At 38.7% G+C, this 70,140-nt stretch overlaps 6 protein-coding genes across 15 annotated transcripts in view; 4 read left to right on the plus strand and 2 right to left on the minus strand.

Annotated features, from left to right (window-relative positions):
- LOC113067894 (myosin-9-like) overlaps window positions 1-15,677 on the plus strand; it is a 42,315-nt gene extending 26,638 nt beyond the window's left edge. For all 3 annotated transcript variants that reach the window (XM_026240393.1, XM_026240391.1, XM_026240392.1), the window contains 24 exons: window positions 365-486; window positions 666-735; window positions 819-979; window positions 2,504-2,612; window positions 2,699-2,830; window positions 3,617-3,961; window positions 4,040-4,163; window positions 4,843-5,014; window positions 5,097-5,309; window positions 6,329-6,473; window positions 6,564-6,770; window positions 6,858-6,962; window positions 7,038-7,190; window positions 8,364-8,612; window positions 9,557-9,769; window positions 9,853-10,065; window positions 10,145-10,306; window positions 10,385-10,513; window positions 10,609-10,697; window positions 11,793-11,916; window positions 11,992-12,200; window positions 12,961-13,069; window positions 13,154-13,326; window positions 14,326-15,677. In XM_026240393.1, the coding sequence (XP_026096178.1) occupies window positions 365-486; window positions 666-735; window positions 819-979; window positions 2,504-2,612; window positions 2,699-2,830; window positions 3,617-3,961; window positions 4,040-4,163; window positions 4,843-5,014; window positions 5,097-5,309; window positions 6,329-6,473; window positions 6,564-6,770; window positions 6,858-6,962; window positions 7,038-7,190; window positions 8,364-8,612; window positions 9,557-9,769; window positions 9,853-10,065; window positions 10,145-10,306; window positions 10,385-10,513; window positions 10,609-10,697; window positions 11,793-11,916; window positions 11,992-12,200; window positions 12,961-13,069; window positions 13,154-13,326; window positions 14,326-14,434 (3,837 nt within the window). In that variant the 3' untranslated portion in view covers window positions 14,435-15,677. The remainder of the gene's footprint in view (window positions 1-364; window positions 487-665; window positions 736-818; window positions 980-2,503; window positions 2,613-2,698; window positions 2,831-3,616; window positions 3,962-4,039; window positions 4,164-4,842; window positions 5,015-5,096; window positions 5,310-6,328; window positions 6,474-6,563; window positions 6,771-6,857; window positions 6,963-7,037; window positions 7,191-8,363; window positions 8,613-9,556; window positions 9,770-9,852; window positions 10,066-10,144; window positions 10,307-10,384; window positions 10,514-10,608; window positions 10,698-11,792; window positions 11,917-11,991; window positions 12,201-12,960; window positions 13,070-13,153; window positions 13,327-14,325) is intronic.
- Window positions 15,678-18,105: 2,428 nt separating this feature from the next.
- On the plus strand, window positions 18,106-28,031 carry LOC113067389 (E3 ubiquitin/ISG15 ligase TRIM25-like). 4 transcript variants are annotated; one of them, XM_026239775.1, is made up of 8 exons: window positions 18,109-18,298; window positions 20,689-20,716; window positions 20,963-21,723; window positions 22,043-22,138; window positions 22,832-23,065; window positions 23,142-23,298; window positions 23,393-23,452; window positions 26,823-28,031. In XM_026239775.1, the coding sequence occupies exons 3-8, from the start codon at window positions 21,136-21,138 to the stop codon at window positions 27,353-27,355; spliced, it is 1,668 nt and encodes a 555-aa protein (XP_026095560.1). In that variant the 5' UTR covers window positions 18,109-18,298; window positions 20,689-20,716; window positions 20,963-21,135; the 3' UTR covers window positions 27,356-28,031. The 4 variants fall into 4 exon arrangements, with proteins under 4 accessions (XP_026095561.1, XP_026095560.1, XP_026095559.1 ...); XM_026239774.1 differs by having other exon boundaries at window positions 21,132-21,723; XM_026239773.1 differs by lacking the exon at window positions 20,689-20,716 and having other exon boundaries at window positions 21,132-21,723.
- Window positions 28,032-28,135: 104 nt separating this feature from the next.
- LOC113067386 (ran GTPase-activating protein 1-like) lies at window positions 28,136-35,291 on the minus strand. Its single transcript, XM_026239771.1, has 16 exons — window positions 35,185-35,291; window positions 34,544-34,666; window positions 34,333-34,460; window positions 33,748-33,807; window positions 33,427-33,606; window positions 33,176-33,310; window positions 31,918-32,076; window positions 31,658-31,771; window positions 31,452-31,551; window positions 30,440-30,524; window positions 30,113-30,260; window positions 29,890-30,006; window positions 29,150-29,255; window positions 28,982-29,070; window positions 28,385-28,506; window positions 28,136-28,297 (listed from the first exon to the last, which is right to left on the minus strand). The coding sequence occupies exons 2-16, from the start codon at window positions 34,653-34,655 to the stop codon at window positions 28,216-28,218; spliced, it is 1,737 nt and encodes a 578-aa protein (XP_026095556.1). The 5' UTR covers window positions 34,656-34,666; window positions 35,185-35,291; the 3' UTR covers window positions 28,136-28,215.
- Window positions 35,292-37,539: 2,248 nt separating this feature from the next.
- Window positions 37,540-40,138, plus strand: LOC113067572 (sodium- and chloride-dependent GABA transporter 2-like). The gene is made up of 9 exons (XM_026239940.1): window positions 37,540-37,678; window positions 37,786-37,920; window positions 37,996-38,136; window positions 38,217-38,304; window positions 38,420-38,552; window positions 38,657-38,791; window positions 39,569-39,672; window positions 39,762-39,886; window positions 39,966-40,138. Exons 1-9 carry the CDS (start codon window positions 37,540-37,542, stop codon window positions 40,136-40,138), a joined length of 1,173 nt encoding a protein of 390 aa, XP_026095725.1.
- Window positions 40,139-42,427: 2,289 nt separating this feature from the next.
- LOC113067430 (zinc finger protein 239-like) lies at window positions 42,428-48,748 on the minus strand. Of its 2 annotated transcripts, none has more exons than XM_026239839.1 (3): window positions 48,644-48,748; window positions 45,543-45,747; window positions 42,428-44,150 (listed from the first exon to the last, which is right to left on the minus strand). In XM_026239839.1, the coding sequence occupies exons 2-3, from the start codon at window positions 45,589-45,591 to the stop codon at window positions 43,069-43,071; spliced, it is 1,131 nt and encodes a 376-aa protein (XP_026095624.1). In that variant the 5' UTR covers window positions 45,592-45,747; window positions 48,644-48,748; the 3' UTR covers window positions 42,428-43,068. The 2 variants fall into 2 exon arrangements, with proteins under 2 accessions (XP_026095624.1, XP_026095623.1); XM_026239838.1 differs by lacking the exon at window positions 48,644-48,748 and adding an exon at window positions 46,523-46,616.
- Window positions 48,749-51,575: 2,827 nt separating this feature from the next.
- On the plus strand, window positions 51,576-59,733 carry LOC113067432 (uncharacterized). Of its 4 annotated transcripts, none has more exons than XM_026239841.1 (6): window positions 51,576-51,639; window positions 51,997-52,073; window positions 52,380-52,586; window positions 52,657-52,788; window positions 58,433-58,738; window positions 58,948-59,733. In XM_026239841.1, exons 2-6 carry the CDS (start codon window positions 52,019-52,021, stop codon window positions 59,280-59,282), a joined length of 1,035 nt encoding a protein of 344 aa, XP_026095626.1. In that variant the 5' UTR covers window positions 51,576-51,639; window positions 51,997-52,018; the 3' UTR covers window positions 59,283-59,733. The 4 variants fall into 4 exon arrangements, with proteins under 4 accessions (XP_026095626.1, XP_026095627.1, XP_026095628.1 ...); XM_026239842.1 differs by having other exon boundaries at window positions 51,617-51,736; XM_026239843.1 differs by having other exon boundaries at window positions 51,621-51,643.
- The last annotated feature ends 10,407 nt before the right edge of the window (window positions 59,734-70,140 follow it).

Genomic DNA, 70,140 nt, shown 5'->3' on the forward strand with positions numbered 1-70,140 from the left:
ACTAAGTACGATATCTGTAAATATAGTTATAACAAAAACTGTATTAGTATACACACCAAGTGCAGTATCTATTTAAAATAGCTATAATAGGAATGGTGTTAGTGTTCACACAAAGAATGATAGCTATAAAGATAAAATAAGTATAGTGACGCTTGCACCAACAATGAAAACAATAGAGATGGATATAACGATAACTATATTAGTGCTTGCACCAACAATGATAACTATAAGATAGCTGGAAAGGTAACTATTATTGGCGTTCACACCAAGAACAATAACAATTTTAGATTGAGGACCAATAAATTACTGTTAAAAATATTTTTTGTCATGAATTCATTATAAACGTTTGTGTTTTGTGCCTCAGGCTGGTAAGTTGGAACCTCACCTGGTTCTGGATCAGCTCCGGTGTAACGGTGTCCTGGAGGGAATCCGTATCTGCAGACAGGGATTCCCCAACCGCATCGTCTTCCAGGAGTTCAGACAGAGGTTCGCTGCTTTCTCTGACCACAACTTTTTACATGAATAAACTCCTTATCCCTTATCCCTCTTAAGAATCTGTTTCACGTAGAGTCTGAATCCGATTAATTCTGATTAGTTCTTGCTAATGCTAGACCTGATTGCAAGTTTCCAGTGATGTTAACCAAGTTTTGTGTTCTATCGCGCAGGTATGAAATCCTCACGCCCAACGCCATTCCCAAGGGCTTCATGGATGGCAAACAGGCTTGTGTGCTGATGGTGAGACCCGTTTTACAGTGAAATCAACTGGCTTTAAAGTTACTTTATGAAGTCTTCTAAACTGTGGTTCATCTGTGTGTCAGATCAAAGCACTGGAGCTGGATCCAAACCTGTTCCGGATCGGACAGAGCAAAGTGTTTTTCCGCGCTGGAGTGTTGGCTCACCTGGAGGAGGAGCGTGATATGAAGATCACAGATGTCATCATTAACTTTCAGGCCTGGTGCCGTGGATACGTCGCCCGCAAGTGAGTCTCACTACGCATGTTATAGAGTTTAATGACAGTTAATGAGATGCATAAAGCTGCTGAAGTCAAATTAACACAATATTCACTCCACATTGAAAATAGAACATGTTTTGTACTATACATAGGACCCTATGATTTCCGCGATTCAGAAAACGTGGACGGAATCGCAGAATCGACTCATAAAAAAACGGAATTTACAGTTTAACGCGGAATGTCACGGAATTTGTCCAATTTTTGATGAATGAATCTAAAGTTGGTCATTGCACTTACATCAAATTGCGATTTGTATTAATATCTGTAAATATTAAGCTATTTAAATATAAACCCTGTATTTTCTGTGTTAATGAATGGCGCAGAAGCGTGACTTTGTTTATTACACACACTGAAGTGCGCGTTGATGCTCGCGGTGATTTCAGCTTCTGTCGCCTTACTAAATGAGGATGTGAACACATGAACAACATCTCCAGAACTGCTCTGAGAGTCACTTCATGAGAATTTGAACGTTTGATTTGAGTTAAACTAGTGTCACATCACATACACAGAACTGTAAAGGTATTCACGGCAACCCGTCAAAATAAAAGTCCGGTTTAATTTAAAGACAAGTGTTTGCCAGTAATGTATTACTATTGTTCAGCAGAACATAGCCTACTACTACTAAAATGAAACAAACTTTTTATTAAGAAATAATCACACAACATTTCTTCCATGTTTTATTTTTAATAGTAAATCCCCTTTGTTTACAAAAAAATAAGGTTTGCTTAATTTTCAGTAATTAAAAGAAAAAATTAATGGCTAAGAACAGAATGAAAATGATGAATGAAACCAGAAAAATGTAAATACACAACAGAATTTCTGAGGGGAAAAAACATTTCATAAGGCTTTTTTAAGAAAAGATTTGAATAAATTAAGTTGTTTTATGCATTTAAATAATGCTAAAACACAGAATAAGGTAACAATAAAACATATGGTGATAAATATTTCATAGGGCCCTAAACATGTAGTTTTTGTTAAACTTTTAATAAATTGTTGTGAAAATGTATGTGTAATGATTTAAATTAATTAGACATGCTTTATGATTAATACAATTAAATTTAACCATTAAAAAGAAGTTGAGAAAAATTTAAACAGAAAAAAATAGAATCCAGAAAAATTTAAACCGAAAAAACGGAATTTGGGAAAAAATAAAACTGATTTCATAGGGCCCTGTATACAGTAACAAAATGATTTGCTAATGAGTTTTTGCTCGTCAGATGCAGTTGGTATCAGGTGGAAGATGTGGCTCTTAGCATGTGTCTACTGTGTTCTGGGTGATTGCTAGGCTGTTGCTATGTTCTTAGCCAGTTTACTGGGATTAGTGGTTATTCGGGTTATTGGGTTTACTATAAACAATGCCAGGGCATTGGGGTGCAGTGTAGTTTGAAGAAGCTGCTAGAATATTAGTCAGAAAATGTGGTAGAATCTATGCATGCAGGTGATTGTGAAGTCCACAGATGTGGTGTTTAACGGTGTGTGTGTGTGGTTCAGGGCGTTCGCTAAGAGGCAGCAGCAGCTGACGGCCATGAGGGTGATCCAGAGGAACTGCTCTGCGTATCTGAAGCTCAGGAACTGGCAGTGGTGGAGACTCTTCACTAAGGTTCATGACACACACACACATGTTCAGATGACTGTTGCTCTTGAGACGTGCTCTGTGCTGATGCCGTGTGTGTGTGTGTGCTTCAGGTGAAGCCGCTGCTGCAGGTGAGCCGACAGGAAGAGGAGATGCAGGCCAAAGACGAGGAGCTCCACAAAGTTCGGGAGAAGCAGATGGTGGCTGAACAGCAGCTGAAGGAGATGGAGTTCAAACAGAAGCAGGTAACAGAATACTGCTTACATTCCTATTTCTTTATTTTTTTCAGTTATATTTATATGTATCTCATGCTATAGTTTCATTTTACATATGATTATTATCAATATTATTTTAAATCTGCTATATGTTATGAATGATACATAATTTGGTTTCTATATATGGTGCATTTTAAAATGCAAAATTTTATTTATGCATGTAAATATGAATTATGTATGTCATGCAAAATTTTACAGTATTTTTTTTTTAATTTAGTTTAATTTAATGTTATAAATTATGCTACATTTTAAATTAGCTTTCCATATTATCAATTGTATGCATGTTATATTTCACATGTGCATTATGTATTACACTATTTTTTAGATTACATATATATATAAACGATGCTATTTTATCCAAACTTTATTAGAAATTGCGCATATGCTGTATTTCACATTAGTTATAGACATATTATAAACATTGTGCTGCAGTTTACATAAATTATATATAATATAACCGTTATATTATGCATTAATTATAAATTATGTGAATCACTCTATATCTTCGATTAATTATAATATGTAAGTATATATTGTATTTATATATAAATAATAAAGTATGCTACATTTAATGTATATTGTGACATATTTAACATATTGTATATTATGAGTTATATCTGTTATGCTGTGTTTTACATTCATTATACATTGTGGAATATGTATTTTCCCTTTTTTATTTTCTAGTATTTGTTCTTTATTTATACAGATTCCTAACGAGACTGTAAGTGTGAATGTTAATGTTGTTGGTGTGTGCAGCTGGGCCAGGAGAAGCTGGCTCTTCAGGAGCAGCTGCAGGCGGAGATGGATCTGTGCGCCGAGGCCGACGAGATGAGGAACCGTCTGGTGGCCAAGAAGCAGGAGCTGGAGGAGATCCTGCACGACCTGGAGGCCCGCGTGGAGGAGGAGGAGGAGCGGGCCAATCACCTGCAGACGGAGAAGAAGAAGATGCAGCAGAACATCGCCGACCTGGAGCAGCAGCTGGACGAGGAGGAGGCGGCGCGCCAGAAGCTGCAGCTGGAGAAGGTCACCATGGAGGCCAAACTCAAGAAGACCGAGGAGGACGTGATGGTGCTGGACGACCACAACAACAAGCTCTCCAAGGTCTGTGCGCTCGTCAGGTTGATCTGAGAGTCTGTTCAAACGCTGGCTGCTCTTCTCACTGTTGGTCTGGTCACGCAGGAGAAGAAACTCCTGGAGGAACGCATCGCTGAGTTCACCACCAACCTGGCCGAGGAGGAGGAGAAGTCCAAGAGCTTACAGAAACTGAAGAACAAGCACGAGGCCATGATCACCGACCTGGAGGGTGAGCAAAGAATACAGAGATCGAGGCGGCACAGTCATTCATTCAGCAAACGCTTTTACACGCAGTGACTTAGAAAAGAGGACTAAACTGAGCAATTCATACTAAAACACATAACAAATGTCTATTTATGATATATGTAAGCCATATAAAATATAGCACAAGTAAATTCATAAGGTAGCATTCATGTTAAATACAAAACTAGGCATATTGTTCCTAATATATAATTAAAATAATAATATTTAATATTTCAAGCATTTAAATCTAGCATAATGCATAAAATGTATCATTTATAATATATGAATGGTATAATGTATAATATATAATATTCGTATTAAATGTGTAATATTAATTAAACATTGTATATAATTATAACATCAAACAATAGCAAAATGCAAAATATGGTAATGTATATATATATATAACATTTTGCAAATAAATGATAAACTATGCTATATTATTTATATATATATAACATTACTTCAACATTTTGTTCCTGACACCCAAAATAATAGTGAACTGAATGTCTAAATTACCGATATTTTATACAGTTTACGAACATAATTTATCTCAATAATCCCAAAAACAGAAAGTATGATGGCTTCAGCTACTTGTAGCATTAGAATGTCAGACGTGTTAAATGAAAGAAAGCAGAGTGAGTAAATGAACACCACTCCTGCAGACCGTCTGCGTCGCGAGGAGAAGCAGCGTCAGGAGCTGGAGAAGAACCGCAGGAAGCTGGAGGGCGACTCTACAGAGCTTACTGATCAGATCGCAGAGCTGCAGGCTCAGATCGCCGAACTACGGGCACAGCTCGCCAAGAAGGAGGAGGAGCTTCAGGAGGCGCTCGCCAGGTGAGAGCACGCCGCGTCCAATCACAGTCGAGCATCTCCTCACCACTGATCCCAGCTCACGAGTGTCTGTGTGTCCCGTCAGGATCGAGGAGGAGGCGGCTCAGAAGAATCTGGCGCAGAAGAAGATCCGGGAGCTGGAGGCTCAGCTGAGCGAGCTTCAGGAGGATCTGGAGCTGGAGCGAGCGGCTCGAACCAAAGCCGAGAAACACCGGAGAGACCTGGGAGAAGAGCTGGAGGCGCTGAAGACGGAGCTGGAGGACACACTGGACTCCACCGCCGCGCAGCAGGAGCTCAGGTCTGTGTGTGTGTGATTATAACACTCACATCTACTTCCAGTTCATGTCTGCTTCATTTACTACACTTGTGTGGACTGGAGAAGATCTTATAAAGGTCTTCCTGGAGTCAAATTAAAAAGTGTTTGATTCGCTAGTATTGGTACTTTTTATTGTTATAGACTAAAATAATTACAACACTCATATTACTGTGTTTTTATATTATTAGATACTCTTTTTATAAAATTTTTTCAGAAGTACAATTGCATTATAGTATAGTATAGTTCCTCATTATTATATTACAAATATAATATGGTAGAATAATGTTATATACAAGACAATAAAAGTGACTTGACTTAAAATAATAATATCAAATTTCTTGGTTTTTATTTTCTTAGATATTCTTTTTTTTATTTAATGGTGCAATTACGTTGCAGTTTTTCTTTTATAGTTATAATGAAAATAATAATAATAGTATTCAAATAATAATTTAAATATTGTTATGCATTTTATTTTGATCGATAGATATTTCTTTGTATTTAACAGTACAGTTGCATTACAATTCTTTATTTTTATGATTCGTCTTATGATGATAATATAAAATAATTGCATTCTACTATTATATTTTGTAAATTTTTCATTATATTAAATATTCATTATCGATTTAAAAGTACGGTTGAATTACAGTTTTGTAATTAAATTACATTAAATTTATGCATTTAGCTGATGCTTTTATCCAAAGCGACTTTCAATTTTTTTTTTACCTATCATGGATAAAAAAAAATAAATAAATTATTATTTAATAAATATTAAATATAATTTTTTATTATTATTTTATAATTAGATAAAATAATAATAAAAAATGATTGTATTAAATTGTATTATTCTCATTATATATTTTTCATTAATGTATTTTTGAGTTGGTTCTTTTAAATATTTAAACACCCTCAAAAGCGACCATTTCTCCTGGCATCAGAGTCATTAGCCTGGATGTTACTACAGCAGCAGTGATGTGAGTCATGTGTGATGGTGTCTGCTGCAGGACGAAGCGTGAGACTGAAGTGGCTCACCTGAAGAAGACTCTGGAGGACGAGGCTAAAGTTCACGAGCAGCTGGTGGCCGAGATGAGACAGAAGCACGGTCAGGCCTTCGACGAGCTCAACGAGCAGCTGGAGCAGGTCAAGCGGGTACGAGACGCTCTCCTTCACTCTGAGAACAGTGTCAGATGTGTGTTTAGCAGCTCCTGAGTCTCTGAGTCTCTGCGTCTCTGTTTGCAGAACAAGGTTTCGGTGGAGAAGACCAAACAGGCTCTGGAGTCGGAGAGGAACGAGCTGCAGATCGAGCTGAAGACGCTGATGCAGGGCAAAGGAGAGTCGGAGCAGCGCAGGAAGAAAGCAGAGACGATGCTGCAGGAGCTGCAGGTCAAACACGCCGAGAGCGAACGCCAGCGCTTCGAATTCGCCGAGAAAGTCGCCAAGATGCAGGTGAGAGAACCAGCTCGATAGATCGATAGATGCTAATGTACTGACGGAGGGTTAGCGCTAGCGTGAAGGCGCTCTGTCTCTCCTCAGACCGAGCTGGATAACGTCAACGCTCTGCTGAGCGAGGCCGAGGGGAAGTCGATCAAAGCCTCGAAGGACTGCTCATCCGTGGAGTCCCAGCTGCAGGACGTACAGGTGCGTGTGGTGGGGGATTATGGGATGTGTGCGTGTGCCTGGCTCGCTGTCTGAACGCTGGGCGTCTCCTCACAGGAAGTGCTGCAGGAGGAGACGCGGCAGAAGCTAGCGCTGAACACACGTCTGCGTCAGCTGGAGGACGAGCAGAGCGGTCTGAGAGAGCAGCTGGAGGAGGAGGAGGAGGTCAAGAGGAACATGGAGAAACAGATGAGCAGCATGCAGGCGCAGGTACACGAACACAAACACTGAAAGAGGAAACACACCTTCACAAGACGGAACGGTGTTTGATTCGGTGTTCATTCGTCATCTCCGTGAATTCATTTAGTTCTTTACAAAATAGCCTGAATGATTAATTAGCCAATCTCTAGTAAGTACAAAACCCTGAAACTAGCAGTCAGGCAACAGATTTATTCAGTAGATTTATATATATAAATGAAAATTGGGAAATCACAAAAACCACAACCAAAAAAAGGGTTAAATTGCAAACATTTATTTATTTATTTATTTATTTTATTATTGAATACCAAACTTAAAGAGCTAATAGCCATTAATTGCCATTTATATTATTATTATTATTATTATTATTATTATTATTATTATTAGTATAAGATATATATATTATATATATATATTATAATTTCTAAAGATAATTTTATTGTTATTATTTTTGTTTCTTCTGACTTTGTTGTTAGATATTTGTTTTATTAAATATCAAAAAGAGCTTATTGCTGTAATTTTATATTGTTATAAGAAAAATATAGTTGAATTATTTTATATAACTTTCTTCTTTAATTGCTGTTAATTTTATTAATTAATTTTCTTATTCCTTAGTTTCTTACGTTACTTATTTCTTTTAGTTACTTCAAAATTTCTTTATTTTTGTATTTATTTTAATTTCTTCAGGTTTTTTTTTTGTAGAATTTATAATAATTCAGTCATAAATATTTATAAATTGTTTAATAATTTGGAATACTGCTACTGTTTATAGCACATGCTCTTATTTATTATTTTAATTTTAGTAGTATTCAATGCGTAATGCTGAAGATTTCAAGCAGTACTATGCCGAAACATATCACATGTTTAGTAAGCGTCATCCAGTTATCATTTGTGACCCTGGATCACAAAACTTAAGTCTTAAGTGTCAATTTTTCAATGTTTTGTTGGCTATTGCTAAAAATACACTCCAGAGACTTAAGACTGGTTTTGTTGGTCCAGGGTCACATTTCAGATATAAGCAATTTAAGCACAAATACCCCAGATCAGCCAAATGAGTTCAATGAAAGGCTTAATTTGTGTTTAAATCCAAACTGAATCCAGATTAAGTGTAAACGCTGCTCACACTGTGACAGTGATTGGCGTAGCTCTTCAGTGTGTGATGAGCTTCTGTCTGTTCTGCTGCAGCTGGCCGAGATGAAGAAGAAGATGGAGCAGGAGGCCAGTTTCCTGGAGAACACTGAAGAGACCAAGAAGCGCGTCCAGCGCGACCTGGAGGCCGTGACGCAGCGTCTGGACGAGAGAAACGCCGCCTTCGACAAGCTGGACAAGACCAAGACGCGCCTGCAGCAGGAGCTGGACGACATGCTGGTGGACCAGGACCACCTCCGACAGATCGTCTCCAACCTGGAGAAGAAGCAGAAGAAGTTCGACCAGGTGAGAGACCTGCGATCGGGACGGGTTTGATTAGAAGAGCACGGCTCTCAAGAAGGGACTGAAAGTCATTTAAAAAAAGGCCATTAAATTAAGCTAAAACACTAAATTTTATCATTTCTAATCTGGATAGATAATGAAGCCTCCTAGTGTGATTTCTGGACCTGGAGAGGTTTAGTTCTGAAATATTTTGGGTAGAAATTGTAAAGAAAACAATCTTAGTTTTTTTTATTTAAATGTTTATTTTTGTATTAATGCTGAGCTTAAGATGAATAAACAAAAACATTTTTGCTTTTAGTTTTTCCATTTTAAACATTACATTTTTATTTTATTTTTTCGTTTTAGTAATTTCAAAATATTTTATCAGGTGTTTATATTTTTAATACATTTATATAATTAATACATTTTCTTATATAATTGCTTTCTTGTTTTGTGAGCTTTTAAAAGTTTGTGTTTTTGCATACAAAAACATTTGTTTATTTGTTTTAGTCATTTTAGAAATGTTGTTTATTAAAATAAAACCTTAAAATGATGTGGAGATGACAAGATTTTTAATTTAAATAATTTTATTGTCTCTTATGTTTATTTATACTTTTTTATGTCAGTTATATTAGATCAGGTTTTGTGAGTAAAATCTATTTTTAAAAAATGTTAGAAAAAGAAAAAAAAACATTATATACATTTTTAGAACTAAACATTAAAAAAAAATCTATTTTTTGTTGTTGTTTATAATTAAATGTTTTCATTATTCATAAAATACTTTTATTCTTTTTTTAACATATTACATTTATATTTAGTCATTTAGCAGATGTTTTAATCCAAAGCGACTTATAAATGAGGACAGAATCATGAAAAGTGATTCTTGTTGACATGAACCACACATAAATCCTCTGTAGACACTGACTAATATCTGAAGATCGATCTGAAGGTTTGCTGGTGTTTTTCAGATGCTGGCCGAGGAGAAGTCCATCTCTGCCCGTTACGCAGAGGAGCGTGACCGCGCCGAAGCCGAGGCCCGTGAGAAAGAGACGCGTGTGTTAGCTCTCGCCCGCGAGCTGGACACCATCAGAGACCTGAAGGACGAGATGGACCGCACCAACAAACTGCTGCGCGCCGAGATGGAGGACCTGGTGTCCTCGAAAGACGACGTGGGCAAGAGCGTAAGAGACCTTCCCGTCGTCTCAGAGCGTCAGTTCATCAGACGATCGCCCGAGACCTGACGGTGTTCCTGCTTCTCCCTCAGGTTCACGATCTGGAGAAGTCGAAGCGCTCGATGGAGCAGCAGCTGGAGGAGATGAAGACACAGCTGGAGGAGCTGGAGGACGAGCTGCAGGCCACCGAAGACGCCAAACTACGTCTGGAGGTCAACATGCAAGCCATGAAGGCGCAGTACGAGAGAGACCTGCAGGGACGAGACGAGCTGGGAGAGGAGAAGAAGAGACAGCTGCTCAAACAGGTGCCAGCTGAGAACAGACTAAACCTGTTTCATGATCGACGATTAGAAAACATGAGTCATGTGTGTGTGTGTGTGTCAGGTGCGTGAGATGGAGATGGAGCTGGAGGACGAGCGTAAGCAGCGCACGCTGGCGATGGCGGCGAGGAAGAAGATGGAGCTGGACCTGAAGGATCTGGAGGCTGCCATCGACCAGGCCAACAAGAACCGCGACGAGGCGCTCAAACAGCTCAAGAAAGTGCAGGTTCGTCTCGACCTCTTACTGCAGCAGTAATGGAAAACCAGCTTTACGAACGGCTTCCTGATCACGTTTGTGTTTCAGGCTCAGATGAAGGACCTGCTGCGGGAGCTGGAGGACACGCGTGTGTCCCGCGAGGAGATCCTGGCGCAGAGCAAAGAGAACGAGAAGAAGGTGAAGAGCATGGAGGCCGAGATGATCCAGCTGCAGGAGGTCAGTGTGTGTCTCTCTGTGTGTGTGTGTGTGTGTGTGTGTGTGTCGTCAGTCTGCTGTGGTCACATGAGCGTCTGACACGCGTCTGAATGCAGGAACTGGCGGCCGCGGAGCGAGCCAAGAGACAAGCGCAGCAGGAGAGAGACGAGCTGCAGGACGAGATCAACAACCTGGCCAACAAAGGGTGAGGAACACCTCTGCATTCACCAGAGTCTAGCGGAGGAGACACACGAGAGAGGGGAAGAAAGAGACAAACTATTCAAATACTGAAGACAAAAAAAAATAATCTTCTTTTATAACTGTTTTGATGGATACTTGTTTTATACAAACAAAAACGTTTTATTTTTTAAGGAAATGGAATTCAGAAATAGCTGGGGAATAAAGAAAATAGTATTCCAGTTTTCTGAAGGTTATTTTCTGTGCGATTTCTCTAAAAGTTATATCAATTATAATGAAATAGATTCGTTAAAGATGCATTAAAAATTTTATTTGTATTTATTTGAATATTACTTATTTTATGTTATGAACCATTTTAATCTAAAAAAATAGTTTTTCAAATTCAAAACTACTGGAAATAAATAATTATAATAATAATTTATTGCAGTATTTTTTTAAGATATTGATATAGATTTTCTTTATGATTTCCCTAATAAGTATATAAATTATTAAATATAAATGAAATATAAATTACAATGAAATGGATTTATAAATGCACTAAAAACACTTTATTTATTCTTGTTATTCACTCTAATATTTTAATATTTAATTACAAATATTTTTAATCCAAACAGTAAACTAAAAATATTTATTAAAAATATAAAATTAGAATTTTTTGTATTATTATTTTGATTATTGTTTAGGAAATATGATTCACAACTACTAAATGAATTAAATATTCTTATGATGTTCTTCCAGTATTTGGAAACATACAGATTATTTTTAGTTAAAACTTGATTAATGTAACCGTTATAAAATAATAAAATAAATCGGTAAAAAATTTATAAAACACTTTGCTAAGTAGATTTCACAATTCACCATTTTTAAATGTTATTTAATACTGTATCTTGTATTAAAATATTTTAACACTAATAAATAAATAATGATAATAACAATAATAAATAAAAAATAAAAGACATTTAATAGAAGTTCTATGATTATTTAAATAAAGGCCCAATTTTGTATAAACACATCTAAAAAACAGCATCTGAAACTGACAGATTTCTTCTGGCTGATATAATCTGGTATAATGACCCATAATCCTCTGTGTTTGTGTGCTCAGCACCCTGGGCTCGGAGGAGAGGAGGCGTCTGGAGGCGCGCATCGCTCAGCTGGAGGAGGAGCTGGAGGAGGAGCAGAACAACACCGAGCTGGTGAACGACCGGCTGAAGAGAGCCCTGCTGCAGGTCAGGAGCGCCGCTGACCTCTGACCCCTGACCTCTGACCCCCACAGCACACTCACAGAGTCTCTCTGTCCACAGACGGACCAGATCAACGTGGAGCTGACGGCGGAGCGCAGCACCTCCCAGCGTCTGGAGGGAGCACGCTCTCAGATGGAGCGCCAGAACAAGGAGCTGAAGCTCAAACTCACCGAGCTGGAGGGAGCCGTCAAGAGCAAATACAAGGCCACCATCGCCGCCCTGGAGGCCAAGATCATCCAGCTGGAGGAGCAGCTCGACATCGAGACCAAGTACTGCCACACACACACACACAGATGCTTAGATAGACATGTTTAGAGGGTTTACAAAGAGATGTGAGATGATACAAAGTAATATTAAATGATATGAAATTAACTTCTAATTTATACAATTTAGGTCAACAAATAAAGAAATATACACAATTTATAATTCTAAAAAAAAATTATATTATTCACAATTCAGATACAAAATAAATAAATCGTTTTTGTTTTACATTTTAAGTCAACAAATTATATACAAATATACAATTAATATTGAATCAATTTGTTCACAATACAGATACAAATCAACTACAAAAAAATACATAATACATTTAATTACATAGAAACATAGACATATTCAGATATTTTAATTAACAATAATCTATTTTTTTTTAATTCATTACAATACGGATACAAATACATGCATACGCATTTATCTACAATGAACCATTTTTAAACATGTTTAGACGATTTACCATACAAGATAGATATTTACTTTAGAAAATATACAACTGAATAGATTCAATTCACAATTTAAATGAGAAAACTCAGTGAATGAAATTTACAATGATATAATTAAATTAGAAAAGATACTTGAAGATACAAAGACTTGATAGAAGTACAAAGCAATATAATTAAATTAGAAAAGAACACATTTACTAAAATTTTATGATTAAAGTCCCATCGGTCTACAAATAAGAATGTACACTATAGTTAATCTATTTATAACAGTGGGGAAAAGCTGAAAGTAATAAACGATGTTTGTGTTCAGAGAGCGACAGCAGGCCTCCAAACTGGTGCGTCGTACAGAGAAGAGGCTGAAGGAGGTGATTCTGCAGGTGGACGACGAGAGACGCAACACAGACCAGTTTAAAGATCAGGTGATGCTCATTACAATCCCTGTCAGTCACACTATACGAGGTTAAAGTTCAGCGATGTTAACGGTTGTTTGCGATCGATTGCAGTCTGAGAAGCTGAACAGCCGCATGAAGCAGCTGAAGCGGCAGCTGGAGGAAGCCGAGGAGGAGGCGCAGAGAGCAAACGCCAACCGCAGGAAACTACAGCGAGAGCTGGAGGACGCCACCGAGTCTGCCGATTCAATGAACCGAGAGGTCAACATCCTGAAGACCAAACTCAGGTGCGAGACAACACGCTGCACCATAACAGCTCAACTGATGATCGCCATCGTTTTGAGCAGTTTTAGAATTGAGATTATTATTTATTTATTTACTCATTTTTACATTTCTTCAGAATTATTGCACGTTCAAATCAGTGTTATTAAAGTTAACTAAAATAACAAACCATTTTAAAAATACACTTTCATTACTTGGAAAAAAAATTCATCTAGATGCTAAGACAGTCTCATTTTCATTTAGACAAAAATCTCTAATTTTATTTAAAGTATTAAAATTACTAAAATGATTTAAAAAAAGAAATTTTTGTTACTTTATATAAAATAAATGTTAACAAAAATTGCATTATAGCTAAAATTTAGATCATATTTATAATTTGTGTTTAGTTTAAGTTAAAGTACTAAAACTAAAATTTTATTATAAATATAAAAATGCATATTAAAGATTATAGACGTTTGAATAATGAATTATATTTTGAAGTTCAATTATTTAAAATACTAACTGAAATTAAGTTTAAGAAATTGCTTAAAAATTATATGGACATTTAAAAAAAACATTTTGATTTTAATTTGAAGTATTAAACTACGACTAATATAAATAACGAAGACAACATTTCACTCAAATTAAATTGAAAATTTATTTATAACATTAAATCATTCACATGGTTTATTTTGCCTTGCATAGTTTCTCCATCATATATATTATATAAATTAATATATTCTCGATAAAATGAAAACTAAACAAACAAGAATTTTTCAAAAGCTAAAATGGTGAAATTCCTAATATTAATTCCAATGACTACAAATTATGTTCATATATTAATTTATTGTACTATTTCTATTATTTCATCCATTTCTCTAAACTTTATTTTTCTGAATTTCTATGCTATTATTCAGTTGTTCTATAATTCTTATTAATATCGCAATTAAAGTATGTTGTCTTAATGAGGCATGCATGTGATCAAATGTATGTCTGACATTGAAATGTGCGTCTTTTGTGTCCAGACGTGGTGATCTGCCCTTCACCATGCGCCGCATCGTCAGCCGCTCGGGAATCGAGAGCGACGAAGACCCCGAGGCCAAGATTGAAACCCCCGAACCTAAACCCGAGTGAAAGAAGCCGAACCGCAGCATTCCCTCACAAACACACACACACACATACACAAAAGTCTTGGACAGCAACGTCCATGAAAACTCAGAGATACTTCGTCGATTTTAGTTTTTCGTTCTTATTTTAGTGCCATAGTGTATTCGCACACACACAATGGTTCTCCTGACAATCACACCCACGACAGCTTCACTCACACAGAGGACCAAATTTGTCAATGTCTAGAATAAAAAAGAACGGAATGATATTTTTGTAAGGGCGCATTCCGTCAATTGTAGTCCCAATTCCGGATCTATTTTTCTAACTGAAGTAAAAGGATAAAAAATAAAAATGGTGAAGAAGAGAACTTATTGAAGGGGACCAAAGCAAAATTGCTTTCTACGAAACTGTATTTTATCCGTACGTTTTTATAATGGGATAAGGATGAACATAGCGCTTGCTCTCTTGCACCTCTGCTGGTAAATAATAGATTGTGATGAGAATTATAGATACTATGCTACAGTTACGCTTTTGGGCTTCACACATGAATACTTAGTAAATCAAACCAGCACTGAAAATATTAGAGATTTTCATGCTACCGTATATGCACGTGAAATGGCAAAGACTGTTTTAAGCAATAAAATGGAGGGGTTTCTAGCACTGTTGCAGCAGATTGAAGGAATAAGGATCAAGTAGGCATTGCACGAACTCATTTAGACATGGCACTATGCACTATCGCCTTAAATCTACTATTTGGATATGTTCTGTTCCTCTTTTCTTTTCAGTATATGTGTCTTTATTAATGTTCAGGGCATGATTGGTGGAGGGTTGACGGTTTCTCTCACGCACACACTGTAAACGCTGAGCACGGCTGCGCGGGGGCGGGAATCGACAGTTTGGCGGGAGTTTTTTAAAAACATGGAACGCTTCCATGACTACCTCTGATCACGTGTAACACTCTGTGACGTCATATTTGATTCTCTGAAAGAGCGAAGGAGAACGGATTTGAACGACAGCGATCTCCTTCTCGAAGCTCGTGCTCAGCTTCTGCTTGTTTTCGCGCACACTGCTGGGAAGTGAGAGAAATTTACTATTATTGATTATGTATGGATAGATAGAGCATTTCTCTCTCTCATTCTCATCGTCTCCCAATTATGACTTTGTGATGTTATGTTCTCTGTCTCTGCAACTCCTTAATTATATCTGGAGAGAGTTGTCATAAATCGTTGGTGTAATGATGCAATAAAATGGCTTTTTCAAAACCCTTCTAGCAAGTGTATGAGCTCTTGGCTTAATCTTGTTCTTGGTCTTTTTTTTTTTTTTTTTAGTTACAGTTAAAAACAAAACTATCTTGGACTTGGGCTAAAATGAGCCCACTGCTGTGGTTTCAACCATTTAACAAATATATTTTATTCCTGTAAAATCATTTGTTTTTAACATCAAATTGTAAAAGTCATCGCCCAATGATCGATTCTAAGAGGAAACTAAATTTAATAACCCTGGTCTAAGTTACCTCAACATCTCGTACACCGAAGAACGTCTTAACCAAATGTTTACTGATATATATATATATATATATATATATATATATATATATATATATATATATATATATATATATATATATATATATATATATAATTTTTTTTCTTCCTGAAAATCCAAATGTTCTCTTTCATTATTTATTTAGTCAGAAGAAATCCCGCACCTTTAATAATCACTGATGAAAATAGTTTCTTTTTTTTTTCAGTTGTGTGAAAAATTAGGAGAGCCGTAGAGTAGATGATATTATAGATTATAGAATATAGATTATATTAATCAAATGTTAGTCTACAATCTGTTTTGACAGCACTGAGCTCGTCCACGAGAGCGCGCACACGACCGTCTCACTGCAGAACTGGTTCAGAGTGGATTTATCTGCTTTACACTGGAGCTCATCTATTCCCTTTCTTTCAGTGTGTAAAACATTTTGTAAAATTGAGATTCGCTTTTACTATTATTTTATTAAATGACACATAAGTTGTGCTGTATGTCATCAATTTCCATTCTTATTTTCAGACAAAAACTTCATGCATCTGTCTGACATTACTTCGGTTAGGACTATTCTGATTTAAAGGGTAACTAAACCCCTGGTCAAGATCGAATCAATTGTTACTAGTATTATTAATACAGTAGTCATCATTTGAAGTGGATCAAAAAGTTGCTCAGTTGTCCTAAGAACGCTTTTTAGTTTTAGGTTTTATGACAACTTTTATGAAATGTTTGTTTTATGTTTCTGATTTAGCGAACTGACCATTTTCAAAAACCTTTTTTTCCCCCCAAGAAATCATTTGTAAGTGTCAAGCATCTTTACTAACACAACTGTGGCATACTTTAACCTGTACAAGAGCAACCTTATTGATAACACACACAAGACTGTCCTACTTTTTACAGTTCATTTTCACCAATATAAAAAAAATGTTTCCCAAATTGTTAAAGAAACATGTTTGTGCACTGTGTTTAGGACATTATGTCTCTCAGCAAATTAGCAAATTAGTTGCGACAGAATGTACACAGCGTTTAACCGTGTCTTTGTCTTAATATGGACAATCACACATCATCAAAACACAGTACAGCGCCTCAGAGGAGAATAAAAGTGAACACAGGCGCCTCCCAGCGGCGAGGAAACACAGTACAGCAGAGAACCAGCACCTCCTGCATAGACATACAGTCAGGGAATCATTTCATTTATTTACTTATATATGCACAATACATCCAACTCAGATGATTTGATAGATTATTAGTTGATAGATGTAAAATTACATCTTACATGACCCATATTTGACATTTGTAACACAACAAGTAATATTATTTTGTCATGAATTTAAAGCTTTTAGAAAAAAAATACAGTAATTTGTTATTGTTTATAGGTAATAACATAATACATTACACAGTAAATAATGTATACCTTATACCTTTTCTTGCACAATCGAAAGCATTGTCTTTTGCATTTCACATAATTCACTCTATGAAAAATAAAATATGCATGTGTGATTAATATTGCATCTAATGTGGTATTATTTACATGAGAATATCATGATCATATATCTCTTCAGGATGTGCCACTAAACATCACCCAGCATTGTACAGTTATTAATTTAACAGAGGTGGCAAAATGTGGTTTAGTCTGAAATAAACTAATAAAATATCAGAATCCAACTGTATACAGTAAACATAAATATTTACCTCAGTATACATCTTTATGCATTCTTTTTAAATGAACTGTACTATGGACTGCTGACACCAATCAGACATGGATCGGCAACATTATCACAATATGACAAGTATAGAAACCAATAAATCAATATATTCGTGCACGCGCATTTACACTCACAGCAGATAGCGGCAGAGAATGAAACTGAAAGTAAACACGCACCGCTAGGTCACGTGCACATTAGCAAGACTACCCTTGCAAACGAATAAGGAATTTGTCACATTTAATAAATACAGTAAGTAATCATTCATAGTGCAGGATGAGTGAACATTTTTTAAAAGCTGAATTTTGTCATGGGTTCATTATTCCTGCTACTCCAAAACATCGTATTTTTCTGCATGTTCATAATACGTAAAATTCACACCGGCGTTTTTTTTTACTCATGTGCTTTTTTCAATATATATTATAATTTCTATTGACAATGAGTAATGAACTCTGTAACTTTAATGTAGGTCAGGTGACTACACGAGCAGAGAGCGCGAGTTCACGCAGACGCAGAACGCGATGTTTTGGGATATTTTCTCCTGCTACAGGTCACTAAAAAGCAGGGACAGGTTTTAGACGTAACTGTGCCCTGGGGCAGAGTTAATAAGGCCTCCTCGTGTGAATTTCAGCTGGGTCCCTCTCTTCAGTTACCCGTGAGTACACACTGTTTATCTTTATCGAGAGGATCTTCACGTTCTGACGCTGTTTTGAGTGTTTGTCTCATTCTAAATGCGTTATTTTCGGTTTTGTTGAAGGATCATTCTTCAGAGATGTTCACATTTGGTAGAGCAAGACGTCCTAATATGTATTTATTTTTCTAATATTTAAACTTAGACCACATTATTAGATTACCTTTTGACTTCATGGATATACTTAAATGACAGCTTAATTTTTTTTTTTATCTTTGTGTGTGTGTGTGTGTGCGTGTGTGCAATTGTTTTTTTTTTTTTTTTTTTACAAAATGTCTTCTGCAAGGTATCAAACCAGATGTTGTCAATCCTGGTATACTCGCTAAATTAAGTAGTTTAATCCATTTGTATTCTAGCTTTTTTTTTTTTTTTTTTTTTTTTTTTAATAAAACTACATTTCTAATTTGCAAATAAATCAAAATACGAATTATATTCGAATTTAAAATGCATAATTTTTACGTTTATTCAAAGCATAAGAAAATATGACTGAAAAAAAGTGCATATTTTTTTTAAATAATGTTTAGAAACCAATAATAATTAAGTAGCTTAAAGAACTATAAACAAAACAGCATCATGTGTGCATGCATAGTTTAATTCAAAGGGGTGAAAGACAATCACACAGAGTAAATTTTCATTTAAACATGAGATGCAGTAGGATGGGAAAAACCCACCATAAAGTCTCAAGATATGTTTTAGAAAAAAACTGAACCCACCTTTATTTTACATGTGCTTCTAAACATGCGCTCTATTGTACGAGACACGAGTGCAATGATAATAGAAGATGTCCCTCTGTAGAAATTCGTGAAATAAGCGTTCTGTGTGAACGGCTTGGTTTCAGTTTTGATGTAAACAAGATCTTCTCCACATTCTCTTTTTTGCCGCAATATTTAGATTGAACATCTCAGCAGTGCTGCATCTAGTTGCTTCAACTGTATATGTTAACAACAAACTTATAATGCAATGACACTTTATTATTGTCATCGCATCTCGTGCGCCACTGATAAAGGCCAAAGTATAATTTGACCATTCGCACAGAATCAGTACATTATGGAATGTGAAAGAAAAGGGACAGAATTGCTGCAGTAAAGGCTTTATTGGCAAAATGAAATTACTGTCAGTGATCATAAAAAAAGAGAAAACCATACAGCCTATACCACTTTGCCCTATGCCCCCTACATCTCCAGCCCCCTTTTCAAGAGGTCAAAGAGCTTTAATACCAAGTATGTTTACACACACAATGAATTTGACTTGGTGACAGGAGCTTCCAGTGCAGAAGAAAGTGCAGATATAGTGAAATAAACACATGATTGTGCAGACATACACAGGAATTATACACAGGAACACTACTGTAATGTAAGATTTATATAAGAAAAACATGAAATTAAAAAATGCACTATATACAGAAGTAGAAATAGGGGGTAAAATATGCAATTGTTTAAATTAATGTACAGATAGGTTATATACAAGTGTGCAGTTCACAAATTAACAGTTTTCAGTTTTCTATGTATAAATGTGTCAGTTACGATGGACAGTGTATTGCTATGAATGTTTTAATTGTTCGATAATGACTGTTGTAAATGTTTGAATCCGCTGTTCTGACATTCACCTGTAAAATTCACCTGAATACATTGATGGTTCAATAAAACAACAACAACAACAACAAAATCAATTAGTTAATAAATACATATATAAATAATTAAAATGTTCTTCTGTATAATTTAGATTTAATTTAATATTGTATACACTCTGACACATATTAGATGATAACATTTTTATTATTTTATTATAACATTTAACATTATTACTATTTTATTCTTCGACGGCAGCCATTAAATGCGTTTAATTTTTAATCATACACTTTTAGTTCTGCTGACTGTACACACTTTTATTACATCGAAATCATATGTATAAATGATTCGTATTACATCTAATGTGGGATTATTTAGATGCATAAACATATCAGGCTCCTTATCTTCATATAGCTAGTTTCTGTAAATTTGGTTATTTCATCTTGACGTCTTGTGCTTCATGTGATGTATAAATATATCAGAAGATAAAATCATAATGTGCATTACGGAGTAAAACAAACACAAAACTTCAGGTGCAATAATATAAAATTTGTAGCATCTATATACAGTATCTACAAGGAAAGCACGTGCTTTTAGCTCGACTTATATGAACATGGACTTGTGCTCCCTGTAGTCACCTGATCTATAAAAGAAAGAGTTTACACCTCTTCTCATCACGGATCAGTAGCCTAAAGCTTGACCGATGGATCATTTGTCCTTCATTAAACTGAAGAGGCAATCAAAAATCATCTAAATTGTGATTATTATGATTTTTTTCACATACAGGTATAAGATCAGACTCTGAAATCAACCCGTGAGTTCCCAGCTGTATTTAGCTCTATATTTAAGGGTTTCTTCTAGTTTTGGTGCTGTTTTAGAGGTTTTATAGGCTTTTTTGCTGACTTTAACAGTGGCAAGAAAGCCCTGAGTGACCGCACATAACAGCTTTCTTGATTTCATAATTGCACTAAATGATTTAATCGCGATTTAATCACGAAGCAATGTTGCCACATTTTAAATGGTAACACAGTCACAGCTTTTGTATCTTTTTTTTTGACAGTGCATATACTGCAACACCTTCATAAAAATACAAATAAATAAAAAACACTTTAGTAACCTTACAGTAAGTCACACCCTACAGAAAACCCTGTTTCGCAAGAATGTACTGTGATCAGGAAGAAGGACGTGAACTGTTGAGCTGCATATAATCTCTGTCTGTGTTCATACAGTGAAATGGCAGAAGCCAGTATTTCAGTGGATCGGGAGCAGTTCATTTGTTCAGTGTGTCTGGATCTCCTGCAGGATCCAGTGACGGTTCCCTGTGGACACAATTACTGTAAGAAATGCATCACAGATGTCTGGGATTTCGATCAGAAGGGAATCTACAGATGTCCTTTATGCAAACAGTCCTTCACACCACGACCTGGTTTAGGTAAGAACTTGGTGATCGCTGAGATGGTGGAGAAACTGAAGAAGACGAGGAGCCAAGCTGCTCCTCCTGCTTCTGTTCACACTGGATCTGGAGATGTTCAGTGTGACTCCTGCACTGGGATTAAACAGAAAGCAGTGAAATCCTGTCTGGAGTGTCGAAGCTCTTACTGTCAGAATCACCTTGATCAGCATGAGAGTCTCTTCAGAGGTAAAGGACACGATCTGATGGACGCCACTGGACGACTGCAGGACATGATGTGCTCTCGACATGGTAAAATACTGGAGATTTACTGCCGTACTGACCAGCGATGTATCTGTATGCTGTGTTTAGTGGACGAACACAGAAATCATGACACGGTATCAACTTCAGCAGCGAGGACAGAGAAACAGGTACGTTTCCCAAGCAATGGAAATCCCTTTGATCATATTCATGGACACTCAAAACATATTAACTAATGCAGTTCCTGAGTTATCAGCAGGAACATAAATTACCAAATTGTTGTGCCATCTGTTGCTTGGGTGTCTGTGTATTTGAGTAGTGGGAGATATTTGGGATCATCTCAAAAAGTTTGGGGGTTTTTGAGATTTATTGTCTTTACAGTGAAAAAGATGAAAGTCAGAACGAACACGGTGCTTTTTTAGGACAGAGTCTGGTGATTTAATGCATCCCGAGGAAAAGCTGAACCTAACGTCTCTCTGTTACATGCAGAAACATTTGGGGGAGACGCAGATAAAACTTAACCAGAGAATCCAGAAGAAAGAGAAAGACATTCAGGAGCTGAAGGAAGCTGTGGCGTCTCATAAGGTCAGATCTGAAAAGAGCGAATGGAATAAATGCAAAGAAAGAAAACATTAATTTATTCAATCAAATGTTTGAAAGATGAAACAAGCATGAAAATGTAATTGTTGCACCACATATTATGAATATAACTAAATAAGGGAATGCAGATGTCTTCAGACCAGGACTTTTATCAAACATCCAAAGTTTGGGCCTTGCTTACCTTTCATACATTTATTCACAGACTAAATTATTCAAACTGTGTGTAAACACAATGACATTTTTATATAGTTTTAATAGCACAAATTGAATTATTATATAAAACGGTTAAAAATGTCTGGGATGTCTGGGTGCAAAGGCACATTTCCCATCTTTGAACACAAGATATCAGTAGTATGAAACCTCGTGAAAAGTTTAAAGTAAAGAACCATTTTATGATACATTCAGTGTTGCATTCGGAAGGGGTCATCCCTGAGCCCTAATCCCTTCAAAGGGTTAATCCTCCAGAGTGGGAGCTTTTGAAGGGATGAAGGGTGTAGGGGACCAACCAGATGTTTCTTGAAGTGCCCTTCTGCGTCATCATTGACAGTTGAGGGGAAAGTTGTTTGCATCCTCAGACAGGGAATAATCCATGATAACTTTATAAAACTGAAATGAATGAAAATGAAGTAGTACATCAAATAACACTCTCACTGTATTGTGTTGTGTGTCATGTAACAGCGCTCTGCACAGACAGCAGTGGAGGACAGTAAGAAGATCTTCACCGAGCTCGTCCGCTGCATTGAGAAACGTTGCTCTGAGGTGATGAAGATGATCAGAGATCAGGAAAGAGCTGCAGTGAGTCGAGCCGAAATCAAACTGGAGCGACTGGAGAAGGAGATCAATGAGCTGAAGAAGAGAGACGCTGAGCTGAAGCAGCTTTCACACACACAGGATCATGTTCATTTCTTCCAGGTAACAGAGATCTTCTCAAACACAAGACTGAGGACTTCAACAAGCTTTTGTGATAACACTGTGTTTGTGTCTGTAGAGTTTGTCGTCTGCTTCAGTCTCTGTCTCTGGATCTACAGACGGATACAGTGTCAGTCCTCATCTGACATTCAGTGATGTAGTGAACTCTGTCTCTCAGTTTAGAGACAAACTGCAGCAGTTCTGCAGAGAGGAGACAGAACACATGACTGAAACCGGTAGATTTATATGCTTTCATTCATACTTATTCATTAAATATGAATTTCCTCTAGACATGAGAATTAATCTGCAAATGTGTTTTGGTGTCTGTAGTGAAAAACGTCCAGGTCATTATTGCTCCTGAATATGAGACCAGAGAGGAGTTTCTGCAATGTGAGTTCCTCTAAAAACACACACAAACACTGACAATCATTGACAGATACGTAATTAAACACAAGAGGTAGATCCAGAGCCATAGCAGTTGGACAAGTCAGTTTAATCGTTTTAAAGCAGTAGCATGACTGAATTGGTGAGCCAGCTGCAATCGTTCAAGCCTTCACATTAAACATAACATTAGAGGAGGAGATTGAAGCGTTTTATTACTGCTGCTAGTGTAACAGAGGCCAGAAAGACCTGTCCTGCTAAACCTCACTCCCCTGATATCAAGAAGTGGACTAGCGACTGATGCTAAAGGTGTTATATATAGACTATATATAGACTATGGATATAAAAATATAGTTAACTCATATTACTTATGAATGGGAGAAACTGCAACATGCAATATGGCAGAACTGCTCCGCCTTCTGAATAAAACAGCCAATCACTGATTGGTGAAGCTTTCCCATAGAAACCTGAGACTTCTGCTTTGGACTGCACATGCATACTGGCTAGTCTAGTCTAGTCTAGCCTGAAAAGTAAGGTTTTAATGCTTTTTGAGCATAAAGAACAGCATTTATGGGCCAATTCATTTAAATTTTCAAAAAATGAAAAGCTTATCCTATATCAAAATACAACATCTAGGCACTACATGTAGCTCTGTCTTAGAATTAAGGCTTTTTACCTCTGGAGCGCCCATAGTTTTTGTCTGTGAGTGTGAGTACCGGATGTGGCCCTGGTCAAGATTTTTTCATTGATTATCCATTCAAATCCTTTTTATTTAATTTTGAGTTCAGCATGCAGTTTTTGAGATTTCAGGATTCCCCCGTTAATTTAGATAGGAATTGGTTTGATTTTAATTTGGAGAACCCAAAAGACATTACATGTGTAAGGCAACTAACACTATAGCTTCAGGTAATTAAAGAAAGAAAATAAAAAGATACATATATATATATATATATATATATATATATATATATATATATGAGGTTTTATTAACAAGGTTCGGGAGGAGCATGATCCGATAAGCATCAAATTTGACACAGGTGCATCTCATTTAGCTAACCATCTTAAGTAGCACAACAAGTATACATAATCTATTTTTATCCCAAATTAGGGATAGGGGAAGTTCTTTGGGTTCAGGCTATGTTCCAGGCCCGGACCCCTCCCCCAGGACAGCATGCCAAAATATGCTTTATTTGCTTTCAGAGTAGATGTAAGGGTGAACTCCTGAAATATATATATATATATATATATATATATTAGGGGTGTAACGGTTCACAAAATTCACGGTTCGGTTCGGTTCGATACACTGATGTCACGGTTCGGTTCGGTACGGTTCGGTACGTTTTAGATACAGCAAAAAGAAAAAATTGGCAGATAAATTTCCTTGATTTTTATTTAAATGTTTTATTTATTAAAACTAACAAAGTATGTGTTTTTTTTTTTTTTTTTTTTTTTTTTTTTACATTGAACAATGATGGAGCTATTCTTTACCCATCTTCTATGGTGTTTTCTTAGCAGCATACTGTATAAAACAAAAATAGCTCCTTATAAAAATTTTTTACAAATTAAATGTAATATTGTTGTAGTAGTTATGAACAAATACAAAGATGTAAGATGTAACTCTTTTTATATTGAACTCTATAACTCTTTATATTGAGTGTGTTTTTACTCAGTTGGTTCTCTATTTGGGCTTATGTTTTTTGGAACAAAGCAGGAATTACGGTCTGTCTGAAATGGGCTCGTGAAGGAATATTGTAATGGGGCTCAATTACATTAAGCATGTTCTTAAAACCTGCGTTTTCCACTACAGAGTAAGGTCTCATATCCGCGGCTATAACGTAAATGCACCATTCGCTGCGGTGATGTCCGTATACGGAGCCCGGGACGTCACCTGTAGGAGAAAAAAAAGCAATCCGTGGCGACGGTTTTGCAATCCGTCCCCTCAGTTTATAAACCGTACTCACGAATTCATAAACTGTTCACTCGATTTAACAAATCGTGCCCACGAATTTCCAATCCGTTCCCTCGGATTTGTAAACCGTACTCACGGATTCATGCAGCAAACTCCTACGTGTTAACATACAGTTTTATTGAATATTATTATGTGGAATAGGTTTACAGCAAAGTGCCTTAAGTGATTCTCTATCAAGTGTAGTACGAGGTGGAATACAAAGATTTAATAAGAAAGATGCGCATTAAAATCTTGTTCAATTGCTGATAATCTATAATAGCACTTGATTATTATTGTGCAATAAACCTGGCATTGTGACTGACTCTGGAGTAATTTTTTCCTCTTTTGTAAGTTATTTTGGATAAAAGATTCTTATGCATAACCTGTTTAATAATATATAATAATGATACAAATAAAAATAAAGTTATTTTTTATAATTTTAATTTGTAGGCTAAATAAATGAGTACAAGACAGTAAAAATGTTTGTCATAAAATAATTTGTGAATTGCTTTATTTTTAAATAACCTTTGACAGTTTTGGAAATGCTTGTGTACAATTCTTTCTTAACATGAAGACTTATTTTTGTGATTTTATTATACTAAGCTCCACCCACCTCACCCCAACTGCCGGAGTTAGATGCATGTTTCACTGTTAAGTGTAAAATGCGTGTCAGTTTTCAAATCCGAGGGAACGGATTGCGAAAGCGTGCGCACGGATTATGAATTCATGGGTACGGATTCAAAAACCGAGGGTACGGTTTACACAATCTGAGCGCACGCATTGGGAATTCGTGGGCACGGTTTGTTAATCCGTGGGTACGATTTGTTAAACCGAGTGAACAGTTTATTAATTCATGAGGATGGTTTATAAACTGAGGGGACGGATTGCAAAACCGTCGCCACGGATTGATTTTTTTTCTCTCCTACAGGTGACGTGCGGGGCTCCGTGGTACCGAGCCTTCAGCGCGTACTGAGTGAGCGAGCGCCTGACTGAGTAGCCTAACATAAACATATAAGTTGGTGTTTTTTTTCTTCTTCGGGAGTGTCAGGGGCGTTGCCTGTTACGTCGTTTGGGTTATTGGGCTACCTTGTTGAACGCATAACATTATATTTCACACACCTTTTTTATTTTCCAAATTTAATTAATTAGTCCAACGAACCGTTCGGTACATAATGCGTACCGCGTACCGAACCGAAAGCCTCGTACCGAACGGTTCAATACGAATACGCGTATCGTTACACCCCTAATATATATATATATATAAAATGTTTGATGAAGTAACAGTATGGCCATTTCTCTCGACCTTTTAGCGAGTAGGATTGATGAAAGCTTGTAAGTGTACTGGTTTTTATGAAAGATTCATTTTTAATGCTTTCTGGAATGGCAGCTAAATTATTATTTATATGCAGATCATGTGTTTGTTTCCATCAGATTTCCATCCATTCGTGTTGGATTCGAACACAATATATCCAAGTCTCCATCTGTCCGAGGACAACACAGTGATCACTTCCTCCAGCTGTAATTACAAATATCCCAATCATCCCGACAGATTTGACTACTGGATAGAGGCCTTGTGTACAGAGAGTGTCGGTGGACGCTGTTACTGGGAGGTTGAGTACGGCGGTAATGAGGGCGTCCATATAGCAGTGGCATATAAGAGCATTAAGAGGAAGGGGAAGAGTGGTGACAGTCGATTTGGATATAATGATCAGTCCTGGAGACTGTACTGCTGTAACTCCAGTTGCTCATTCAGACACAATACCATTCGGACTGTGCTCCCTGTGGTGTCCAGCCATAAAATAGGAGTGTATGTGGATCACAGCGCAGGAACTCTGTCGTTTTTAAGCATCTCTGACACAATAAATCTCATCCACATAGTCCAGACCACATTCACTCAGCCGCTGTATCCTGGGATTGGATTACAAAATAACACCACAGTGAAACTGTGTCGTCTAAATGTGTAAATGATATCGCCATATCACATCGAAGCATTGTGAAACAGGAAATGAGATGTAGCTTATTTTCAAATGATTTAACCACAAATACACTATTGTGATAAGAGTTTTAGCAAATTAACAGTTTTAGCAAATGAATAAAAATATATTTGTTATGTATGAGGAGAAACTGCTAATCAAAACTGTGAGTTGTCTTTTGCTGGAATCTGTTGAAACTTTGATTACTTTTTGTGAAATGACTGATGAAGTCTTGTTTTTCCCTTGGCTGATATTTCTATGCGTTCTCTTGTATTTCTCTGTTGGATTTCCATGTTTGACCCTGAACCGTCTCGCTAATTTCTGGACTGTTTGCTGCCTGCCCCGGCTCTCAGCCTGTTATTTGACTCTGCCTTTTGCCCCGACTGATCACCCTGTCTGCTGCTGATTTACCCTGCCTGTACTACTTTGAAACATTTTCATAAAGCTGCACATGAATCCTCACTCCATTGACCCTTCGTTACAACATGACAAATAATGTCTGAAGCACAAACATTCAGATATATTGCAGAGGAATCACAGAAGCTGCATCTGAAGTTTAATGCAATGCATGAATGCTTTAACCTGCAGTTACAAATGCATAAATTATGTTTTGAAATTGACTGTTATTTGAAATGATTTTAAAAAAATCACATTTGTTGTTTTTGCAACAAAAAAAAATGCCACTGTTTTCCACACTTTCCCCTGTTTAAGACTGATTTTATGAATCTGGATGTTGGCTTAGATGGAAAATGAACTAGGCAGGAAGTCAGGTGAGTTTTCAAGACATGTTATGACAGTTTAATATTGAAAATCAGCTGCAAGTCTTAAGCACGCGTGTGTTTCTGAAATGTTCAGCTCTCCAGTGTGAGTTTCTGCAGGGTGGATTGCAGGCGATCTCGAGCACTGCTGCACGGCTCCAGAGACTTATTCGGCCTGTGTATAAAATAATCAAACACACCCAATGCTGTTATTAAAACAAAAAAAATTCATGAATGCAAACACTTCTGTTTGTTGGGTTACCTGGCCATGAAAGCGTTCAGCACAGTGATGTGTTCTCGAGGGAAGTAACTCTGTTTCACTGCATGCTCCAAACACTGTAGATGTCCTGGGACGACTTTCACCGGCTTCAGCTTGTCTTCACTCTACACAGAGAGAGAGAGAGAGAGAGAGAGAGAGAGAGAGAGAGAGAGAGAGAGAGAGATGAACATCAAAACACACTTTCCACCATCAGGTCCACCAGTTCTTCTGATGGGGAGTAATGAAACCAACTGCATTATTATTAGGAACGCGAGCTTTCAAACTTGGTTCAGGGTGAAATGAAATGAGAGAAAAAATAATAATTTGACTGATAACGTGTTTGGAACGACAGAATATTAATTTTGGGGTGAACTAACACTTTAAATGTCACATACTACAAAAATGAAAATTTTTAAACGTGCTGATAAAATCTTTTAGAGAACATGGCATGATTTAGCCACAGTAAGAGTACTGAAATGACATAAAACAAACATGAAATGGCATTCATAGCCTATTTTGGTTACAAGATATTTCCAAGTGAAACGAACTTGTACATGTAAAATCCCCTAGCTCAGTTTCAAATGCACTAAACATTTGTACCTTCAACAGCCCGAGCATCACCAGCAACGAGGACATAAAACTCAAGGCCTGGAAGGAGGGTGTGAGGAAGGCTTTACTCAGCACTGCGTCTGAAACACAGACACACGAGAATCAGTCTCAGACTCGTCTCAGATCGTCCAGCAGACGTCTGACCGAGCTTCATCTCACCGATGCTCTCCAGCACGGCTGACTTCACATCTGCGTCGTCTTCCTTATACACACACGAGATCTTCAGGAACGCTTCCACGGTCTTACTCACGTCCGACACGTCCACCTGCAGAAAAACACACAAGACGCTCAGCACTGGGACTGTCGCAAGAGAGTAACTAGCTACATGTAACACAATTACGTATTTTAATTACAAAATAACTGAAAAAATGAGTCAATAAATTACGGTTACCTTTGAAAGTGTGAACGATTGCTAAAAGGGGTAATATTCAGGGTTTCTGCAGGTTTAATGAAGGTAAAGTTAAGATTTTTTTTTTATAGAGACTAGCTAAGTAACAGGATTTGTGCTGGCCTTAAATCACCCTTCCGAGTTGCAAATTTAGCATACGAAGTCTTGTTTTCTGAGGAATTGAGCAACAAACAAGAACAAATACCTGTCAATTATTTTTTTCTTTGAATTATAAACTGACTTCATTTTGATCAGAGTTCATTTTGCATCTCAAGTAAATGTATCTTGATTTAAGGAGGTTTAGATTTTTTTATATTGGAAAAAAAGACAAATACTAAGGAAGATATTCATATTTTTGCAACAATGAATGCCACAAGTTTGTGAATATAAAGCTTTATGCTCTAATTTAATACCTTTTCAGGCCTTAAACAGAGTTGAAACTTTTTAAGAGCTAGGTAAACCCTGAAACGAATCTAAAAGATAGTAAAAGTCACAAGCTGAACAGACGGACCTGTTGCTGGATGAGGAAGCTTCTCTTTGCACCGAGTCGCAGGAGTTTGTCTGGAGACGGAAAGCTCAGGAACGAGGAGACGTCTGGAGTACGAGGCGCTGAAGGCGGCGTTGAGAACTAAGTAAACAGACACACATTTATTTAGTTCTCACTTGTGTTGTCAGTTTTGTAATGTTGATTTGAATTGTGCTTCAAACGGGAAGAATTGACGGTTTGATCAAACCTGATTTAATTCACTATTTTCTTCCTCTCCTTCTCCCTCCTCCTCTTCCTCTTCTTCCTCCACGTCTTCATCATCATCATCATCATCATCATCGTCGTCATCGTCCTCCTCCTCATCGTCATCTTCCTCAGGTTCTCCCTCGTCATCACTGTGAAATGAGAAGGAATTGATACGAAATCATGTGAGAAACGAAAGCTCGTTCTAATCAGGTAAAGAATTAAAACTCTCTGCTCTGCTCTGCTCTATATTAAGATGAAGAGCATTTTCAATGTGCTGAACTGTCATGAAGGTCACAATGTAGTTTTTAGTTTGGGGTGTGTTTGATACCTCAGAGAGCCCAGTTTGTCTGCCATGTTCATCTTCTCCATCACATCTCGCAGTTTATCACAGCCTTCTTCACCGAAACTGTTACCTAAAGACAAACACAACCAAATGGATGATGTGGATGTTGCTGCAATGTGTATTATTTTTATTTATTTTGTTTATTACACAGGTTTATGTCCGTGACGTTATTTTAGTACTCATTGTATACTATTATAATTTGTATTAAACTTTTTTACTTTTAATATATTATAATATCAATAATATAAAATTAATTCATATTTTTGAAACTTTTATTTTTATGTTTTCAACTGCAGTAATTTTAGAACCTTTCTTAGTAATTTTGTTGTGCGTGTCTTTTTATTAGCTTTTTATATTACTCTTTGGATTTAGTTTACTCTTTATTTCAGTTTTACTGTTTATTGATTTATTTCCAATTAATAATTTTAGTGTTTCAACTTAAAACTTTCAATTTTCATTTTAAATAATTCATCAAATATTTATTTCTTCTTTATTTCAATTACCAAAAATATATATATATATATATATACACAAAAATTTTTTCCAACTTTAATACGTTTCAAATTTTTGCTATGTTTATTTATTTCATTTTCAGTTATTTTAGTACGTCTAGTTAAACTAAATAAAGCTTTTTTAATATTTCAATGAACATTTATTTTATTTGAATTAAAAATGTTTTTAATTTAATTAACTATATTAACCCACAATTATTTTTTTAATCACTATTAGTGTATTTTAACATATTTAAACAGTGTTATGTTTTAGATGATTATAGCTATGCATATGCTATGCTAACTTTCCAAGCAAATAGACAAATACACAGGCCTGACATTGTGTTTAATCTTAATTAAATTTTAAATGTCTTTTAAGAGATTATCGCAGATTTGTAACCTGTTCATCACTATATTTTTTAGAGCCAAAATTGACTTAACCAGGCTGTTCAGATGTTTGCCGATAATTACTGAAAATTCTGTGATTTTCTTTCATGTGTTTGTACCATTCAGGTCAAGTTTTTCAAACTGATCTTTATTCTGTACGGATCGAGCCACTTCCAACGCAGCTTCCTCTGTGATTTCCCCAAAAGACAGATTCAGCTCCTGATGAGAGAGAGATGATCATGATACTGATTTAACCTTTTCATGTCACCAGTTAAAGCTCTTTCTCCAAAACTACATAGCACAGATATTGAGCACCTATCACTACCTTGAGTATCGGCAGTCCTTCTTTCAGGGTCTCTGCTATGGCACTGGCTCCTTCAGACCGAACAAGACAGTCACCAAAATTTATTACCTGCACATTGCGCAGGTGTTTCAATGCCTAACAAACAAACAAACAAACATCTCTGAAATGAAGGAAAGAAGCATCAGTTTTCATACACTGTTCATTTTTGGGCTAGTTTTTATTTTCGGGCAGTTTTTATTTTACACTCTTCAATAATTCCACAGATCTGTTTTCCAGTGTACCTCTGCCATGGCGATCGCTCCTCTCTTGGTGAAAGTGTTGTCGTTGAGGTTCAGGACACGCAGTTGTGGGTTGTGCTGCATTGCTGTGGCTAAAGCTGTGACTCCTGGGTGATTGATGCCATTCTGGGGCATGTGCACTTCCTCTAGACTGCCAATCAACTGAGAAGATAAAGCCAATAGATCAATGGAGAAGATAAACCAATGGAAGAATGGTGACGTTAAACCACTGGACCAATGGAGAAGATAAACCAATGGACCAATGGAGAAGACAAACCACTGGACCAATGGAGAAGACAAACCACTGGACCAATGGAGAAGACAAACCACTGGACCAATGGAGAAGACAAACCACTGGACCAATGGAGAAGTTAAACCAATGGACCAATGGAGAAGTTAAACCAATGGACCAATGGAGAAGTTAAACCAATGGACCAATGGAGAAGTTAAACCAATGGACCAATGGAGAAGATAAACCACTGGACCAATGGAGAAGATAAACCACTGGACCAATGGAGAAGATAAACCACTGGACCAATGGAGAAGATAAACCACTGGACCAATGGAGAAGATAAACCACTGGACCAATGGAGAAGATAAACCACTGGACCAATGGAGAAGATAAACCACTGGACCAATGGAGAAGATAAACCACTGGACCAATGGAGAAGATAAACCACTGGAGAAGTTAAACCAATGGACCAATGGAGAAGATAAACCAATGGACCAATGGATAAGATGAAGCAATTGGCCCATTGCTTTATTTTCTCCATTGGTCCACTGGTGTTGGTCTATTGCTTTATCTCGTACACTGGAGGACATATATCAATGAGCCACTGGACCAATACCTGTGTACCAATTGAGAGAATAAAGCAATGGACCAATGGACTTTAAAGTAATGAGTAATGGAGAAGACAACATCATGGACCAACACTAGGACTGGGAAAATAAATCAAGAAATGATTCTGCATCGATTTTCAGAAATTACATGACTCTTCGGCACTCTTCTTCATGAGCATTTGAGTGTGCGGATAAAAACTTGTTTAGAGCACCATCTGCTGTTAAACTCCAAGCTCTGAGGCAATGAATAACACCAAAGAATTAATCAGCTGAAGGAAACTAAACAACATCTACAATGGATCTAATGACAAAGGTCAGCAATCAGGTATATTTTAAGTACTAAATTAATGAAAATTAAGAAAATAACCATTATTATTCTGAAAGATTATAGCTCAGGGTAATTTCTCATATGGTTAAGCACCTGGAAGGCCTGCGCCAGCGCTGTAGCTCCATCGTTCTCCAGTCTGTTCCTGCCAGCGATGAACACCTTCAGCTGCAAGGGGGCGCCAAGTGCACTCGACTCCTTATGACACACCGTCAGAGCTGCCGCCAGGATCTAGAGCAGCAGGTAACACCAAATTTCCAGAGAAATAAATGGCAATATGAAAGAGCACAACAGTGACGCCCACTTTTTCAGGACATGATGACATCAGTATCATAAACCCCGCCCACCTTTCCTCCTCCGATGCCCATTCCACAGTTGTTCAGACGCAGTTCCTGCAGTGTGTGGCAGGCGGTGCTCTTGAGCAGCTTCTCAATCCCTTTGACACCATCAGGTCCGAAAGCGTTATCACTCAGATCCAGAACCTTCAGCCGAGCTCCAGCCATAATTAACGCGTCGCCCAGAGAATTCTGTGGAGGCAACGTTTACAAGCATTAAACAGACTGTTATAGTCACGACTACTAACTACGAGCACACTGGGTTTGATGAAGACTTTATTAAAAGTCTTTGCTCTAAAAATGTCGAATTAAATCATGACGTGTCCATCTTACCAACGCTGGAGGAATCTCAGCTCGCAGGCGGCCCGTAAACATGTCGCTCCAGTGGCAGCACTAACTCGAGAGAAAATCAACAGTTAAAGGAGAAGGTTTTTATTTGTTTCTAAATTTTACATCACTATATAATATTGTGTTTCACATACATTATTATTAGCAGAATATTATCATCTAAATGTGGTTTCTTGATCTTGGCAGCCAATAATTCAATGCACAAAACACACTATAGTGATTTCCTAAGCAGATATGGTGATGCGAATACATAAAATATCTAATAAATAATGTCTTAATTATAGAAAATGACAGATACATTTGTGGAAAAATATTGTATTGTTTGTGTTGACACAATGTCTGTGACATCAACAACTGAATACATGTAATTTGTCTTCTCATGCCTTTTAAAAGTTAATAAGCTGGTTCATTTTTCTGTCATTACGATGCATGACTTGGTGCATTAAATTACATGATTTAGCTTTTTTATTTTTCTGCTGCCTTTTCAGGTTGTTATCCTTCAGTTGAGAACTCCTGTTTTAAACGATGCTTAGGATTTGGGAATAAGTCCAGATGATCTGGCACATGCACCTGCAGGTCGCTCTTCTTCTCCAGGGCTTTAGCGATGGTTTGCGCTGCCTCCACGCCGATGGTGTTTCCCTCCAGTCTGAGCGCACGCAGACCGTCAAACTCCTCAATCTCCTTCACCATCTTCTCCACTGCACACAACACAGCATTACTTATGTTATACTTTCAGAAACATGCATTGACATGCTTAATTAAAAGATCACCGGCAGCTCACCAGACTGAGCGTTGTCCAGTTTAAGGCCTTGTCCTTTATAACTGAGCTCGCTCTCATCGACTTGAGTTTTGGCCAATGAGTTGGCAAGATTTTCCACATCATCTGATGCCATCTTGACACCAACTGAAGAAAATACACATAAACACACGAGTTTATAACTTGATTGGATCGACCAAGAAAGTTCTTGTGAATCATAAAGATAACATTTGACACATTAGAATCAAACCCACTTCATTACTACAAATAATTTGTATATTATATTAATATGATAACATTCTCATGTATTTTAATAGTTTACTATTATTAACCATGTAAATTAGCTATTAAATATATAAGTTATTCATTTTAATTAAACTTCACTGATAAATTCATACCACGTAAACCTACTTTGCATGTTAAAAAGTTAAATACATTCTTAATAGTGTAACCACTGTTGTTCACCCTTAAAGTGATGCGTGTATGTTTACAATTTACATAAATGTATATGTGTCTATCTCTATACGAACATGTGTTTTCAGATTCACGCTGACGCATGATCAGCACGCAAAACACGACTCAAGTGACGCGGTCTATTTAAAGCTAGTATATCGAAACTCATTTCCGGAACAAACTTAGCATATAAATACCCAGTTTGTACTTACAGGTGTTGTTTAATATGATTTTGTTGGTGCAGATGTACTGTACTCCGTTTCTTCCTCCCGCTCGTTCCGATGACGTAGTGGTGTACACACGCAAGGGTTCATGGGATTTGTAGTTCGTATATTATTTTGTTTAGCATGGACTCTTTTTGGCTTTTAAAATGACCACATACAAGTCATAAAGACGCAATTTATGGATTTTGTGTTGTTGTTTTGTTTAGGATCATACATTTGACTAATTAATCATATGGATTTACTTAACTCTGATTATTAGTAATTTGAAAGAGAGAGGCGTTATGTTTTTTATGAGGTCTATGATATTTTTGCTGGCGGGCCACTGTCACGTGACAAGTGTTACTTTACTCATCGCTGGTCAGGATGGACCAATCACAGTTGTTCGTTGATTACTGGGCAACGATTACTTAAACATCGTTTTATAGTGTTATGGTGTTTTACTTTGTATCCCAGTTATCCGTTCTATAAATGAACATGCTCAAAATAATATGCCTTCTACACTATAGACGTTTCCAATAATGCGAATAAAAAACGTTGTGAGATTGTGGTCAGATATAATTGTCTATGATGATATCATAATTAATGTTTTAACGATGTGTGAGCTGACATTATTGAATTTGTCCCTCACTTTGCTTTCACTGCGTGACGTATGCAGTTGTTGTAAAATTCAAGATACACAGGTGTTATTTCTCCAATGAACTTTTGTCTTATTTTATTTATATCCTGTGATGTAAATTGTAATCACAATATCACACCAGTAAGCGTGCTTTTTCCCCAAGTATCAGCAGAGTTGCAAAGGTGATTTATACAACAGATCGATAAATAATAGCAAACAATGTGAATTAAATTTTAGTTACAATGTTGTCATTATTGTTAGTTTTTGCTTTATTTTGCCAGTTAAAATTATACAGGAGCAGTGTTGAGGTAACGCATTACGTAATTGGATTAGTTTTTTTTTTTTCAAGTAGCAAGTAAAGTAACGCATTACCTTTTCATTTACAAGAAAATATCTGAGTTACCTTTTCAAGTAACGCCACTTTGTTTTTCCATTTATTGACTGACAAGTCTCCGCTCCTCATATTGGCAGAAATCTGAAGTACAGAGGAATTGTGTGCACTGTGTGAACATTATGTAGTTCTAATCTAGATTAAATGTGAATGTGCTTTAATTCATCCCACTCACACACACACACACACACACACACACACACACACAAAACGATTTAGTATTCATCAAAATAAATTAAAACGTGAAATGCAAACTCATAATATGACACAAACCTGCAATAATTATTAGTTATTATATAATAATTATAATAATAATTATCTAATTCCATTTTATTAACTAATGTCTTTGAAGCTGACTTTCGTTGATCCAGTTCAACCATAATAATAAGCAGAAATGACTTTAGATAAACTAAATGTTGTGCTTCACTGTTTTGTTTATTTATTGCTGAAGAGTGCTGAACCTTCTTCTCCTGTGTTCTACTCTACAGACGTCAATTTACTTTTCCTTCAGCCGGAGGTATATTCATTAAACTATCTGGTCTGAAAGGGCTTTTATATATGCTATAAATATAACTTCTCATATTAAATACAGTCAAGCCCTGCTCATATTTAAAAAGTAACGCAAAAATACTTTCCATGAAAAGTAACTAAGTAACGTAATGAGTTTATTTTTTAGGGAATAACACAATATTGTAATGCATTACTTTCCCCAACAGTGAGTGTATGGAAACCAATTACAATTACAGAATAAAACTTCTAAATAAATTAATTAAACCAACTTACAAACCAAAGGCATCCTTCTTCAATCTAATCAGAAATCTATGCTCTGTTATACGTCAGTAAATTTGTCCTGTTTTTAAATAATCAAAATTATTAGTTTTTGCTTTGATAATAACAATATTCAGAATGTTACATAGATTATTAGGTACTTTCTAGGTCAAAGTTCAGAGTAGTAAATACACACTGTGATTTTCACTCATCCTTGAAACACTTTCATTTTTAAAATGTGATTAATTTTTCCACTCAGCTAATTTACACAGCTGACAGCTGACCGCAAAACCTTCAAACTTATATAACTCAGTATAGCAGCAGCAGCTGACTAAATGAATGCATGCTAGAGGCTATAGGTTACATATATATTTCTTTAAATTAGAATTTTACCTGGCACCTGTCTAACCATCATATTAACAGTTCATTTTGTCAGTTTTAGACTCGCCCATTGGCTTTTTTTGTCTCTCAAATTATTCCTTTCTATTCCAGAATTCATTTCATCCTCCACCACTGCAGAATTACAGTCATCTGACAGCAGGAACACAGGTGAAAACAGTGTGACGGTATGAAGATAAATGAAGGACAGATAGAAGAGAGAGGCTACTGGGGCAGTAAAGCAGAGTTTATTTTAGCTGTGGCCGGAAATGTGGTTGGACTGGGTAACGTGTGGAGGTTTCCTTACCTGTGCTACAAGTATGGAGGAGGTATGAGGCGCTCTAAATACACAAAGTATATCTAATCAAATTATTTAGAATGTATTTAACAGCATTCTGTCAGTTAATAATATATTATTGTACTTGTGAGTTCTCAGGTGCCTTTCTGATACCCTACCTCATGTTTGTGGCTACGTGTGGAGTACCTCTGTTCCTGCTAGAGACAGCAATGGGACAGTACACACAGGAGGGAGGCATTACATGCTGGAGTCGTCTCTGTCCGCTGGCTGAAGGTAAGAATCATAAACCAGCAAAAACGCTAACTAAAGGGATCTTTAACATCTGTCAACATTTGCTTTTACTGGCAGGAATCGGCTATGCAGGACAGCTCATTCAGGTGTATAGCTGCATGTATTACATCATTATTCTGGCTTGGGCACTCTTCTACCTCATCTTCTCTTTCCGTTCCCAACTTCCATGGGCCAGTTGTGATAATATATGGAACACAGGTGATAATCAAATAAATCGAAACAAAAATCACATTATATCTGGATAATATGCTGTAATAAAAAGGTTTTCTCTGTCGTAGACAACTGTGTAAATCTTGCAGCAAAGAATCTGACCATCAGATGGACAACACTGATTAACTCAACGTCTGCTGCTACTGAGTTCTGGGAGTAAACACAAATTAAATCATCGCTTTTCTAATAACTACATTTAAGTGTTGTTATGTGCATAGAAAATAAATGTGTGCACATGCAACCTAACAAGTCTCATCATGTCATTATACAGACGAAGAGTGCTGGCTCTCTCCGGGGGTATTGAAGAGGTCGGTAAGATAAACTGGGAGATTCTTCTGTGTCTCGTTGCGATGTGGATCATATGTTATTTCTGCATCTGGAAAGGAGTCAAATCTACAGGCAAGGTGTGAAAGTGTTTCAGGAAAACAAAAGACATGTATTTGTAATAAAAATAGCTTCACGTATTGATATCAAATTAATATAACCCTTTCTTGTATTGTGGTTTTAGGTGGTGTATTTCACAGCTACATTTCCTTACGTGATGTTGCTGGTCTTGCTGTTTCGTGGGTTGACTCTTCCTGGAGCTCTGCAGGGGGTTGTGTTTTACCTGTACCCTGAACCGTCCCTTCTTTCTGACCCACAGGTAACCAGTCTTGGGGCAACGCATTACATAGTGCATGCAGCATAATGGTAAAAGACTTGTGACCCAACGGTGGCGGGTTCGATTCCCAGCACCAGCAGGAATTGTGTGTCAATACCACAACTGAGGTGCTGCTGAATAAGGAATTGAGCACAGAACTTCATCTTTCACTTTGCATATAACGCAAGCTATATAAACAGATTACTTTCTCAAGTAAAAGTAATACATTACTTTTAAATTTACATTTATTCATTTAACTTTTGGTGTAAAAGGACCCTTTTTGTTTGTTTGTTGATTAGGATGGTCATTTGCGCCATTCATAGGGGACACGTCCCGGCCAGGATTTTTATGTAGCCTAAAATATCCAGGTTAAGGTTGTTTGCACTGTGCAGGTCAGCTGCTGTTTAATATTCATGAGAGCTATAGACAGCAGAGCAGACGGCGTCTTGGGCTTTCGATTATTTTGGTGTCTTTTTTGATCGGTGCACAGCGACACTTCAAGCATCGCTTTGATGGTTCCCTGTAGATCTCACCTTCTCACGTGCAGCCCCGTGATTGGTCGATTATATACAATACCTGCATGTTATTGGTCAAACTGCTTTTGGAAGAGTGCCATATGAACGGTGCATATGGCCACCCTAATTTTGATGTAACTATATAGTAACATAAAATAAAGTAAAAAAAAAAAAAAAAAAAAAAAATATATTTATATATATATATTTACTATTATTATGTTAAAAATATAGTGCTCTCTCTCTCTCTGTGTGTGTGTGTGTGTAGGTTTGGATGGAGGCCGGAGCTCAGATTGTTTTCTCCTACAGTTTGTCTGTTGGCACTCTAACTGTATTGAGCAGTTACAATAAATACAACAACAACTGCTACAGGTTAGTGATTTTAATAAAATTAAAGTAACAAAGAGTAGACTAATGAATTAACAGGTTGGTTGAGAGTGTGTGTGTCTTATATCTATCAGGGACTGCTTTTGGCTTTGCCTTCTGAACAGTGTCACCAGTTTGGTGGCTGGTTTTGCTGTCTTCTCTGTGCTGGGGTTCATGGCCCATAAACAGGGAGTCCCCATCGAAGAGGTGGCAGAATCAGGTACTTCAACATAAACAAGCTGAAAAATGATCAGAAATTGTACTAAACCAGTGCCAAGCATTAGACCTGTCTCTTTTAGGTCCAGGACTAGCATTCATAGCTTATCCACAGGCAGTAGCCATGATGCCTTTCCCTCAGCTGTGGGCTGTTTGTTTCTTCATCATGATTATTTTGCTGGGGCTTGATACACATGTGAGTTTAAGCTCACTTACACATAAGCTGTATTACCTTGAACTGAAGAATATGAAATGACAACAAATGTTTAAGTATTTGATTTAAAATACATCTGAGTCTAAATCTAGGTATGTTTGTTATGTCTCACAAAATGTGTAATAAATATTGCTTTTAGTCCCGGTTTCCACATATGAGGACAGGTATGAAATCAACGTCCTGTTTCATAACAGAAAGTCATATTTATTTACATAATTATCATATTTCCATAAGAGTTTCACAAAATTTATTTCAGACATTTTTGATGACCAAGGAGAGGGAGTGGTCACGGTGAAACATTCAATCATTTGGTAAAATTACATACTGTATGGGGCATTATTCATTAATTTAATGAATGAATAATTAAAACTGTGGTGTGTACGATCTCAGAGAAATTCACAATATAATGTCCTCAAATGAGGCCACAGGGTCTTAAGACATAATACAGGCAGATAATAAAAAACTACGAACACATGAGGAACTAATGAGTAATTACCAAAACAAACTAGAAAATCAGGAAAAGGAGAACAAACAAAATGCGAGAAAAATAATTAAAATCAGTTTCTTTATTGGGAAATTTACAACAGAAAGCCCAAAAAGAAAACATAATGCTTCATGGTTTTCAGTTACAACCAAATTTAAAAAATTACTTTTCCTGATGCGAATACAGTAAGCTGACAATAAAAGTTGTTGATAAAATATAAAAAGATTTTCCTTTTAAAGTATTAATAAAATGTAACATTTAATCAAATTACTGAAGTAAAAGTGAAAACGAATGAAATGGATCTCTCTCCTGACTTATTCAGGTTTTAATGGTATTACTAGTCTTACAATACTGCTATCCATGTGGTGCTTCTTATTGGCTCTTAAAAGAAATATCCGGGTGGCTTTATATTCTAAAATATAAAAAAAATAAAAAATAGCATGTATCTATTTGTAAATGCACCAGTATGAAGTATGACATCAGATTTTCTCCCATCCACTTAAAGATATAGTTCAACCAAAATTAAAAGTTCTGTCAGTAATTACTCACTCGTATGTCATTCCAAATCTGTAAGACGTTCATTCATCTTTGGAACAGAAATTAAGATATTTTTGATGAAATCCAAGAGCTTTGTGACCCTCTATACAGTAACAGAACTACCACGATCAAGGCCCAGAAAGAGAGAAAGAGCAATGATATAATATAAAATAAAACTTTTTTGACATTGTTTTTTGGGGAGGAACTCCATCTTTGAGTTCATAGTGGTCTTACAGTTAAAACTGCTGGTTTTGAAGATGGATTTTATTAACTGCGAAAACTTTAGAAAGTGTTTCAGTCACATCACTTGTAATAGCTCATGGATAGGAAAGATTTAAACGGATTATATTTTAATGCTTGATGCATTATTGTGTCTCATTTGGTGAGAACGCTCACCAATATGAAAGTGCTAAATAAATTGGGCATGAAAACAGGTCAGGGGTGGAAAAGGTGAGAAGATTATTACCCCTCTAAGGGGGTCCATGGGCATGCTCCCCCGCAAGAAAAATGTAAATATTCCATATTTTAAAGCATCAATCTGATGCATTTTGAGATGCTTTTTTTGCCAACCTGGGGAGAGTTGGAGAAACTTAACTTCAGCCATGAGTAAAATTATTACTAATTATTATTACGATTACTGTAGCCTAGTTTTCATCAGTCAAACAGCGGAGGTGAATCTTGGGTGGAAATCTTTATTGGTGTCGATTTTCAGTCTTTTTAATGATGGGCTTTACGAATCCGTGCTCCCTTCTGGCACGCGCACCTGTTCGCAGTTCACTGAACAGAACGAGTGAATCATTCGTTCGTTATTTGGCTCGGCTCTGTGTTCATCTTCAGTTCTCTCTTCACAGCAGTTCAGTCAGTGTACTGTTTGAGTACATGAATTACTCCGGGATATTGGTTTGTTTGAACTCAGAGCAAGTGTCAGCCACATTAAAAAGTTAACCGCTTTAGTCATTTGTGGATGAATGCTTATTGGAGACACAAACCATTTAAAATGATTCAGTTCGATTTGGTGAACTGGTTAAAGAAGATCCGGTTACATCGAATGATTCATTCACGAACCGGATATCACAAACTGCTTTGTTCTGAACTCACTCACAACAGACACGGAAGAGAAGACAATGCTGAATAAAGTCCTACTTTTTGCTATTTTTGGACCAAAATGTATTTTCGATGCTTCAACAAATTCTAACTGACCCTCTGATGTCACATGATGGTTTTCTTACCTTTCTGGACATGGACAGTATACCGTACACACAGTTTCAATGGAGGGACTGAGAGCTCTCAGACTAAATCTAAAATATCTTAAACTGTGTCCTGAAGATGAACAGAGGTCTCACGGGTTTGGAACGACATGAGGGTGAGTCATTAATGACATTTTAATTTTAGGGTGAACAATTTTTGCCATATTGCCCAGCTCTGGCTGAAGTCGCGGAGTTGTGGGGTGGTTGAATTTTAAGACTGGCACTCGGGATTGGACTCAGGAGACATGGCGTTGTGGCAAAACTTAACTCCGAACACTGAACCCTCAACAGAAAAGAAATTAAAGTAGAAGCCAGCAAGAAGAGTGATGAGACCAGATGATTTCTGATGGTTTTAGAGGAGCAGCTTTAGAGTAAGCCAGAGCATGCTCTAAGAGCGCTAAAAGTTGGTAGCAAAAGACAAGAAAAAGCATGATTTGATGGTGTCCATGTTTAGTAGTTAAACATGGTTGTTGGAACCATCCCAGATAGTGTGCTTAAAACTGTTAGTTGGAGGACTTGGTTCAGACTTGTGGCGCATGGGTATCGTGGACAGATTTATGACGTTGTCTTTTTATCCTGGGCCTCTTTGTCGAATTGGTCTCTTTGGGTTGTTCAACACCAGTCTGATCGAATCTTAAATTGTCTGATTCGCTCTGATACCCTACACTAGTGTGGATCTTCTCATGTGTTTTCAGGACTACTGACTAACTGAATCTTTGATCGCAGTGTGAACGCTTGTAAGGTTTCTCTCCAGTGTGGAGCCTCTCATGTGTTTTCAGATTTGCTGATTGAGTGAATCTCTTGTCGCAGTGTGAACATGCGTAAGGTTTCTCTCCGGTGTGGATCCTCTCATGTGTTCTCAGATTTGATAAATAACTGAATCTCTTGTCGCAGAGTGAACACTTGTACGGTTTCTCTCCAGTGTGAATCCTCTCATGCTGTTTTAAACAGTTCGGTGAAATGAAAGTCTTTTCACACTCAAAGCACATGTACTCTCTCACACCATTATGACGTTTCTGATGTACTTTCAAATGTTCTAGACGAGAAAAACTCTTTACACATAAAGCACATGAATATGGCTTCTCCTTTGTATGAACTCTCATATGTTTCTTCAGAACTGAAGCCCAGAAAAATGTCTTGCCGCATCCATCACATGTGTACCGCTTCTCTCCAGTGTGGACGTTCATGTGCCCTTTAAGGGTTTCTGGTTTTGTGAAACTCTTTCCACACTGATCACACATGTACGGTTTCTCTCCGGTATGAATTCTCATATGTGCTGTAAGGTGGTTTTTTAGTGTGAAACTCTTCCCGCACTGACCACATGTGTACGGTTTCTCTCCGGTGTGGATCCTGTTGTGTGTTTTTAGATTTATTGACTTATTGAATCTCTTGTCACAGTGTGAACACTTGTACGGTTTCTCTCCAGTGTGAATCAGCTCATGTTTTTTCAGGAGTCCCGACTTATTAAATCTCCTGTCACAGTGTGAACACTTATAAGGTTTTTCTACAGGGTGGATGTTCATATGCTCTGTAAGATGTCCTTTCTGTGCAAAACTCTTCCCGCACTGAACACATGTGTACGGTTTCTCTCCAGTGTGAACTCTCATGTGAACACCAAGACTATATTTGCATGGGAAACTCTTTCCACACTGAACGCAAGACCTCTTGGCTCCTCTTTTCTTTAAATATTTCTGTTTGGTTTGAGAGCAACTCAAAAGTTTTTCTTCAGTTTTGACAAGAATTTTCTTCTCAGCTTCACTTTGTTCTTCATTCTCTTCAATCAACTCTGAAATCAAGTAAAAATCAGAATAATTTTCAGTAACCTGTTTTAAAAAAAGAGAGAGGAATATGAAAGGGCATAAAACTTAACCCTGATATAAATGGCAGAAAAGTATATAATTGCTACACAAAATTCATTGGCTGAATATACAACAGAATATGTTACAAATAAAATAAGGTCAGCAGTATACAGATATAGAAATGTAATAATTTGGGAAAATAACACTGCATAGTGTTCACTGTATCAGTTAAACCATTTTTTTTTATTACAGCTGTTTTGTTGTTGATGATCATTAATGATGGCAGCAGTATTTATAGGCTGCTGTGCCTTTAAGACCTGATGCAAGGATCCAATATAATGATACACATCGAATCTGATTTCTTTCTCAACGGTTTTCATTCACTTGAGAGATGACTGACTGCATTTACCTGAATGATTGTCGAAATGGGTATTTTGTAATGTTTTATGTGTATGTGCCAGTTCAGAGGATTCAGATGATGATTCAGTTCGGTATTTGCGCCGTCTGAAATGCTTTTGTGTGGCTGTGCGTGTAGAGCACAGTGCGCGAATAACTAAATTAGTTTCCTTATGCCTTTTCTCTCTGGAATTGTTTAAAATGTACTTGCTTGTGTAAATACGAACAAATTATAAACTTATATTCTATTGTGGTTAAATTAACTATGATCCATTTAACCACTAACAATTATGTATCACATTTAATTGAAAACAAAAATATAATATGCTGTTATACTCCACATAACTCCATATACAATCCAGAAACTAAGTTTTCTTTTTTTTTTTTTTTTTGCACAGGCCTATCTAAAGGGTTAATGGTCCCACCTAGTGATCAACCATAAAAATTTTGAATTTTACCTCTTCCCAATGGGAAAAACAATCAACTATCGAGAATGCATGATTTTATGGTGTCATGGCTATGCAAACATATTTTATTTTGTTATAATGGAAGTCAATGGGGCAAAAACAGCCACGAACAGTAAATGAGGGAGAAAATAATTAAATCTAATGCTGCACAAACACTAACAATACATCAAAGCCAATGTTGTTACTAATGTTGGACATGCTCAAGACTCTGATAAAAGTAAAAGAAAATCTACAGTCACTTTTTATATTAAACAATCACTTTTTATATTAAAAATAAGTCATTTTGTGTGTTTTCCCCCCAAATCAGTGTGACATCATTTTTTTAATTTGGCAATTTAAGAGTTAAAATCTTGTTTAAAAAAAAAAAAGGGAAAAATATTTTTTTGTAGTTTTGATCAGGACTGAAATAGATTTATGCAACAACGAAAAAAATGTAATCATATTTATCACTATAGATACACATACATATTTTTTTTTTGCACAAGGGTTAATGAAGAATCAAGATTAAACACCAACCTCTTTGTTCTTCAGTGTGTTTCATTCTGCAGGCTTCTGGATCACTCATTTTTCCTCTCTTTAATTCAATCTTTGCAGATTTTAGTGCTTTCTGGTAGTCTGATGCTCATCTTCACTTGTAGGCTGATGGAAATAGTCCAGCATTTATTGGTGAAATCACTGATGGTGTGATTGTTGTGGGAGGAGCTTCACTGAACATTAATTTCTGTGTGGAAGCAGATTTGCCAAAGTCAACAATAAATTAATTACTGTCGTTTAAAAAAAATGTCAGATGTCTATATTACTATATTAAAAGCAACAGCATTGAAAAACAAATCAATTAGAAATGCTCATTCGGTAACTGCACTCATATTCACACAATCTATACATTTGTTCTTTCTTTTGCAACCTTTTCACATTTTCGTTAAAAACTACAAGGCAAATAACTACACTAAAATACACAATTTCTAAATCTAGTTTGGTTTCCTAATAACAGCATTCAAAGCACTAACGTATGTGTTAAATCATGTTATAGTTTTATACAAGCAGAAATCGACAGTGATAAAATCTTTAAACAGAAAGTGCCATTTAAAATGTCTAGGCTCAATATGAAGTATTCAGCAGATTCTGTTCTTAATTTTCACCATGTAAAGTAAAGTAATGTTAACTAACTTACAACCACAGATCTGATTTTATCCGCCTGAGATAAACAACGCTATAAAAATCACAGCAGCAAACTCGACACCGGTTCTCATCCATTCCCCTTACAGATCACAATACATTCAGCAACAGTGACATTATCACTATAAACATAAAAACATTCATTCGCACGAATACATGCACAAACACAAAATCGCTCGGGTCTGAATGAACTAAACATGTTATCTACACGATTGTTGCCTGCTTTGTTCTAGTAAGTGTTAGAGTTAAAAAACACAAAAGCGCTGTCCTCGACTGAAAACAAGGCCAAAACCACCTCGTATACTGTTGCATAAACATACTTTGAGTTTTTCTGTTTTAAATATGAGCGATACTATGAACGCCTCTGCTCGCCTCAGAACACTCGACGCTGACTGAAGGAGCGCGCCGCGCGCTAGTGACGCCTTCTTCTTTAGTTCTTTGGCGCATAACAATCTAAACCTACAGCGCCATCTGCAGTAAACTGCTGTAGTGCAGTCATGTCAGCTATTATCTTCTAAATGACTTATAAACAGAATATGTATAAGTCTTCATAAATTTGAAACTATACCAGATTCCCAGGTTCCAGTGTCCCATCTTCAGCTCCTCCAGAACATTCCTGGTTGCCTAAAATCCAGATCAGGCTACAGTATCCCTGTTTGATTTTAAATCCTCTCACTTAACCCTGTACTACAGTATGATTTTACTAGCAGCCTATATCCTACTCTATCTTCATAAAGCTCATATCCTAACAAATACCCCCCAAAAATCCTTATTTACCTTTCCCTTTTTATTTAAGAATGTTATTAATTCCTTTTCTTCATCATATTTTTTTTATAATAGTATATTACATGCGCTATTGTTTCTAATTCCCCACAATACTCACATAAACCATTCTCATGTAGTCCAGTAATAAATAGTGATATGTTCAGTTCTGTGTCCATGTCTCATGCTTGTCACAATGACTTGTTCCCACCACTAATGTTTATTTTATTGTTAACATTGTTTTAATAATAAATAAATGCCTCCCCTTATTACCTGAATTCCATATTTCTTGCCAATCATTTAAAATATGTTCCATAATTATGGTTTTGACTTCACCTTTACTTAAAGCAACATTAACATCTACCTCGTCCTTTTTTAAAAGCATCTTTTGCAATTCATCAGCTGTTTCATTTCCCTTCCCACATGTATATGCCATAATAATGTCAATATTTCACTTAATAAGTCTTGTCTACATATGATGGGTGGAAAACAACCTCAACACAGAAGCAGAATAAGAGCAGATCCATCTGTATAAATATGCATACTCACATAAAACCTCTGCTGTAAATGTCTATTCACCATATATTTAATATTACCCATTTCCTCCCAGTCCCTTTTCTTGTCTATATTTCCAAATCAATTTTAACTTCAGGAATTAACCAAGCTGGTACCTCGCCCTATACTGGAGACATACTACATTCTGTATCTGCAATCTGTTGATTAATATTCAATCCAAAACCCTAGACTTCTTCCTTTGTATATTCCCAACAATTATTCAATATATCTTCAGAAATATGTTCTCCAGCATGACTCTTCATTGATATCCAATATACCAGGGACAATTTTACTCAACATAAACTTAATGGCATTTAATTTGCCTGTACTAATAGTGCAATTAAAGTTAGATTTATTCATGATAATGTATTCCCTGCTAAGTTAAACCTTGTACCTTCTGTGTTTAAGCACATCAATTGGTCTATTATTTCCCAATTGTGATAAATTTTTTTACTCCCCCATAACCAGTTATGTTAAAATCACCGCACCATAATTCCTTATTCCTTTTTGTAATTCTTTAAAGCGAATTTAGAGAAGTCTTTTTACATGGATTATAAAAATTATATAAACAATTAACAAGTTTTAAGTTCATCATGGTGAAGTTGGACATTCTTGCGGTGATAGTAATGAAAAGTGCATGTTGATGTCATGTTTCTCTCTCTTTTAGGCATTATCACCCGTGTATACACATTTCATGATGGTAAGTTTAATTTCCTTAATTACAACAATTGGAGCGTTGTTTTCAAACGTGTAGCCATGCTATAATATTTTTTTTTAATTTGATACTTTTTTAGATTTTATTTGTTTATGATAAAAACATATATGATATTTGTCATGTAGGCCTTTGACTAAAATCATGCAGGTAAAAAAAAAAAAAAATAAGAAGAATTTTAATATATATATATATATATATATATATATATATATATATATATATATATATATATATATATATTATTATTTTCTTTTTCTGGTATAGAAAACTAGTTCGGAGGTTTCCTTTGGCCTGTTTTTAACTAAATAAAAGTAACTGCTTTATTTATTTAGAAGCAGGGTATTTTAAATAGTTTTTGTTTTAATTTTTATATATTTTTTATTTTATTAATCAAAAATACAATGCCCACCACAATATAATATTCGGTTTCATGTAAATCAGGGCGGGTTTAAGTCATCATTGGTCCACTAGTTCTTGATTGACAGCTCCTCCTCTCGCTAATCAGTCGAAGGGGGCGGTGACGTCACTCCATTCCCACCTTATTAACTGCCGGTGTTCAGTGTTGTTCATCTGTACGGGTGAAAATGGATAACTATCAGCTGGGAAACATCTTTCCATACAGGACACTGTTATTATGTGTCTGCCTGTCACTGCTGTAGGCCTGCCCGATGATCCAGTAACATTAAATGAGTAAATTGGTAAATTAATTATGAATAAATGAATGTAATGTTTTTGCATTGACTAGGCTCGATTTGATTACTTATCAGGAGACAGTAAAAGGGGCCAGATGAATTTGATATGTACACAATATTTACATAAACACTATGCAACAAGCTACATATATTATTGCATTACACTATAAAATTTACGTTTTAAATATATAAAATCACAATATAGCAACAACATGAAAGTAAAACAGCCAGCAGGTGGCGGCAAGTATCTTTGGAGTAAGACATGATCATTCAAAGGCAGTTTCATTCAGTGAGGAATAGAGAATCATTCAATATAAGGCTGCTGTGTGTTGCTTGTACGACACTGTTCTGCTGTGGCTTTGTCTGGACTCTTCATCAAAACTCACTATTATTAAACTCACTCAAAATGTCTTTCCTGTTGAATTGATTTTATACAGTTCAGTAAAGATTTTCATTGGAGCTGATATGCGTGAAAAACATTCTGTCTCATGTGATATTGCTTAATGTCATTTTATAATCTCAGAGTAACACAAAATGTCATACATCTTACAAACCCATCAACCTTATCAATTACATATACTGTAAATGAAAGGAAAAGCCGCATAGCTGTTTACAAAAAACAGTAAAAAAACATGTAAAAAAAATTAGCTAAATATTGCCTACAGACGGTTAACAATTATGAGCAATAGAGCAAACTAAACAATTGTAACTGATGTATTACTCTTACTCATATTATCCTCTCCTAACAATAATAACTATTAGACTTCAGGTGGGTCATTCCTGCTATAGTTACTTTTTTGTCCCAATGATTTATATAATGGTATTTTCTCTGAAATGAGTGACATATTAATAAGATATGGCTTAAATTGTATAATTAGTTCTTCTTTCCATTTACTCTTCTCTTTCCACCCTGTTAGTACATACTTTCTCACCTTCCAAAACTGACTGCAATGTCATTGAGACCATTTTCAAGAAGTGACAATTTATCTTTCCCACTGGATTCATCTGTACAAACTAAAGTAAGCTTCAACTCTCTTGCAACTTTTTTTTATTTAGTTTTTGAAATGTTATCCTGCTTGTTCCACCCTGTTAGGTTATATTATGGAGAATGTTTGTCCTATCAAAAAAATGTAAAAACAAATATGACGTAGGTATATAAATTCAGTTAATCTTTGAAAGGTTAGCTCGCTAAATGTTGATCTTTGAATTTTCAATGTGCAACTAACAGGGTGGAAATTCTAATAGAATAAATAGTATTTAGTGTATATAGCAAATGTCTGTATATATATATATATATATATATGTGTGTGTGTGTGTGTGTGTGTGTGTGTGTGTGTGTGTGTATATATATATATATATATATATACATATATATATATAGAGAGAGAGAGAGAGAGAGAAAGAATGTTCAGAACCCTTAAGCTCCCGGGTCACCGGTAAAGAACTCGATCTTGGAGGTAAAAAAAAAACAAAAAAAACACCCACTAGGCTTAGGAAATATTACAATTTTAATACAATTAACACAGCATCCATTTTCTCATAATAATTATCATCATAATAAAAATAAAATAAAAACCACAAAAAATGGCTTCACTGTCCATTACTGTTCCTTCTTGTGATGGTTTTTGTGTTTTGTTTGTTAATCTAGTTAATCCAAATGATTTATAACATTTTTATTTTTAATCAAATATAAATGAAAAAGAATGGTAACACTTTACAATAGGATACTTATTAGTTGCTTATTAGCATGCATATTACTAGAATATTAGCTAAGTATAAGTGCTAATAGTTGCGTAACTTACACTTTTTTTAATTAAGAACATATTAATGCCTTATTCTACATGACTTTATTGTACATCCCTAATCTTACCCAATACCTAATCCCAACAACTACCTTACTAACTATTAATAAGCAGCAAATTAAGAATTTATTGAGAGAAATATTGTAGTTAATAATACCTATTCTAAAGTGTTACCAAAATAATTTATTATGTCCTCTCTAATTTCTAATTATTTCTATTTGTTTTGCCACCATGATTGATAGCTATTTTTTGTGTCCCTCCCCCAGAGGAAATCTGGATTATTTATTTTTTGTATGTTTTGAAACAGTATTAAATAGGTGCAGTTCCACACATTACAGACGGAGAAGCCATGCAGGACATTGACGGAAAGCTTGTCTACTGTTAATGAACCTGTTAACACTGTTTTGCTCCTTTCCACCCTGTTAGACAATGTGACTGCAATAGTTTAGGTGGGATTGTGATCCCATTGGGAACTCATCACTTACTTTCTGTGTTTTGTGAATTTAGTTTGACTGGTCTCATTTTCATAACTGTAAGGATATCGAGTGCCTCAACTTGATACAAAATCCCCCTTCCCATCAGACTCTTTGTATACTGCTGGCCTTAATTGTCATATCGTTCAGTTTTAAAGTAATGTTGTCTGTACACAATAGCAAGAGTTTGCTGTTCATCGTCCCTTATGAGGAACACCTAACAGTTGATCAAATTTGGCCTTGAAAAAAGTAAAACCATCTGCATGAATGGTAAACTGAAGTAGGAGGCCTTATGATCATCTGTTCATTTGTTTATCCAATCAATTCTGAGAGTCTTTGTTCTGAAATCAATGAATATGCATAACAAGAAGATATATAAACTGTGTATCTGACCAATAAACTGTAAAGAAGGAGACTGAAGTTAACCACTCTGTGTGTGTAGGTTTGTGTGTGTGTGTGTTTTGTTTGTGTGTGCAATTTTCACAACATGAAGAGGATCTGAAGCAGAACAAACGAAAAAAAAAAACAGAGCAAAGTTTGTATTATGTCTTAGCTGAAGAATGGATTTTTCTTAGCCCAGATAAGATGACGGACAGTTCTTGTTTAAATGCCTTTTGCAGTAATGAAACTTTAGCTTTTTTGTAAATAAACATTTTGGTAGTCCTCATATCTGATCACACAGCGTTTGACCTGAGCTTCACAAATGTTGGTTTAATTTGGTCATTATTTAATAGTGACGAGATGTTTTGCAACTGATTCAGCTGTGAATTGTGTTCCCGTCTCTGCTGTCTCCAGTATTTCCAGCAAGAAAAGGATCATGTATCTCCTGTGGCCTCTGCTGTTTGTTTCAGCACAAGGTTCGATCAAGATTGGTTAGTAAAGCTTTAATTTTTACTTTTTTAATATAAAATACATAGTTTGCAGTATTATTATTGGAAAGATTTTCATGAGTTTCATTAAAAAAAAATACAATGTCGCAATAAATATATTTTTAAACATTTTTTTATGTTAAATAAAGTCTGTTTAGTGGTCTATTAGAATTTCACATCCAAACATGTCTGTTGCAGCAACAGTTGCACAGATAGCTGAGGTTAAACACTTTATTTACTGCTTTAAACATTTCCTGAGCAGTTTGCATTAAATCTCTCAATCTCTGAACCTTCTGTCACTGTCTGAAGATGGCAGACCGAGGCAGCCGACATTGGAGGGCAGCGTGAGACTTGTGGGAGGTCTAGCTTCTCCTGGTCGTGTGGAGATCTATCACGATGGACAGTGGGTTACAGTTTGTGATGACGGATGGGACCTGGCCGGAGCACAAGTGGTGTGTTGTCAGATGGGTTTTTCTGGAGCCATAAATGCCGTTTTCGGAGGATATTTTGGAGCAGGTATGAACTCCTCAATGCAATTTGATTGTTACAAACTGGTCTTACCCAAATTCTGTTGATTTTTTTTCAGGCTGTGGTCCAATCTGGATGGATTACGTGAAGTGTAACGGCTCGGAGAGCTCACTGTCTAAGTGCAGCTTCAGGGGTTGGGGTGTTTATGACTGCACACATAAAAAGGATGCCGGAGTCGTCTGCAAGACTGGTACGACACAGCACAGACATTTAAGAAATCAGGATTAATCACTTCATTTCCCCTTGCGCAAATTTTGTAACATGGAGGCCTACTATCATTTACCATTATATATTTAAAAATAATACATGATCATGTCACAGTACTGGCAAGCCTCTGGGTTTTCACCTGATTCTGTTGATTTCAAATGGATCAGAGTGGAAATAACTGACTGATTTCATCCAATAGCCTACAATAAAAACTGAAGAAAAGTCATGTAAAGTCAGTCTTATCAATATTTAAAAGAAATTAAATCAAAGCAAAATAAATTTCTACCCCAAAGCACCTCACTGTACAATGGAAAGTAAATGATTCCAACATCCCTATAGTGTCAAAACTGGAGTATGAACAGAGCGCTGAAGGTCTTTTACCGTATTTAATATTTACAGTAATTAAGAACTTAATGGTAAGTCTGTCACATCCACACAAGGAGAGGAGAAGACGGGTAAGTACTTTCGTGAAGTTTTATTAACATAGGATTTCAACAGAGCAGGTAAGTGTGGTCACAGACGGTGAATCTTCAAGCACTGATCAATAGGTGAGTTCAAGCACAAAGCTAGGCCTGACAACAAAGAGTCACTTCCCTTAATCGCTGTAACTGAATCTCCACAGAGTCACAATGCGGTCCACAAGAAGCAGGCAGAAGATCCACAAAGAGCGTCCATGTAAGCTTGATTCCAGCCGGTGAGTGAATGAGTGAGGTGAGTATTTAAAGGTGTGGTGATTGCTGGTGCAGGTGCAGGTGATCAGTATTCAGGTGACGGTTCACGTGAGCGGTGCATGGGAGATTGAGTGGATGGTGACTGGCAATGGTGACTGGGGCTAAGGGAACGAGCTGAGGGTGTGACACTACCCCCCGCCCCACGGGTGACTCCAGGCATCCTAGAGCGGCGACGGGGACGACCACGACCTCTGGGAGCCGGGCGGTCCGGGTGTTGTCGGTGGAAATCTTCGAGGAGAGCCGGATCCAGGATGTCATTGCGTGGTATCCACGACCTCTCCTCGGGACCGAACCCCTCCCAATCTATGAGGTATTCCAGGTGGCCGTTCCGCCGCCGGGAGTCGAGGATCTCTTGGACCTGGTAGATGTTGTCTCCGAGGATTTCGGGTTGGTCTGGAGGGGGAGGCGGTTCTGGTTCTGTGGAGGAAGGAGAAACTGGATCAGTGTGACGTTTTAGCAGTGAGACGTGAAACGTGGGTGAGATCCGGTAGTGTGGTGGTAGGTCCAGGCGGTAGGTGACGGGATTTATCTGAGAGTGGATGGTGAACGGCCCTATGTAGCGGGGACTCAGCTTTTTGCAGGGCAGTCGGAGGCGGATATCCCGAGTGGAGAGCCAAACCTTGTCTCCAGGTAGATAGACGGGATTAGGCGATCTGCGTCGGTTAGCGGTCTCTGTATGTCTCCGAACTGCCCGCTGGAGATGGACGTGAGCTGAGTCCCACACCCTCTCGCTCTCCTGGAACCAGTGATCTACCGCGGGCACTTCAGAGACTTCTCCTGACCAGGGAAACAGCGGTGGCTGATAGCCTAAAACACATTGAAAAGGGGTTAAGCCTGTAGTGGTTTGGCGAAGAAGGTTTTGGGCATACTCAGCCCACGGCAGATACCGGCTCCAGGTATCCTGGTGTTGGGAGCAGTAAGTACGGAGGTACCGTGAGATCTCTTGAATTTTCCGCTCGGTCTGGCCGTTGGTCTGAGGGTGATATCCAGAAGATAAACTGACGGATGTTCCGAGGAGTTGGAAGAACGCTCGCCAGACCCTGGAGACAAACTGAGGTCCTCTGTCCGAGACAATGTCCTCTGGAGTGCCATAATTCCGGAACACGTTGGTGAAGAGGGCTTCGGCGGTCTCGAACGCTGTGGGAAGACCCTTTAATGGGATTAGTTTGCAGAATTTAGAAAAACGATCAACAACAACTAGAATGGTAGTGTACCCCCCTGAGGGGGGAAGGTCAGTGGCGAAATCCACCCCTAGATGGGTCCAGGGTCGGCGAGGAATGGGTAGTGGTTGTAATTTTCCCACGGGAAGTTGCCGAGGTGTGGTGGTAACGGCGCAGACCGAGCATCCGAGGATGTACCGGGTAACGTCACGAGCCATGTTAGGCCACCAGTACTTCTGCTGGATGAGCGAGAGGGTTCGCCTGCTGCCAGGGTGTCCTGAGCCAGGTGACGTGTGCGTACTTTCCAGTAGGGGGAGTCGCTGGTTGGTGGGCACGTACATTAGACCCGTGGGTACCTCCGGAGGTGCAGGCTCCTCGAGGGTGGCGGCTCGAATTTCCTCGTCGATCTGCCAGAGGATAGGCGCGAGGAAAACGGAGGGTGGTAGAATTGAATCAGGCTTGTCGGTGTCTGGATCTGGTGAGTACATACGGGACAGAGCATCTGCTTTAGTGTTCTTGTGACCGGGTTGATATGTGATCTGGAAATTAAAGCGAGCAAAGAAGAGTGACCACCGAGCCTGACGAGCATTGAGTCTCTTGGCATTCTGCAGATATTGGAGATTTTTGTGGTCGGTGACAACAGTGAATGGGAACTGAGCTCCCTCTAGCCAGTGCCGCCACTCCTCAAGGGCGAGTTTAATGGCCAACAACTCACGGTCTCCGATTCCATAATTGCATTCGGCAGGAGAGAGTTTCTTAGAGAAGTACGCACACGGATGGAGTGAGCAAGGTTCACCAGACCTTTGAGACAACACGGCTCCAATGCCGTGATTGGCCGCATCAACCTCTACGACGAACGGCTTGGACGGGTCAGGATGTCGAAGAATGGGTGCCGAGGTGAAGAGGTGTTTAAGATGGCTGAAGGCCTCTCGAGCTTGGGGTGTCCAGCGCAGCCGGCGCTGACCTCCTTTTAGAAGGGATGTTAGAGGAGCCGAGTGCAGGCTGTAGTTCTTGATAAAGCGCCGATAGAAATTGGCAAAGCCAAGGAAACGTTGGAGTTCTTTCACCGTTGTGGGCTCCGCCCAGTTGGCCACAGCATCTACCTTGGCTGACTCCATCTGAACTCCCTCCGCAGAGATCACGTATCCGAGGAAGGAGACGGTAGTGCAGTGAAACTCACACTTCTCAGCTTTTAGGTAGAGGTGGTGGTCTCGAAGTCGTTGTAAGACGTGGCGGACATGGGTTTGGTGTTCTTCTATGTTCCGGGAGTAGATCAGGATATCGTCTATGTAGACAATGACGAATTGGTGGAGATAATTACGGAATATTTCGTTCATGAAACTCTGGAAGATGGATGGACTGTTAGCAAGCCCATAGGGCATAACCTGATATTCGTAGTGCCCGGCAGGGGTGATGAAGGCAGTCTTCCACTCGTCTCCCTCTCGGATACGGATCAGATTGTAGGCACTGCGGAGGTCGAGTTTGGTGAACACCTTGGCTTCCCGCAGTTCCTCCAGAGCCGCCGGAACGAGTGGTAACGGGTAGGCGAACTTGACGGTGGCGTCATTTAGCACTCGGTAGTCGATGCATGGTCGAAGTCCGCCATCCTTCTTGGGGACGAAGAAGAAACTGGATGCAGCTGGAGATGTGGACGGCCTGATGAACCCCCGATCGAGAGCCTCCTGGATGTATTCCTCCATTGCCACCTGCTCAGGACGGGAGAGTGGATATATTTTCCCATGAGGTAGCTTGGCACCTGGCAGCAGGTCGATACAACAGTCCCAGGGCCGGTGTGGTGGTAATCGGGTGGCTTGTTCCTTGCTGAACACATCGGAGTAGGAGGAGTACAGGGCAGGTCTACCCATGGAGGTGGAGTGCAATTGAAGGTGCGGCGGCGCAGACTGTGAATTCTGGACTGGTGGATGGTGAATGTGACTCTGGCATCTCGGGTCCCACGCCTGGATCTCCCCTGTGCTCCAGTTGATTTGTGGGTTATGTTGGGCCAGCCACGGCCTACCCAGGACGACGTCAACAGTAGCGCGAGGAAGTACGAGGAGGGCCAGTCGTTCCCGATGTCCGTGGGGCAGAACGAGCTCCAGCTCGTGTGTCCTTTTAGTTATTTTGCCACCGCCCAATGGTGATCCTTGGATGGTAGTGATACGGTAAGTGGTCTCGTTCTGGACGATGGGTATACGGTGCTTGGTTACGAAGTGAGAAGAGACGAAGTTGCTTGCGGCTCCGGAATCCACCAGGACATGGATGGAAAGATTGTGTGAGTTAATTGTGATCTGGGCTCTGATATGAGGTATGTGAGATACAGATGGGGTAATGGAAACTGTACTCACCATTGGGCGAGGCGGACGGACCGGGCAGGCGTGGATCAGGTGAGTGGCCTCGCCACAGTATAAACATAGCCGCTGCTGAATGCGGCGTCTCCGTTCAGAGGCATCTAGGCGGTAGGAGTCGGTGTTCATGGGTTCCTCCTGGTCTCGTTGGGGCGAGGGCGTTCTGGCTGATGGAGAGATGGTATATGAGGCCGGGGAGGCACAGGCCGAGAGGTGTTGAGCAACATTTATAGTTTTTCTGATGAACGTCTCGAGATTGACATTATCGTCGTAAATGACCATTTGCTTTCTGATCTGGGGCTTTAAACCTTTACGGTATGCAGCTAGCAGGGCAGTTTGGTTCCAACCACTGGTGGCGGCTAATGTCCGGAAACGGAGAGTGTAGTCATGTATTTCCGTGGCTCCCTGGCGGAGATTTAAGAGTTCATCATGGGTTGAAAGAGGAGTTAGAGCCACCCCGAACACTTCCTGGAGGTGGGTGACGAAGGCGTCGAATGAGGATAGAACCGGACTCTGGGAGTTCCAAAGGGCCTCTGCCCATTGTAGCGCTCGTCCGGTGAGGAGAGAGATCATAAAGGCGACTTTGGTGGCCTCATTGGGGAATTTACTGGTATTTGCGTTGATGAACAGTGAGCACTGCAGAATAAACCCACCGCAGCCACTCGGTTCACCCGCATAGCACGCGGGACGTGCAAGGGGCGTGCTGTTGGTGGTGGTAGCACTAGTTTCGGTGGGTGGTGAAACTGACTGTAATACTTGGCGGAGAGCAGTCACCATTTCGGTGAACGGGTCCGAAGCCGCTCCCTGAGCAGCAGCGTTAACATCCATGGGAGATATGAAGTTCTGTTTTTCGGGGCTGGAATCCTGTCACATCCACACAAGGAGAGGAGAAGACGGGTAAGTACTTTCGTGAAGTTTTATTAACATAGGATTTCAACAGAGCAGGTAAGTGTGGTCACAGACGGTGAATCTTCAAGCACTGATCAATAGGTGAGTTCAAGCACAAAGCTAGGCCTGACAACAAAGAGTCACTTCCCTTAATCGCTGTAACTGAATCTCCACAGAGTCACAATGCGGTCCACAAGAAGCAGGCAGAAGATCCACAAAGAGCGTCCATGTAAGCTTGATTCCAGCCGGTGAGTGAATGAGTGAGGTGAGTATTTAAAGGTGTGGTGATTGCTGGTGCAGGTGCAGGTGATCAGTATTCAGGTGACGGTTCACGTGAGCGGTGCATGGGAGATTGAGTGGATGGTGACTGGCAATGGTGACTGGGGCTAAGGGAACGAGCTGAGGGTGTGACAAAGTCATCTAATTTTGGTTTGCTCATAAGCTCAAACTCTCTCTTCTATAAATCAAAATTTACACATTTTATCTTTTTTTCTTACTCCTAGCTAAATTCTCACTGAAGCTGAATCTGAAGCAACCAATTGAGCAAGAATTATTTGTCAATGGTAAAGTTGTCTTGGAGGCTGTTGTTTCTGGAGACATAGAGGCAGTGAAAGAAGCTTCAGTGTCATGCAAAGTGAAGGATAAACCTTTAATCACTGTACCAGGAACTACAGACTCTTCACAGTTTATAAAAGTCCACAAAATCACTGTTGATCGTGAGAAATGGTTTGATGGTGAAAAGGTCACCTGCACAGTCCATTCAAACAACAGCAGAGACATTGAGCAGGAGATCTTTTTCGATAAAGGAGGTAAATAATCAATACATATAGTCACATATCTGAATTCATAAAAATGATGAAAGTTTGAACATAATTGTAGTGTCTGACAGAAAATACAAGCACATTTGAAATGCTTAGATACACTCTCAAAACTACTCAATTACAGTACAGTAACTCAATTACTGTTATTCACTATAGTTTGATTGTTTAATGAATCTTTATCACTTTCTTTAATTCAGATGGACGGAAACCCAGTGTTGTCATTTACAGTCCTGGTTATATCCCTGCTGACAACATCTCTCTGGTGTGTGAGGTCTCCAGCCCTAAACTCGGCAATGTCTATATCATGTGGAAAGCGGGCGATAGGCCTTACATAAAGGGCTCAACCAGCGCTCCTATCCATCAAAAGGACTCCACGTCTGTTCTCAGCATACTAACAATGACAAAAGAAGAGTATGAAAATCCCAGTACCACCATCACATGCGCAGTCATACATGCCAACATGGATAATATGAGTTCTCCTTTACAAGTTTCATCAGACAGAAGTAAACAGCTAGAAGTGTCATGTGATTAATGTTCAAGTGCTGTACCAAACAGTCACAGTGTTTATCTGCTGTTCACTTCGATGTTCTCCAGAGCTTCTGTTTTGTTGATCCTATCTGATTATATATCTGTGGTGTTCTTGTGCATTTGTTCTGCCTATATCTGTATCACTGAACTGCATAGATCAAACATCAATGCCAAATTACAATACAAACTGTGTTTCATTTGTGATTGCATGCAAATAAATATGGCCATACAAAACATAGTCAGCATAAATATCATAGTGTGAAAAATCAGTAGTTTTCCAGACAATGTCCTGTGCTTTCTGTGCTGCTGTTAATCCATTCGTGCCATGTATGTAATATAATCTAACATTTTCAAATTGTTTACTAAAAATGATGACGTTTAAATCCAAAATTTTTCTTTTTTTGTTTTGTTGTTTTACAATATTAAGCAATAAATATTGGTGTTTGCATGATTAATTCCAGCTTTCATGTGAATCGACATCAGAATTTCAGAAACATCCGAAAAAATGTACCCTAAAATCAATTATTTCTTGTGTGGTATTTTCTGAAAAGTAAAGGTGAAAGATGTAAATCCACTGTAAACGGTTTACGACTGTCTGAGAATAGAGCTCTCAAATAACAATTTAGTGAGTGGTGTATCATCAGCAAGGGTTAGGGGTAGAAGTAAGGGTTCGTTTTTAGTTCCAGCACATACTGGAGTAAAGGGGAACGAGGAACCTGATAAATTGGGTAGGGAAGCATTAAAGGATCCTGATATTAACATCAGATGAGTAAATGTAATAGAGAATGACTTAAATGATTCCAACCACTTAAAGAGAGTATGAAATTATTCAGTTAAAGGAATAGTTCACCTCAAAAATGCTAACTTCTGTAACCATTTACTCACCCTCATGCCGTTACAAAACTGTATAGGTTTCTCTCTTATGTTGTGCCCTTATTTTTGTGGAGACATGGCTCAGCAACAGAGTTCAGCTAGATATGCAAGTTCAGTAGAGTTTCTAGCTACTGCTCATCTCTGGTGCAGTTTGTGACTGTTAGATGCAGACCATCTTCAGCACCAAGGGAATTCACCACAGTTATCATAATTGTTGTGTACATCCAGGCAAACACTGTTGATAAGGTGGAGCTTTGTAAACTTTATAGGAAGATTAGTTAGCTGCAGAATACATGCAGACTGTATATGGCTGAATTTACAATAAAAGTCTACTTGACTAAACTTCTTGGACTTAAACTACTGCGCAAGAGTAACAGATAGACTCCAGACAGTGTCTTTCAATATGCTTGAATCAAGGCCAGGAGGATCTCAAACCAATCACAGAGAATCCACCCAACAAGATGAATGCAACAGTTAATATAGCATAGATGCATGGCAAAGGTAGCATGGCATTAATCATTTTCCTCAGATATAACTGGTTCTTCATATGTGCAATTCAGCAACCCCCCCCCCCCCATTACTGACAAAACACATTTGGTTTTTGATGACTTCAGCTTGTTACTCAAGTCACTGATTGTTGTGCATATTTTTATATTCAGACTGCTGTCTTGTCCATATGCATCCGTTATTGCAACACACTAAGTTTTGGTACATTTAGTACTCAAAAGCATTCAAATGTTATGCCTGATAGTTATGATTAATTTCAAATGTTTCCTTCACTTTAATATATACACAGACAATACCTCATTTTGTAAAATTAATCTCTGATTTGTTAATTATGTTTTATTTAACTGATCAAAGTACAGACCATATATTTCACTGACCAAATCAATTCTATTCTGTAAATCTACAACACACTCCAAAAAAAAGTGGGAACAGAGACATGTGTAAAACTGTGTCACATCAACTTTCCTTTTAATTACAATGTTTAATCATTTGAGAATTGAGGATAGTATTGTTAAAGTTTAGAAACTAGAAATACTCAATATCATTTGGTTGTAAATGTCTGATTCTCCTCTTAATGATGGACTATATATCTTTAATAGAAAACAGACCTGGATCCCAGTGAATGCCTCCACATTAGTGTTACCTCACACATATGCCAGTCATCATGCCGTTTGCTCTGCTGCACAACCATACCATGACAGACGTTTGCATCTGTCACTGGTGAAATTCTGAATGGTCTGTTTGTTCTTTACACAATTGACGTACAGCTTTCTCCTTGCATAACAGAGATTCGAGTTGCATTTATTGATGCAGCTGCAGACTTTACTCCTGAGTACTCCTGAGCCCATGTGGCTATTTCTAACACCGCAGCATGACGGTTTCTTATTCAATGCCATCTGAGGGCCCCGAGGTTCCCTGCCTTGCCCTACACAAACTGAGATTTCTCTGTATCTTTTCACAAAACTCTGTATTGCTATTGTTGAAAGACCTGAATTCTTTGCAATTTTGCATTGAAAAATGTGAGATTTGACACAAAATGGTGAGTCATGGCATTCAAGCGTTTTCTTCTTTTATACCCCTATAAATAATTTCACGAGTTCACCCTTACATCTAATCTGAAGGCAAATAGTAGGCATATTTTGGCGTGCTGTCCTGGGGGAGGGGTCCGGGCCCGGAGCATAGCCCGAACCCAAATAACTCCCCCTATCCCAATTTGGGATAAATAGATTAGAAGTGAGGAGTTGGGGTGGAGGAGGGTTGCCGAAAAACTGTCGTGGGACAGGAGGTAGGAAGACTGGATATATATATACGCGTGCGTGCTATAAGATGATTAGCTAAACGAGATGCACCTGTACCAAATTGGATGATTATCTGATCGTGCTTCTCCCGAACTTTGTTAATAAAACCACATTTCACGAGTTCACCCTTACATCTAATCTGAAGGCAAATAGTAGGCATATTTTGGCGTGCTGTCCTGGGGGAGGGGTCCGGGCCCGGAGCATAGCCCGAACCCAAATAACTCCCCAAAAGAAGCTTAAAGCCATAGGACAGCAGCCAGAGAGATAAAATTTAGTTGCCCCCCAAAATATGCGTGTTGGGAAGAAAATGCAGAGCGACCTGGAGAGCCCGTGCAGTGTTCGACGAGAGCTGCGGCTCGCAACGTCTTACCAGCGAGCCCTACATGCCGCTTATGGGAGGAGCACAATGCCAGATATCAAGAAATGAGGGACTCTTGCTGCCTCCGAAGGGAGCTGCGGCTCTGCTGCACCGGAAGGGAGAGTCCCTCTTGCGGCTGAGTACGAGGCGCGGTTTGTTGCATCTGATGGAGGGCTCTCACTGCGACTGAAGGGAGCCAGCGACTGTATCCCATCGGGAGGGAGATCCCTGGCCGCCATAGAGTATGCAACATAACTCGGACGGGGGGTTCACACTGCGACCGAAGGGAGCCGTGGGTCTGCTGCACCAGAAGGGAGAGCCCCGTCAGATGCTAAATAGGCAATGAGATTCGAGCCGCGGTTTGGCGCGTCGGATGAAGGGCTCCTAATGCAACCGAAGGGAGCCAGCGGCTGTACCCCATCGGGAGGGAGATCCCTAGCCATCGTGGAGCATGCAACATAACTCAGATGGGGGGTTCACACTGCGACCGAAGGGAGCTGTGGGTCTGCTGCACCGGAAGAGGAGCCCTAGTCCGATGCTGAGAAGGCAAAGAGACGCGACTGTTGGAGGGACTCCCGCTGCATCCGAAGGGAGCTGCGGCTCTGCTGCACCGGAAGGGGGAGTCCCCCATTGCGGGTTTATGGAGGCACGGTTTTTTGCCTCTGAGGGTTCTCCCAGCCTCCGTAGGGGGTACGCAACTCTGCAGCAGGAGTGCTGCCCCGGAGGGGAGAGCCCTGATTGACGCTAACTAGAATACGACTGTTGGAGGGACTTTTGCTGCGTCCGAAGGGAGCTGCGGCTCTGCTGCACCGGAAAGGCGAGTCCCCCTTGCGAAGCGAGGCATGGCTTGATGCGTCTGATGGAGGGCTCTCACTGCGACCGAAGGGAGCCAGCAGCTCTATTCCCCCGGGAGGGAGAACCCTATCCGCCCTTGAGCATGCAACATAACTCAGACGGGGGGTTCACCCTGCGACCGAAGGGAGCCGTGGGTCTGCTGCACCGGAAGGGAGAGCCCCATCAGATGCAGAATAGGCAAGAAGATTCGAGGAACGGTTTGATGCATCGGATGGAGGGCTCCTGCTGCGACCGAAGGGAGCCAGCGGCTGTGTTCCCCCGGGAGGGAGATCCCGGTCCGCCCTTGAGCATGCAACATAACTCAGACGGGGGGTTCACCCTGCGACCGAAGGGAGCCGTGGGTCTGCTGCACCGGTAGGGGAGCCCCGTCCGATACGGAGTAGGCAAGAAAACGCGACTGATGGAGGGACTCTCGCTGCGTCCGAAGGGAGCTGCGGCTCTGCTGCACCGGAAGGGAGAGTCCCCCTTGCGACTGTATAAGCGGCTTAATTTGATGCATCGGATGGAGGGCTGTCACAACGACCGAAGGGGGCCTGTGGCTCTGCTGCACCGGGAGGGATACCCCCATCTGCCGCTGAGCGCGCAGCGCAACTCAATGACAGATGAAAGGCTCACACTGCGACCGAAGGGAGCCACTGCCCAGCTGCACCGGAAGGGAGAGCCCTGTCCGATGCTGAAATAGGCAAGGAGATTGTAACGATGGCTGGAGGGCCCTTACTTTGGCCGAAGAAACGATAACTGAGAGGCTTCTATTATTCAAGTACACAACATGATTTAAGGAGGAATATATAATTTTTTTTTTTTTTTTTTTTTAAATGTCTGATGAACAACAACCGAGGGCATCTATCGGATTATGTGAGAGGCCCCTTTTGAGCTGCTTAAGATTAGGGCTGAAACGATTCCTCGAGTAACGCGATTACAAAAAATGATGTAGGCAAATTCCTCTGCTTCGAAGCCTCTTTTAATTTATTCTAAATCTCACGTCGGGTTCTTTCGCAATGAATTTTTTTTTTTTTTTTTTTTGAATGAATTAATCAAAATAGGTAATTGCACTTACATCCGATTCACGAATTAATATCTCTAAATATTAAGACGGAACAGTGTTTAAATGTAAATCCTGCATGTTCTGTGTGTCTCTGTTAATGAATGGAGCAGGAGCGCGACTTCCTTTTTCACACACACACTGAAGCGCGCATTACTCTCACGGTAATTTCTGCGTCTGCTGTCTCACTAAATGAGGACTTGAACACATGAACAACATCTCCAGAACTGCTCTGACAGTCAGTTCATGAGCATTTGACTTTAAGTAAAACTAGCGTCACATCACATACACAGAACTGAAAAGGTACGTCAACCCGACTAAATAAAGGTCCGGGGTCCTGACATTTTATCCTACCCATCAGATTTACTGTGCATGCGCACATCAGTATAATTAAGCAACAACACATTTTGTTACTCGATTAATTTTTTTTTTTTTTTTTTTTTTTTTTTTTTTTTTTTTATACCAGAGTCGTTGATGAAATGAGGGTCCATCGTGAATTTAGATTGGGCGTTCTGGAGTTAGACAAAAGCGAGCCTGATGAGGTTGAATTGGAGAATGGACATAAAATATATATTTTTTATTTATTTATTTTATTTATTTTTTGAGGCTCTTGCGGCAGCGAGAATTGCGGCAGTAGGGAAGGATGGAAAGGGCTCCTGCGGGAGCAGACACTGCTATGGCAGTGGTGAAATATAGGTAGAGGCTCCTGCGGAAGCGGAGACTGCTGCGGCAGTGGTGAAATATAGGTAGAGGCTCCTGCGGAAGCGGAGACTGCTGCGGCAGTGAGGAAAAAACAGAAAGGCTCCTGCAGGAGCGGACAATACTGCGGCGGTGGGGAGATATAGAGAAGGCTCCTGCGGGAGCGGACAATGCTGCGGCGGTGGGGAGATACAGAGAAAGCTCCTGCGGAAGGATGGCTGAAGTGAGGATTGACCATTACAGATAGATAGGGCATGTTAGGAGAGTTAGCTATGGTAGATTAGGAGTTTTAGTGAAAGGGGATGAGCTGGCGTTAGAGGGGTTGGCTGAAGAGGGTTCGAGATAGATATATAAATAAATGAAATAATCGGCCTGACCAATAATAGGTCTTGGTACCCTCTGCCTTCTGGCAAATCTGGAGCTGGAGGCCACTGAACGGAAAAATGGTTAGTAGCATGAGGGAGCGGAAGAGTTAAGGGCGCGTTTACGAATGGAGGCGGCCTCACGTTTGCTTCAGCTGCTGTAGCTGTGGGTCGTGGGAAGGGGCTGGGGTGTGTGATGTCTTGAAGAACCTGTGTAGCCTGCACTGCTAGCAGAAGTAACAGGATGGAAATACTGGGATGTGCAGGCCCGTGTTGCAAGTAAAAGTAGCTTCATGCTTGCTTTGGCTGCTGTAGTTGTTGGCTGATTTGACAATAGCTCAAACCTTGTCTGAATTAATACAGTCCTGTTGGAAAAGCATCTTTTCCTCTTGTTTTGGCCTTCGGGCCCTTTTAAACAGCCTCCGGAGCAGATAAATTTGGGATGCTGTTTTCCTGTTGTAGTATGGACTGTGAAAATAGAGGCTTTGAAACAATGTAGCATGTTTAGTTTTATAAACCATTGTACCAATAGACATGTCTATAGCAGTAACGTTAATTGCAGTAATTCAAATTCAAGCCGTTTCTAAAGACATTTACTTTGCATGCTTTTCATATAACAGTCCTAAAAAGACGATAGAAAATTTACTCACACTTGTTGTTCTGCAGCCAAACACGAGGCAGTAGCGTGAAAAATTCTGAATAATCATGCCAGTAAATGGTGAAATATGTCCCTAAATAATTGATCCTGCCGGAATAATTGCATGAAACTTATGTCTGTATCATCTCAGTGAGGTTTAAACATGCACAGTAAAGCAAATGTAATGTCTTTAGACATTTCGGTGTGGATGACAACTCTGCAAAAAGCCTTTGCTTCGTGGTTAAAAAGTGGCATCGTCATCGGACAGAGTTAAGTCATAACGCCGTTTAACAAATTTTGGCGTCTTCATAAGCGCATTCTATATATAACGTCTATTTAAATTGTTCGGATGAGCAAATCACGAGGTTTTCTTGCATGATTAGCATTTTAATTGTTTGGTCAGACGGTTCATATATTGATCTATATATTCACGTTCACAAATCGGGGATTAAACGTGGAATTTATCTTTTGTATGCTAAACATGTAAACAATATGTGCACAGTACCTATAACTGCGCTTTACATTTTGCAAGATTGACATGCTAAATGGCTAACTGACCCGGTTTACTCTCATCTTAACAAAATTGATTAGTTCCTTGCGTTTACGAACGACATGTATCTGTTTAATCAACTCGACATGTATACCGGTTTAGTCCTTTCGTTCACGAATGAGAGCTCTCGATCTCTGAGACTCATATGAAACTCGCTCATTGTGGATGACAACTCTGAAAAATTCTTCATGAATGAGTGTAAACTGAGAACGATTCGTTCGCCTAGAAGATTCATGCCACTACAACAACGCACGGTCTTCGCCGCTAGTGGAGGCAGCATCGAACTGCGCCACGGCTGAAAAAGCGAGAGAGGTTTACTGCGGGGAGAACTGGAGCACGGCTGCGATCCAGCATTATAATAGAGCCCGGTCCTGGCGAGAAAATCGTGTTGCCGAGTGAGGCGAGCTCAAGGATTTGCACGAGCTTTTGGCCACAACGTGTGGCTTGGCGAGAAGAGCAGCTGACGCGATGACGCTTGATGGTGTTCGGCGGATAGATATCTTCGTCGGAAGGAAGATTGGGCCTGTGATAAGAAGACGGACAGCGCGAACCGAATGCTGACAGCGCGAACCGAATGCTGACAGACGGTCTATGCCGAAAAACTGTCGTGGGACAGGAGGTAGGAAGACTGGATATATATATATACGCGTGCGTGCTATAAGATGATTAGCTAAACGAGATGCACCTGTACCAAATTGGATGGTTATCTGATCGTGCTTCTCCCGAACTTTGTTAATAAAACCACATTTGTTGATTGTTATGATTCAGATCGGCACTTCGGAGCCTGTTCGCGACTCGGTTGATTCAGATCGGCACTTCGGAGCCTGTTCGCGACTCGGTTGATTCAGATCGGCACTTCGGAGCCTGTTCGCGACTCGGTTGATTCAGATCGGCACTTCGGAGCCTGTTCGCGACTCGGTTGATTCAGATCGGCACTTCGGAGCGTGTTCGCGACTCGGTTGATTCAGATCGGCACTTCGGAGCGTGTTCGCGACTCGGTTGATTCAGATCGGCACTTCGGAGCGTGTTCGCGACTCGGTTGATTCAGATCGGCACTTCGGGTCTGTTCGCGACTCGGTTGATTCAGATCGGCACTTCGGAGCCTGTTCGCGACTCGGTTGATTCAGATCGGAACTTCGGAGCCTGTTCGCGACTCGGTTGATTCAGATCGGCACTTCGGAGCCTGTTCGCGACTCGGTTGATTCAGATCGATTCAGATCGGCACTTCGGAGCCTGTTCGCGACTCGGTTGATTCAGATCGGCACTTCGGAGCGTGTTCGCGACTCGGTTGATTCAGATCGGCACTTCGGAGCGTGTTCGCGACTCGGTTGATTCAGATCGGCACTTCGGGGTCTGTTCGCGACTCGGTTGATTCAGATCGGCACTTCGGAGCCTGTTCGCGACTCGGTTGATTCAGATCGGCACTTCGGAGCCTGTTCGCGACTCGGTTGATTCAGATCGGCACTTCGGAGCCTGTTCGCGACTCGGTTGATTCAGATCGGCACTTCGGAGCCTGTTCGCGACTCGGTTGATTCAGATCGATTCAGATCGGCACTTCGGAGCCTGTTCGCGACTCGGTTGATTCAGATCGGCACTTCGGAGCCTGTTCGCGACTCGGTTGATTTAGATCGAGACTCCGGAGACTGTTTGTGATTTTTCAAAATTCAGATCTGGACATGGAAGCAGGAAGTGTTTGTCAAACAGTTAATTATAATGAATATTTGGAGCTGAGGCTTTTTTTTTAGCCTGTCGATTTGATTTTTAAATGATTTCAATGACTTTTGGAAGTTGCATGTGTTGTGTTTTATGAATTGTGGATGGATTAATCAACTGAAAAATAAAGTTGAACAGAAATTATCAAGAACTCTTAAAGATGATGATGATAAAATTATATCTAAGTATGAACTAACTTGCGCAATACAGTAAATATTCTTACTCTACCCTAAATCGGTGAAAAAATGTATGGCTCAGTTTACAATAAAGTGTACGTCACACATCCTTTCATTATAATGCAACATTGTTTCCTCTTCAGGTGAGTATTGTTATGGAAATTTTTAGTGTTGTTAATTTGGCATTGATTGCATTAATCTAATTCAAGTATCTTTTTAAACATACAATGAATAAGGTAGTATATATAGTCCATAGGGACATTGAGTTATTTTATGTAACTTGTGCACGTAACTGCTTTAGGTTGAAAAACAACATTTGAGGGGAAACTGTGTAGCAGAGATGGACAGTTTTTGAGAGTTACCAGGCATCTATGATGAGATATGCATGTGTTATGAGGTGATGTGCACTGAGCAACATGATTGGCTCAAAGGTCCTAGTCTGTCTCTCAATGTATCTTTTTACATTCTATAAAAAGTGGGCTGTAAGTCTGTGTGTTATCTCTTTGAACACAGACTCAGAAGCTGTGTGTAAACCAGATCATTCTCTGCAGAGAATTAAAGCAATACAAAGACAAAACTCTGTTTGGTTTTTCATTCTCAATCTATACAAATTGTTATTGAATTAGAATTTCCACAACAGTATTTTACATCTTTATTATTATGGGGATTAGTGTGTAAGTGCTACACACACACGCACCATTCAGAGTTTGGGATCAGAATGATTTATTATGTTTTTTGTTGTTGTTGTTGTTGTTTATTTTATTTTATTTTTTTTTTACAGGAGTTTACTCATCAAAACATTTATTTGATCAAAAATACAGGAAAAAAAGTGAAATATTATTATGAAGTAAAACAAATTTTTTTCTTTTAATATACATTAAAATCTATTTTATTACTGTGATTTTCAGCATAATTACTCCAATATTCAGTGTCACATGATCTTCAGAAATCATTATAATATTATGATTTATTATCAGAGTTGTGCTGCTGAAACTGTGATACTTCTTTCAGGATTCTTTGATGAATAAAAAGTTTAAAAGAAGAGCATTTATTTAAAATAGAAGTATTTTCTAACAATAAAAATTAGAGTTCAAAAGTTTGTGGACAGTAAAATGTATTCTTTCTTTCTAAAAAAAAAATAGAACTCTTTTAGGATGTATTGTTGATTGTTTTGATTCAGATCGGCACTTCGGAGCCTGTTCGCGACTCGGTTGATTCAGATCGGCACTTCGGAGCCTGTTCGCGACTCGGTTGATTCAGATCGGCACTTCGGAACCTGTTCGCGACTCGGTTGATTCAGATCGGCACTTCGGAGCCTGTTCGCGACTCGGTTGATTAAGATCGAGACTTCGGAGCCTGTTCGCGACTCGGTTGATTCAAATCAGCATTCGGAGCCTGTTCGCGACTCGGTTGATTCAGATCGAGACTCCGGAGACTGTTTGTGATTTTTTAAAATTCAGATCTGGACATCGAAGCAGGAAGTGTTTGTCAAACAGTTCATTATAATGAATATTTGGAGCTGAGGCTTTTTTTTAGCCTGTCGATTTGATTTTTAAATGATTTCAATGACTTTTGGAAGTTGCATGTGTTGTGTTTTATGAATTGTGGATGGATTAATCAACTGAGAAATAAAGTTGAACAGAAATTATCATGAACTCTTAAAGATGATGATGATAAAATTATATCTAAGTATGAACTAACTTGCGCAATACAGTAAATATTCTTACTCTACCCTAAATCAGTGAAAAAATGTTTGGCTCAGTTTACAGAAAAGTGTACGTCACACATCCTT

Source organism: Carassius auratus, linkage group LG28B (assembly GCF_003368295.1).
Source record: "Carassius auratus strain Wakin linkage group LG28B, ASM336829v1, whole genome shotgun sequence".
Lineage (NCBI taxonomy): Eukaryota > Metazoa > Chordata > Actinopteri > Cypriniformes > Cyprinidae > Carassius > Carassius auratus.

Coding starts and splice junctions, on each gene's coding strand:
- LOC113067389 (XM_026239775.1), top strand. CDS start 21,136: ATGGCAGAAGCCAGTATTTCAGTGGATCGGGAGCAGTTCATTTGTTCA. Junction 21,724..22,042: donor CAGCGAGGACAGAGAAACAG/GTACGTTTCCCA, acceptor TGTTACATGCAG/AAACATTTGGGGGAGACGCA. Junction 23,299..23,392: donor AGAACACATGACTGAAACCG/GTAGATTTATAT, acceptor TGGTGTCTGTAG/TGAAAAACGTCCAGGTCATT.
- LOC113067386 (XM_026239771.1), bottom strand. CDS start 34,655: ATGGCATCAGATGATGTGGAAAATCTTGCCAACTCATTGGCCAAAACT. Junction 31,552..31,657: donor AAGGACTGCCGATACTCAAG/GTAGTGATAGGT, acceptor CTCTCTCATCAG/GAGCTGAATCTGTCTTTTGG. Junction 30,261..30,439: donor GACAAACTGGGCTCTCTGAG/GTATCAAACACA, acceptor CTCATTTCACAG/TGATGACGAGGGAGAACCTG.
- LOC113067572 (XM_026239940.1), top strand. CDS start 37,540: ATGAAGATAAATGAAGGACAGATAGAAGAGAGAGGCTACTGGGGCAGT. Junction 38,553..38,656: donor GAGTCAAATCTACAGGCAAG/GTGTGAAAGTGT, acceptor TTGTGGTTTTAG/GTGGTGTATTTCACAGCTAC. Junction 38,792..39,568: donor CCCTTCTTTCTGACCCACAG/GTAACCAGTCTT, acceptor GTGTGTGTGTAG/GTTTGGATGGAGGCCGGAGC.
- LOC113067430 (XM_026239839.1), bottom strand. CDS start 45,591: ATGAGTGATCCAGAAGCCTGCAGAATGAAACACACTGAAGAACAAAGA. Junction 44,151..45,542: donor ACACACTGAAGAACAAAGAG/GTTGGTGTTTAA, acceptor ACTTGATTTCAG/AGTTGATTGAAGAGAATGAA.
- LOC113067432 (XM_026239841.1), top strand. CDS start 52,019: ATGTATCTCCTGTGGCCTCTGCTGTTTGTTTCAGCACAAGGTTCGATC. Junction 52,789..58,432: donor CGGAGTCGTCTGCAAGACTG/GTACGACACAGC, acceptor TCTTACTCCTAG/CTAAATTCTCACTGAAGCTG. Junction 58,739..58,947: donor GATCTTTTTCGATAAAGGAG/GTAAATAATCAA, acceptor TCTTTAATTCAG/ATGGACGGAAACCCAGTGTT.